We start from the raw sequence: 72089 nt of genomic DNA on the forward strand, positions 1-72089 counted from the left end.
GAACAGAGAGGAAAAGATTTAGTCAACTGCCAGCACTGCCCAGGCAAGGAAGCTTGTTCAGGACTTACAGTGTTCTTCCTGTCACCCCAATAAAATGTTGGCAGAAGCTCAGGGCTCACATTAAAAGTATAACAGAGCTCTTCCACCTCCAAAACAATTCTCCCATCTACAAACCGCATGGGCTAGCCAGCAGTGGTCACCAGACTGGGAATCCGTAGCTCCATTTTTCTGCTGGAAAGCGCTTTCCAGTACCTAAAGGGGGGCTACAGGAAAGATGGAGAGGGACTTTTTACAAGGGCGTGTAGTGACAGGACAAGGGGCAATGGATTAAACTGAAAGAGGGGAGATTTAGATTAGATAGAAAGAAAGAAATTTTTTCATTGAGGGTGATGAGGCACTGGCACAGGTTGCCCAGAGACAGTTGTGGCTGCCCCATCCCTGGAAGTGTTCAAGGCCAGGCTGGATGAGGCTTTTGGGCAACCTGGTGTAGTGGAGGGTGTCCCTGCCCATGGCAGGGGGGTTGGAACTAGATGATTTTTAAGGTCCCTTCCAACCTTAACCATTCTACGATTCTATGATTCTATGATTTTTTACTTTGTCTGATGCTGCACAAATCTCCACCACAGTGGAATGCACAGTGTCCAAGAGCTTATTTTAGACAAAGGTTTATGACTTCATTAACTTTGAATATACACACAGTTCTGCTTCCTTTAGGTTACTAAAGATTCAAGGACGAAACTGAAAGGGCAGGTAATTCCCGAGCCACAGAGCAAACAAAATCCATGTTTTCCCCCAGAATTGTGTAGATCTTATGCTGTCTCTCATGGACTGAGACTATAAGCCGTGTTTCTGTCAGCGAGAAATAATGACATAATTTTTCTTCTAGTCATGTATATATGTTTTTATAAACTTTTTATTAATTAAATATGTGTTCAAGGTGTTTGCCCTTCTGCCAATTGGCAAAAAAGTTTTAGGGAAATAAGACAAGCAAATACATGTAAACATTCAATTTTCTTAGAAAATAAGGCTGAAAATTGCCAGTTTGATCCCACATTCTGTATATAATCAATCATCACAATATTACTAATTTTTATTGTGTTCTTCGTACTTCCAAGACATTCTCACTCTCTCTCCCTTGTGTTGTACAACACCTACTTCTTTCTTAATCGAAACCTGTGAACTGGAAGTCTGCATATAGTTTCTGGTGGCAAGTTATCTGTAAGAAGGAAGCAATATATTTCATATATACCAAGGAAACTAATCATTAATATTTAGTCACTTTCCTTAGCAATCCACTCAAATAAAGCATGTATTGTAATTTAAAAGGAAATATATTTCAAAGGAGTTAATATACTGCTATGAAATCAATATATTGAGTAGTATATGCCTAATTCAGTGCCAGAGCGTTAATCCTTTGGGAATGGCACATTAGCAATCTTGTTTAGATTGAATAGTCTTTGCATCAACATTATTCATTCAAAGCATGTCACTCGCAATTCATGTCAGATATCTGATACCATCAATTAATGAGTTACCAACTTGCTTAAAACAGAAGAGCTGAGTATATCATAGATCATTTTCCATCTACTAAGGAAATGAAAATTATATGATAGTATGCTTGTCTCCTCTAATGATCTTTTGTCTAGTTTAAGCTTAACTGAATTCAACCAAATTTTGAGAATATAAAGATCTAGCAGAGTTCTGCATTCACTCTACTACAACTTATGAAGCAGACTGATCGAAGATCAAAATTTATTGCTGAAAAATTGGCAAATAGTGAGATATTTTCCAAAACAAGCCCTGACTCTCCAGCAAAACCGAATTACTGAGGACTTGGGTTACTGGTAGAAGGGTTGAGGAGAGGAAAAGGTGAAAGAGAAAGAGACCTTTCAACCTGGAAAGCATCTCTCCAAGATATACATTTATTGTCCAAAAGATTGAATAGCAGGCTGATCCTTGGCAGTGTCCTGACACTTTCATGCATCAGTGTTACGGAAGATTCAAGTTATGTTGCCTGTCACTATTCCTCAGTGTCTTTGATGCTGGCTTGCTTTAGAGTACAATAAAAAGTAGCAGACGGGACTCAAAGGCCTGTTGTCTGTATGAAGAATTGTTTTGAAGTGAGGCAGCACTAACAGATGCATGGCTTCATCCCCCTTTGAGCCAAGGGAAGCAGGAGTTCGGTTTTGAAAAGATATCAAGTGCTTGTTTCCTCCGCACAGCATGATAATTTCGTGTTCAGAGAGTAACCTGAATGGCGTTGTTTGGATGAGGTGAAGAGTGGTGCTATGTAATTGAGAGATGGTGGAATGAGTGCACACAGACCAGCGCAGATCAAACAGCATCACGCAGGTACCGGTGGTCATAAAAGGGCAGAAAGAGATCTGCAAACGATGATGGAAACAGAATTAGGATGAAGTGGCTAGTGCCATCTACAGTAGGTCTTACCTACATAGTAACACGTCCTAGGGAAGTATGACTTGATTATGTTTTACAATTGGGATCCAGTCTTTCATTTGCAGTGCTGGTTAGTTATGCCACGGTTGTACAGGAATTAGTACCACCTACCTATGAGGGAGCTTTACTGGTTTTACTTTACTGGTTGCACTGGGGCCATGCACTGCTTACGTGTCCGGTGCCTGTGGGATGCTGTCCCCATAACCTCCTGCAGATGTTTGTAGCTGTACTGGTTTTGGCTGGGATAGAGTTGATTATCTTCATAGGAGCTGGTACGGGGCTGTGGTTTGGGTTTGTGCTGGAACCAGTGTTGGTAACACAGGGATGTTTTAGTTACCACTGAGCAGTGCTCGTACAGAGTCAAGGGCTTTTCTGCTTCTCACCCCGTCCCACCAGCAAGGAGACTGGGGGTGCACAAGAAGTTGAGAGGGGACACAGCTGGGACAGCTGACCCCAACTGACCAGAGGGATATTCCACACCATATGACATTGTGCTCAGCATATAAAGCTGGGGGAAGAAGGAGGAAGGGCATTTGTCTTCCCAAGTAACAGTTACATGTGATGGAGATGGCTGAACCCCTGCCTGCCCATGGGAAGCAGTGAAGGAATTCCTTGTTTTGATTTGCTTGTGCACACAACTTTTGCTTTCCCTGTTAAACCGCCTTTATCTCAACCCACGAGTTTCCTCATTTTCACTCTCCCAATTCTCTCCTCCACCTCACCAGGGTAGTGTGAGCGAGCGGCCAGATGGGGCTTAGTTAAACCCCAACAGTGGCTTTTGTCGTTAGGGCTGTATTAGTGTTCCTCCACTGCCTGAGCTGATGACTACACAGAAGGAAAAGCGCATGACTGGAAAGGGAGGTTGCAAGAAAGATCAGGTCTGCATAGACAGAGCATAAGAATGAGACCAGAAAAGGCAGAAGAAAAACCCTTTGGACTTGCTAAAGCACAAGTGAAGGGGGAAAGATGTGCATGCAGTAACCAGTCTGCACCAACTCTGCCAGAACTCTGCAACTTCAAATCCCTTTCAGGATACGCTTTTTTAGGATCATTTGAAAATGTTTGATCCAGCAGAGTATTTTCTCACTGGAATATTGCTTCGTGCTATTCCATTGTCGTGGTTTTAATTCAACAGCAGACACTTAGAAACAGGATTTACTATCATGAGAAATGGTCTGGTATGGGTACCGCAAAAAGAGAATGGAAATGTAAATTAGCAGTTAAATTTTAGCTTCTCTAAAAAAATGTGTCCAAAATATTGGATTAAAACAATAGCTTAAAAACATCCTCAATATAAACCCTTGTAAATAGAAATCCTACAGAGGGCAGATTAGATTACGTTACTGGGTAAATTAACATGTGCAGAAACATATTTTAATCTACCCAATGTCCCAAAATGTTCAACTTTTATTGTAAATAAGCAAATTTAAATTTTGCTCCCCCCCAGTTACGCACTGGGCATAAACAAAAAATCTTCTGCACATTTTTGCAACTCAAGAGCTGATTTGATATTTGTGTTCTGATTAGAGAAATCCAAAGATCTTTATTATTCCTTCTCATCACTTACTTGTTTTCTGGCCGAAAGTAACATATTTGCTTGCTATCCAGGCTAGTTGAGCCAGTATATAGCCAGTAGTACTCTTGTGCTGGTCTATGTCAGTGTAAATTTACTACTGTCTAGAAGCAAGGAGGAGAGCTACAATTGCGAGATGTCTCTGACTTGTGCTAAATCCAGTCATGTAGATTAATTATTATGACTTGCTCCGGGATGTGTCTTAAACCTCACCCAAGTCCATTATCTTATAGTTGGAGATAAAAAGTTAGATTTAGAATCAAGGTCATAATTTCTTTTTTTTTTTTTTCTTTTTTTTCTCTCCAGTTTTTTTCACTAAAGCCAGCATGCCATATGTTGAATTTCATACCTATTGAGAATATTGGGGATAGAAAACCCTACACTGAGTAAATAGAGGAAATAAAATGGCTCCCATTACAGGTAATGGATGAACATTTATTTGAATTAAACATTCAAACGTGGCTAATTAACTCATTAACCTTTACATTAACAATTATATTCACACTGCGCACTACACTGCTGCTCTGCTGTGGTTCATGGGATTCTTAATTAAATCTAAGTCCAGTGGTCTTTCAAAGATTTCCCATTAATTCCACTGTTAGCATCCACAAAACTGGGGGAAAATATTCCTCAAGACTTTGTCTGCCCTTAATCTCGTGGTCGCAATCCCTGCAAGAGCAGTGGTTCGCTTTAGTCGTTCTGTTAGAACCACAGGATCCTGCGGTGTTTAATTAGAGAGTCTATTTAAAGAGTTTATGAAGCAAAAGGCAGAGGAAGAGTTCTGTGACAGTGATTAAGGTTTCCACTAGCTCAAGGTGCTTTCCTTTTCATAGACCAGTGTTCTCCTTTCCGTCTTTGAATGACTCTTCTGGGTCCTGTTCGGAGTTCTGCAGTGTTCAATCCCTATTAAAATTCCTGTCTTAACTCCCAACTTCTCTGGGTGTATGCGTCTGCTTTTCCTTTCTGAGTTAACTTCTAGATGAGGACCAGGATACTACTTCAATATTTGGAAATCTTGCATTGAACACCTCTTTTGGTGCAAAAAAAAAAAAAAAAAAGAAAAAAGCAGCTGCAATTGTTTGAGCTGCAAAACATCCAATGCTCTGTGTATTAAAATTGTGCAATGTTTTGACCTCGGGTGCCTATTAGTAAATTGTATCACTTCCCATAGCTGAACTAGTATATAACCAGGTAGCTCAACTGACCTAGTACCTAGTAACCAGGTAGCTCAACTGACCCAGGTAGCACTGATCAGGTTCTTCTGCGGGACATAACACCTAGCAAGGATCTGCAGCACATTAAAGCTCAAGGTTTTCCAGTGGAATGTGAGCCAGGTTTGTAATACCAACATAATAACACTGTTCCTCAGATGTGAACATTGTCAGCCAGAGCCTCTAAGAGACAAAACCTCTTAAATCATCTTTTCCTGGAATCATAAAAAAGGAAGAAAAAGTTAATTACTGAAGCTCAAGATGTATGATAGCTTTTTAAGTGTAACTATTCAATGACAGAAACAATTTAAGAAGCGATTGCAAAAATGATGACATTAGATTTATGTCTTCTCAGTTTTTGCTCTTTTTCTTCTGGCTTTCATCCAGTTAATCAGGTACAGTTTACTGCCAGACTATCAGTCTGTTCCATTAAAATAGCTTCTATGTCTCTGTTTATAATCCATTTTTTCTGTGCACAGGATGAACTATAACGTTTCAAGATGTGCTGTTTGTTGATCTGATTGAAAATATTGGACACGGCTTCATAAACATCACAAGCTTCCTATTTCTGAAATTTAATACTCCTCCCACTTCTAATAGTTATCCAGTGATGCTTATTCTACCAGTTTATGAAGCTTCACATTCATCTCTCAGTACATTGCCAACAGTTCTTGAATTTGGGAGTCAGGAGTATTGACACTTTTATCTTACTTTTCATCACTTCTAGATGGAAAAAAAAAAAAAAAGATATTTAGAGTTCTTTTAGGTTTTGATTCTAACCCAGAATTGCAAGTAGAGAGAACATAATTTGATGGTAGAGAAACTGGCAATAATACAGAAATAAAACAATGCACTAGACCGTTCATAGAAAAACATAGACATGGGCTCAATTTAATACTTCACAGAAAAAATGACAAGCCTCTTTAATGCTGTGTTCAGATGTTGGCTTGGAGCAGGCTCCAAAGGAAACAAAATATCCCCAGGAACACTACTGATTATTCAGAAATGTTAGGCGCCAGCCCGTGTTTCCTAGAACACAGCTGCTGATGTTCCCTTGACCTAGCTTGACTTACCCAAGCAGAGTTACAGTACAGAAATACTGAAAAAAACAAGAGTTTGTGTTGACAGGACAGTGTAAACCGGTGTTTCCAAAGGGAATTTCAGTGAAAAGACCTTTCTGATCTCCACCACAGTGGTCTGGCGTTGTCTGAATTTTGCATCAAGCTCCTCACGGGTAAATGAAATTTCACTTCTGTGCTTTTGTTGGCTCTTAGAGGCCCTTCACACCTTATTATTATCAAGCAGAGCATAGTGGAACGACACAGCACGGTTACAGCCTTGTTTTGCAAAGCTTCCGTAAGTGACCCACTCGTAGTTTTGTTAATCGACGTGTTCCCATGCTTACCTACCTCACCCTACAGACATTTATAGCCAAAAATTGGTGTCTGTACACTTGCTAAAGAGTTACTGAGTAGTACATCACAGCTCTCTGCAGACCAATGAACTAATGTCAAGTAGAAACATTCATGTTTATTCACACAGTATTGTCTCGTTCACTTTGTGGTGCATTGATGAATGCATATAGACCTGTACAGTTTTCTGTATGAGGATTTTATTTTTGTTTTCCAGAGGTTGGAGAAAAGTTGTCTGGCTTTTTTTTTTTAACTAAGGACCCTTTTATTTTTTTTTTCCACATCCTAGTTCCATTTTGTCACTGAACACAGAGACTGAAATGTTAATAAAGATGCAGTTTCATTTTAGGAGTGCAAGAAAGATTGACCTCTCTCTCTTGTAGAGACAAAGGACTTTAATCTACTTTCAAATTGCAGTAAACTAGTATCTAGAAACTATTACTTATTCCACCGGTCATGATGGAACTGACTTTGAGAGCCCACAGCAGGCTGACCCCACACTGATCATTATCCCAAAAGAGAAAGATGTAACCTTCCTGCACATGACCCCAAATCTCCTATCCTTCCTGAGGAAACATATCCTACCTTTCTGGGCTGAAATCTAATGACAAAAATTCAGCCCGAACTGCGAGACTATTATGGTATTTTGTCACCCCAATCTACTGTTTCAACATCACAAGAAGGTCAGAAAGTTAAGGAAACTATGAAGAATCTGGAAGGTTGCAGGAAAAAACTGCTGTGATTTATTTACGCAAAGATGGAATTCAAACCTTTATTTCATTTACCAACAGAAAAATATCTGTATATTTTAGGTACTATAATTTTCTTTTTATCTACTTAATATCTCTAAACACAGCTTAACTTTTCCTGCTGCTGTTATGATCTGAATCACAAATGCAAGAAGGAGAGGACGAACACCTCTGGTTTGTCTTCTAGGAAGAAGTTCAAGGTAGCAACAGCAACAGCTGCCAAATTCAGGGAGTTGTTCCCTCACCGCAGACAAGGACAGGCTTCTCGCTCCTGTCTTGGGAACTACCCTGGGCTCTGTTCCTGAGCAGTTTTATTACTTAAGAAATTATCTCCACTAACCACATCTGTTTCATGTTCAGATGACTTATTGCTGAACAAGTGAATGGAAATGTTTTGTCTAATCAGATTATTTTGGTTTTTAATTTGACAGAAGGGAAGAATTTTTTAAACAAACAAACAAACAAACAAACAACAAAACAACAACAACAACAAAATAAAAACCAAAAAAAAAAAACACGAAACACTGCCAAAAAAAACCAGGAAAGCCAGAGACACAGTTAGTGTGACAAATTGTTTCTTAATTCAAAGTCAGACTGGTTTTATATTTCAAACAAACAAATACAACATTTTGTTTTAGTTTTCATTGGGCTTTCTTTTTAATTACGAGTCACTGATCATTATACAAAGCAGAAAACAACAACGCTGTGCCTTGCCCTAATGAACCTCGAAAGCTCAGCATCATTAAAAATAACTTTTTGAGGGGAGGCGCAAGGACCTAAGAGTGAAAAGAAATGCAAATCTTCTGTCTGCATCATGTTATTTAGCAACTGGATATAAAAGAATCTTTTTGAGTCAGTTCTGTAAATCCTCTAGGTTTTTGCATCAGTTTGTTCAAGCACCATTAGCCAAATCCACAGAGACTTTGCAAGCAGGGTATGTACGATTTCATAGCTCCCAACTAGCCTCCCTGGTTTTTCCCATCACTTTTTTATACCTTTCCATGTCGGTGATTTTCCTCTTGAATCCTTGAATCCTTCCAGTACCTAAAGGGGGCCTACAGGAAAGCTGGAGAGGGACTTTTTACAAAAGCATGTAGTGACAGGACAAGGGGCAATGGATTTAAACTGAAAGAGGGCAGATTTAGATTGGAGATAAGGAAGAAATTTTTCACCGTAAGGATGGTGAGGCACTGGAACCGGTTGCCCAGAGAAGTTGCTGCCCCATCCCTGGAAGTGTTCAAGGCCAGGTTGGATGAGGCTTTGGGCAACCTGGTGTAGTGGAGGGTGTCCCTGTCCATGGCAGGGGGTTTGGAACTAGATGATCTTTGCGGTCCCTTCCAACCCAAACCAGTCTATGATTCTATGATTCTATAATACGCCCCATCTCAACAGTCCAGCCTGTCTCTGTGGTTTCACCTTTCTCGTTTTTCTACAGGCTTCTTTCAGAGCAGGATGATCCAAGGTTTTGCAGCTGTACCATGTCAGAGGCGAGACGTGGGGCCTTGGCAAACAGCGAGCTAAAACTGTTGTGGAGTTTTTAGATGGGGGGTTTCTGGGTTGTTTTATTGGGGTCTTGAGGTGTTAATAATAGAGATTTTTTTAAGTTTAGTTTAAGACTCCAGGATTACAGATAAGAAGGCTCATGTAATTTCTCTGGCTTTGCTCCCACGTTTTCCAAGGCAATTGTATTTCTTTCCTTATACTCTTGTCCACACCTTTTCCACTTCAAATCCTCTAGCAGATAACTTTCCTTCTTTCATTCCCACTTCTTATACACTAGAGAAAGTTTTCCTCCCGAGACTACACATAGAAAACTTCCTGACATTCAAACTGAAGTGGGCTGTAGGACCAAAAGAAAGGAAGAAAATAATCTCAAAACAAAAAAAAAGAAACCACGTGTTTTACAGTTAAATCTGAACTAAACCCATATTTAGAGAACATTTGTTGCCCTTTTGGAGATTGTTCCATACGGTTTCTCTGGCGGGACAGTATGTCAAAATTTCGGCCTCAGCTCCCCAGGTAGGTGCTGTTCTCCTCCCTTGTCTGCCTTCAGCCTCTGCCTTTCAATCAAGCTGCTGTCACCTCCTTCTCACTCTTCTCCCTTAGAGGAAAAACCACACAGCTGCACTCATTGAGGATATGAATTCTCTCAAGAAACAGTCGTTGAAGGCTTTCCAATTCTTTTCAAGATCTTAATGACTTGGGTAAACAGCTCAAGATCTGTTTTGCTTTTTCCTGTACTCCCTTCACGTCCTATTTTCAAATAGGCATCACTTAGTTTGAGGGCTTTCAGCTTCCTTGTTCTAACCTAATGGTTGTGCTTTCCAATGCCAAGGGATTAGCTGGAGGCACCAATCTGAATCTCACTTACTGTCTTAAAAAGGCAGGGTGCGATTTTTATAACTCCTCCTAGATAACTGTGATAGTTCGATGTGGGGGGGTGTTCTGGCGGCAGGGGAGGGGATTTGCTCCCTGTGCCACCAGATCTGAGTCCCATCCCCCCGGGGGTTGCGCCAAACCGGCGCCTCTGCGAACGGCCCCATTTAAGCTGGGACAAAGGGGCGGGAAAGGGGCTTTTGCCCAGGGGCGAGGAGAGGGGCGGGGGGCGCTGCCCTCGCTCCCGGCTCCCGGCCGGGCGGCCGCTCGGCCGGGCCGGCGCCACGTGCTCAAGATGGCGCCGGGGGAGCCGCGTGGGGGGGGCTCGGGAAGCGCCCCGCTCCCGGGGTGCCCGCCGGGCCGAGCTCCCCCGGAGAGGATTAAGATCAGAGAAAACCACAGCGACCAGGTCAGTCAGGGTGGAGCAGGAGGAGCGCTGGAGCTGAGGTTTCCCTCGCAATCGGTGTGAAGATGGCGGGGGGCCCCTGCAGCCGGGGTGTGCTCGGCGGGGCAGAGACCCACTCGCGGCCCGTGGAGAAACCCACGTCGGGGAAGAGATGCCCGAGCCCAGGAGAGGCCGTGGAGCAGGGGGTGCACGAGCAGGTACTGTTAATAATGGGCGGAGGGGATGCAGGCGGGGCCGGGGGCATCTGGGGTCCGTGGGACGGCCCGCGCCGACGCGAGGGGCAGCAGCTCCCTGAGGGGCCGAGACTGGTAAAGCCCGAACTGGTGCGATCCATGGGGAAGGATTTCAGTCCTGCGGGCAGGGCTTAGCTGGAAAAGTTTGGGATCTTTTCCTCGTGAGTAGGGGATCCCCCGAAGCAAGGGAAAAGGGTGTAAAGACTCCTCCTCCTTTAAGAAAGGAGCGGCAGGAACACATGGATAACTGACCTGCACCCCCATTCCTGTGCCCCTGCGCCGCCGGGGGGGAGGTAGAGCCAGGAGTAAAAGTGGGAAGGAGGCTGGAGAGGAGTCTGGGTCTCTGCTGCCTGGAGCAGGGCTAGGGGGTCTGGGCTCTGCCAGGGGCTGGTTGGTGGGTGCTCCCTTTCTCGGTTCTTGTCTCGACCCTCAGTCCAAAAACCATGACAATAACTCCTCCTAGACTGTATGTCTGCTTTATATCAGATATGATTTAATAGACTTTTTAAGCTAGCTTGTCATCTGACTTCCCTGAATACGAAAAGGATTGTATATACAAGCTACGCACCTTAGCAAACCTTTTCTTGTCCCAGAAACCTCTTATGCAAGCACCTGTTCAAGCATGCATGCTTTCTGGAAACCTTACAGCCACTTTACTTTGTACAGGTATCTTAAAGTTTGTTTGCTGTTTTCTGCTCTGCTTCTCACGAGGTTTGAGAATGGTGTATTACACAGGCACCCTGCAGTATGAGAGTTTCAGAAATATATTGGTCTGCTCCAGAATCCATCATTTATTAATCACTGCGCCTAGTGCTGTCCCTGCCATCTATCCTCAGCCACAGCCTGAGTCTCTTCAGAAGCAGGTTTTCCTTTTTTTTTTTTTTTTTTTATTTCGTATCCTACAGCAGGAATGAAGTCAATCGGCTTCAATCAATGCTGACACTGTGAAACACAAAAGCACTACATCAAAATAGGAAGATTTGAGGGCAAGGTTGCTTTATGAATACACGAATAATAAACTCCAGCTGTGTCCTGCCAGTGGCTACATCAGCTACACAATCTGTTTTATTGGTTTATTTGTTGGTTCAGGCCTTTTCTGTGTCTGCGCGTATCTGAATTCAGCCTTACATAGCTAAATCGAAGAGTTTGCCTATAGAAAGAGTTCTGTCTTTGAGATGGAAGATCCATAAACACAAATGAGTTTCTTTCAATAGCTAAGCAAGTAGGAAATATCTATTTCTTAGGAACAAACTTCACAAGCAAACCTCTACAAACCTCCTTTGGAGGAAAACAAAGGTTTTGCGAAAGATATAACGATCTACCGCTTCTGGACATAAACTGGTTTGGATATCCATCAGCTTCTTCCTTTTTAGCAGTTTCTCTAGAATATGGCTAAATAGTAGTTTGCAAACGGTGGCATATTGTGCACCAAAGTCTCAAGGGCTGTGATTTGCCTACACAGCTATATTCCTTTCCTAGGAAGATCTGTGTGCTGTTTTTTGTGTCCACAGTCTGAAAGGTGGATTAACGATTGCATGTGCAGTTCTCTGCTGACCCCTTGCCATGGTTTACCTGGTTGACAGCTAAACACCAGGAAGAGCTGCTCACTCACCCTCCCCTACCCCTGTTTTGAGGAATAGAATTGAAGGGCAAAATGGAAGGAGACTTGTGGGTTGAGAAAAGAGCAATTACTAATAGGAGCAATGTAAAATGAAAAGTAATAATGATATATTAATAATATATTAATATATATAAATGATAATATATACAAACAAGTGATGCACAGTGCAATTGCTCACCACCTGGTGAACAACACCAGTCCTGTCCTGCCAAGTGATCCCAAAAGAGATTAAGTCCCAACATTGCAATCCTGGATGAGCGAGAGGCCCCAAAGAGAGGGAGAGACAGCTAGAACTCCAGGGGACAGAAAGTTGGAAGAGCAAGAGAGCTTCCCAGTAAACCCTCATCTATACCAGGCATGATGTTGCATGATATGGAATACTCCATTGGCCAATTTGGCCCTCAATCCAAGTTAGGATTATTTCTGTTTCTCAAAGGTCCTATTTCTAGCTGTCCTTCTGTAGACCAGAGGTTTTTCCTGTGCTGGCAAATGTTGGATTAGCTGTCACAGACCTTGTCTATGATAACTCAGTACTCACTGGAAAAAAAACGAGATGAAAGAAGTAAAAATCACTCATTCACCTTTATTTCGGCCTATTAAAATTATTTCTCTATCAAGAGCAATTTTTGTACCTTGAAAGGTTACAGGACATAGAAAGATAATGATTACATTAAATTTCTTGCTACATGTGGATTTTCTGTAACATATTTAATCTTAGGGGATATTTTAAAGGTATTTCAGGGAAATACCTGATTGTGAAAGATTTCAAATCACATTGCGCAACTTAAACCTGATAAAATGTATCTCTAGTATGATTCCCAGTGCTTTCAAACTAACTTTTTGGAGAAGTTGATCATTTTGAGGATTTTTCTATCAATGAAGAGACAAGAACAATTGCATGGAGAACCCACATGTAAGGGAACACAAGGTATAGGTGTCTTACGACACTGTAAAAGTTGTGCTTTATGTATATGAATGAGCACTACATTTGCTTTTCCTTTGCTAAGTGATTTTTCTGGGATGCTTTCCAAAGCTAATACTTTTACTAACATACTTTTCACAAACAGGAGCTCATGAAAGTCAGCCACCAAAGGGAGCTGCTCCAGAGCAAGCTTGATCTGCAGTGGAGCAGCAGATCTTGGTGCACAGGGACTTTTGCTGAGGCAGGGAAGCTCCAGGGGAGCAGAGAGATCCCCCAGGAGCCATCAGCTCTCCCGGGAGATGCTGAAGAGCCCCAGGCATTGCCAGGGCAAAGGCGGCCACCCGCACGCCTACAAAGAACAGGCCAGGGAGAGCTGCCAACGGTGTGGTTGGCTCCTTTTCGTATGATAGAGGTTACTCATAGTCTAAAGTGGTTTAGATTAGATCTTAGTACAACTTTATAATTGTTCTTTTGGTAGTTAGGGTAATTAAAGTCTTGTTACTACTATTATATCTAAAAAAAAAAAGTAATTTATTTTTCTCCATTTGAGAAAGGTATTTGCTACACTCCCTAATAAGCCTAAATATATTTTAAAGAAAAGACCAAGAAACTTTATTGTTAGTGCTTTTGCATTACAAGTGTCATGTTTTCATGAATATTGACAAAGAAATTACTAAGCATATTCTTCAGTCATAGTTACTTACAAGCTCTGTGATATATGGGAGCTGTAGCTAATGGAATAAATTATAGAATCATAAATCACAGATGGTTTGGGTTGGAAGGACCTCAAAGATCATCTAGTTCCAACCCCTCTGCCATGGGCAGGGACACCTTCCACTACACCAGGTTGCGCAGAGCTTCATCCAACCTGGCCTTGAACACTTCCAGGGATGGGGCACTCACAACTTCTCTGGGCAACCTGTTCCAGTGCCTCACCACCCTCAGAGGGAAGAATTTCTTCCTTATATCTAACCTAAATCTCCCCTCTTTCAGTTTAAATCCATTGCCTCTTGTCCTGTCACTACACGCCCTTGTAAAAAGTCCCTCTCCAGCTTTCCTGTAGGCCCCTTTAAGCACTAGAAGGCTGCAATAAGATCACCCCAGAGCCTTCTGTTCTCCAGGCTGAAAATTAAAGCTGTTGAAAGTGAGGGAGCTTTAATTTCCATCCCATTTAATTTCCATCCCATGTCTGGCTGGAACTGGAGAGATGGAACTCTCTTACCACGTGTTTCAAAATGGAAGTTGTTTGACAGTTTGGTCAGTCTTGCTATTTCTGTGTAGCTGGAGATGCAGATTAACTGTCTGCGAGATTTCTGTTGTGATGATTTGTAAGTGCTGTTAAGTTTCAAAGCTTACAAATTTTTGAATATTTTAGACCAAATGTTGGCTGAGGATGTTCATGCATTTTACCACATTGTCTGTTATAAGCTACTAGAATCCCACACTTCAGTGTTTTCCAAATCTTGGGGTCAAGTGTCTAGGGATTTTGAATTTAAGCAACTTCCTTTATTCTGGGACCTTGATTTTTTCAGTATGACTGGAAGCTTCAAAATGATGCAGAGATTAGGACCCTTTCAAATAGCCCTTGCAACATCAAGTGTGTTATTAGATATGATTATCTTTCACATATTGATAGAAATGCAAAGGATCATTGACTTCTTAAGGACGTTCTTACTATTACTTTTACTATTATTACTGGAAACCTGCTTTTTAGTATTATATGTGACCTACTGCACGTGGAAAGCATTTGTCTGCCAACAGGTAAAATGGAGTGAAATACATTTTTTCCAGGCTCATTATGATTCTGGTGCAAGATACTACCTGTGCACCAAAAAAGAAAAAGTATGAGAAAAAAGAAAATTATTTTAACAAAATAGGCTTATAGAAAAGACATTTAAGTTATCATTTCATAGAGTCATAGAATGGTTTGGGTTGGAAGGGACCTCAAAGATCTTCTAGTTCCAACCCCCCTGCCATGGGCAGGGACACCCTCCACTACACCAGGTTGCCCAAAGCCTCATCCAACCTGGCCTTGAACACTTCCAGGGATGGGGCAGCCACAACTTCGCTGGACAACCTGTGCCAGTGCCTCACCACCCTCAGAGTGAAAAATTTCTTCTTAGATCCAATCTAAGTCTGCCCTCTTTCAGTTTAAAGCCATTGCCCCTTGTCCTGTCACTACACGCCCTTGTAAGAAATCTCTCTCCAGCTTTCTCATAGACCCTCTCTAAGTACTGGAAGGCTGCTGGAAGATCTCCCCGAGCCTTCTCTTCTCCAGGCTGAACAGCCCCGACTTCTCATCCTGTCTTTATAGCAGAGGTGTTCTAGTCTCAGATCATCTTTGTGGTCCTCTGGACTTGCTCCAGCAGCTCCATGTCCTTCTTGTGTTGGGGACTCCAGAGCTGAACGCAGTATTCCAGGTGGGTTCTCGTGAGAGCAGAATACCCTCCCTTGACCTGCTGCCCACGCTGCTTTGGATGCAGCCCAGGACACGGCTGACTTTCTGGGCTGCCAGTGCACATTGCCGGCTCATGGTGAGCTTCTCATTAGTGCTGATCTTGGAAGAAGATTTGTTCATGTGTTACCTAAAGGGGATGTATCTGAAGTCTGATTATGGCTCATTTTATTTCCCCTAGAAAGGATAAGCCAATATTATTTTGTTCTGCATTGTGAGGAACCTGGTGTATCACTTATGAGACATTGATGTATATTTATATATATAATTCTCAATTTCCTTGTAAGCAAGATTGATCTGGAAGTCAAGATATTTAGTCCTGCACTTGAGAATATACATCCATGGGATGGAAAACTAATAGGCAAGATGCTCAGTATAGCCACTCCAATTTGAAACTGGAGAACTCCTGTATTTACAGAAATACAAGCACTTCTTTTGCTTTGCTATTAGTCTGACTTTCCCTTTCAAACTGCTCAAGCATAAAAAGGACAGCTCGCCCCATTCAACTGGTTTTCCACCATGTTTACGTATTTTGATTTCATCAGCTTATTCTCTCTTTGTCCTTCTTATCCAAGTTAATGGATATCCTCTGGGAACCCTTCAGTGCATCTAAAGTAGATACTGAAATCACACAAGAGTCTGTGGGAGTCCAAACTTTCCAAATGCTGTGTGGCTACAAACTGCAGCTCAGGTGGACGCTGCTGATGAGCACTGACATTTTCCACAGAGAAAGAAATTTGAGTCCAAAGTTCCTCTGGAATTGGACTCACCCACTTTCTTTGTAATATAGATGAGTTGTCACCACAACTCCAAGTTAATCCTGTGACAACACTGTGAAATTGATATCTCCAGGTTTAGACATGGGTTTCCTCCAGCTGGTGATTTGAATTTGTAGTCCTCACCAGGGATTTAACTCTACCTGCAGTCAAACATAGCCTTGATGTGCAAAGACTGATGATACTCAGTGTACTTCATCCTTCTTCCTCAGGCCATTTGACACCTGGTGTAGCTTGATCTGACTGCACCACAGACAGGAGCCTTCTTCTTGAAGGCTTTGCATTAGTTGTTTGAGCAGATCCCCACACTTCTTTGTACAGCTTTGTCGTAAAGACAATCAGACACTGGAAGATGGGATATTCTTATACCTACCAGATCTATCACCACTTGTAAGGTGATTGCAATAGAAAGTAGAAAACTTGGCAGATGACCGCCTTCAGTTACGATGAAAATTATAATATTAGGCTTTGTCACTACTTCCTGGGATACCTTAGAGCTTAAATAACACACAAATGCAACTTGTCTTACAATGGTGGGAATGAATTGCTCTCATGCTCTGTTTTGCCTCAAATATCCACGTAATGATAACGGTGCAAATGTGGATAGATGAAATATCATATTTTTCTTTGAGAAAATACGTTGATTTTGTCATTTAAACTAAGCAATAGAGCTGGTTGAACATTTTTTTAATCCTTTAATCGTAATAAATACTGGTTAACATAAGTGTTTGACAAAAACTGTATTTCCTTTGGAAATATGCTTTTAAGATATTTTAGAGAGCTTTTCAGGAGGAAATGCCAAAAACTATGGGTTTCATACTGAATCTTTTTGTTCTATGCCTAATGAATAGTAACTTACACTTTTTACAGAGAAGTGAAGCGAGAGGGAGAAATACATCATCTTTGTGCCACATGTTTATACATTGCTTTGCTCGCACACTGGGAATTTTTTATTGCTACATCATCGTGCATTTATATGTTATAAAGGCAATTTACTCAGGGTCACTGGGAAACACGACCTCAGTCAGGAACAGGGCACAAACCAATTGTGGTGTTTCCCAGTTGAAACCGTAATTACTGACCATTTCATTCTTGCACATTATATTAGCTGTGAAATAGTCACTGTGATTAACAATAATGACAGATCTTTGCTATTCTGGCATGTGATAGAGTTTTTGTTATATCCATTAGAAATTATAAAAGAGATTGTGTGAAAAGGAAGAAAAAAATTAATAAGAGTTAAGGTTCATTGAAATGAATTCTTGATCAGTTTCCTCTCCATAAACTCTGTAAATAATTATCCACATGTGCCTATAAAACTCCATTTTATTACCAAAAAAAAAAAAAAAAAATAGAAAATACAGTCAGCTGGATGAGAATCTCCATTCATTCTGAATAATGAACTCCACAGTTTCAGAGTGCAGGAAACAGGTGAAAGCATCTCAGCAAGTTAAATCAGATATGAATTTACTGAGTAAATTTATGATATTGTATTCAGACATGACATTTATAAATGGGGTTATCCAAAGGTGCATAGATCTGGGACCTTGTGAAAATAAATAGCACGGAAATAGTTGGATTAAGCCTGATTTCTTTCCTTGAGATATCTAAGAACTAAATTTTCAGACTTGTGCAAAATTACGTCAGAAACTTTATCTTGCACATAGAGGTCTAGGAACAACTGAAAATGTATGCAGTAAGTTATATATGGAATGATTTCTGGGATCGTATGCTGAGAGGAATGACTTAATATTATAGTATCTGTAACTTCACCTGCGTTTTTTCTTTGCACAAACAATATCTTTTCAAATACAGGCTGCATGACAAGATTTATAAGTGGTAAGTCTTTTAGTGGGAGAAATACTGATATTTAATTAATTATAAACCAACATCTCTTTATTAAATCCAAGAATTACATTATTGGGGTTATGAAGTGTGCAGAGACTTCCTGGTTCCAATGTTCTGATTAGTAAGATTTCAGTCTGAATCTTGAATCGAGGACATGAGGTAAGAGTTGACATGCAGGAAAACGCTGGATTTGGGAACTTGACCAAAAGCCTAGGAACCCTTTATGTTGGGAAACCTTGATACACTGATCTAAACTGAATTTTTTTTGCTGACTTACTCACTGCCTATTGCTGTTGTTTGGTTTTGGGTTTTGTTGGTTTTTTTTAATGGGAAAAATAAATATGATTCTGAAGCAAACTCTCACAAAGTTTCAAAGCCTCAAGCCTAAAATACTTTCAGTTCATGTCTTGATTCATGATAACAGGTTTTCAAGCTTATTAGGGAATGGAAATTTGGATTTCTAATCAGTCATAGTGAATAGGCACTCCTCCAAACGCTCTAAAAGGACTTTTGGAAACTGAATGCTCTTTAAGAAGGTTGAAGGTAGAAGTTTCGAGAGCTTGACACACCAAACACACTTCTGCAGAGCATCTGGATGCCAGCGAATCTTACGATCTTCCAGTATAAGCAATAAAATTGTGAGCAATAATATTCCATAAAATATAATTGATTTTAAACAATAGTAGTTCTATAACAGTAGTGACAGTATTTTAAAGTTGCTACAGATACTCTTGTCTGCGGGCAGTGGAAAAGGCCTAATTAAAATGAACTGTAATGGTCTTCGACCAGCATGTGATTTGACACATTATAAATTCATTCCCGTATTAATTGAGAATACTTTTTTTTTTATTTTTGGTGGCCTCTAGATTAATAATAAGAAAGGGTGAAAAAAGACATGAAGGTAATTTATTTGCTCTTTCTGCAGTACTGACATTTTTCACCTTAATGAGCACTTAAAATGTAAATTATGGAGTCAGCTTAAAAAATAGAACAAAAGACACGTGTGAGACTTTTCTTATTTTTCACATCAAAATTAGTCGCAATTATGATAAAAAATTTTCATTGTTCCACACCACTTTGCCCCAAAGTACTGGCCATCATGAAATACCTTAAAACAGTGAGGGTTCTTGCTGATGTTTTCCTTGATTTAGACCTGAAAGTTATGAACAAGTTTTTTTTTTTTTACTTATGTGAAGACAGAAAACTGAATCGGGAATACTTTTTAAGTATTTCCTTCACAGTTTTGGATTTTGATTTTAGGTAGTGGTTGTTCTTTTTTTAAATATGAATTATTATTGAACCTATGTCTTTCATTGTCTACAATCTTGGAGACCGAACCTCAGGGAAGTTGTTTAACCTCTCTGCTCAACCTGCCTAACTCCTTTTATTGACATCTCGTGTATAATTACTTCACAGTTTGTAGAGTGCTTTGAGGTATTGAAGTGAAAGGTGCCTTAGGAATTAGGTGATTTTGATAGCTGCTATTATTGTACTTATTTCATAAGCTTCATAAAATAATTATTTTATAGCTTTAGTATTTTCCACCAATCTATAGTTTAGACCTCAGAGATCTATCCAGTGGCTTTTTCTCCTGACTGCTGAATGATGCTGTTCTACCACTTGGCTTATGAAGAGAAAATGATGCCATCAAAGAACTTACCTTAGAAAAAATACTTCCCAGCAGAAACACTTCAGTTATTCCTTGACATCCTGGACAGCTTCCTCTGAAGGAAGATGACCAAGATCTCTTAATATTACACGTTGTATATTCTTTTCCCAATAGTATGAAGGTTATTGGACGCCATTGTGTTTTGGAAGATGTGATTCTCTTGAAATTAATTGGAAACCTAGATAAAAAGTTTTACTAAGGTTACAAATGTGAAAAATATGAGTATCTGTGAAAGCCAATATATAAGAAAAAACAAGTAATTGAAAGATTGCCTAAAGAATTCAACTCCAGGAACTGGTTTGTTCTTTGTTCTCAGGATTTATATCCACTCGAGAAAGCACACAAAGTCTATGAATAATTATTAGGAGAAGAATTATTGTCAAGTAAAAAAAAATAAAAGAAATCTTTGTATTTCTTTGATAAACAATTTATTACTACTTTTACAAACTAATAGTATGAATGCACCACCAGAATTGTTGTCTTATTCCCATCTTCTAAATTAATTTCCTGGGAAATTTCATTTTATACCTAGAAATATGTAGCACTGAAAGTGTTATAAGGTTCAATAAGAGTGTTCTGGAGTATCTTGTAACACACTGAAAACTTTTCCAGAGTATTCCTTCTCAAGAATACACAGAATACTGAAGGGACTCGTAGAAAGGAAGCCTGATCTTGTGGTCAAAGCTAATCAAAGCTACTTTAGTATTCTGAGTCAATTTCTTAGTTTTTCTCAGAAATTTTGACAAATGGCACTTCTTCTCCATGTACTTTTGTTTCCTACCAGTGAAATCCATGCAATAAAATTTCCTTCCATCATTTTCCTTGTTTGTTTAGCTTGGAGGCAATGCATGTCTCTTATTATGTGGTTAAAAACCTAACTGATGCCCACCAGCAGCTAAAAATAAGTCAAATTGAAATAACAACAAGCATAACCACATTGATATGACTAATAAAATGGTTGCTGCAAGAAAACTGCACAATTTTCAAGCCAGTTAGATCACAGCGACGTTATTTTTTTTTCCACTTTTTCCATATTAGACATGAATCCACTTCATCTAATATGTCCCCTTCTTTAATGGCACAGTACTTCTAGGAGTAGTGCACTCTACCAAGAGCATAAACCACTGAATTTAAATGTAGCTAAAAAATGCACTTCTGAGTGTGTTGAAAGGTTTCTCAGTATTGCTCTGAGACTGTCACTTCCAAACTTCAGCTGGAGATACACTGGGCAAGTGGGAAACTGTTTCTCCTTCTAATCCGTGCCTTATAAACACAATGAAAGGGGGGGTAGCTGAAGACAACAATCAATATTCGTTGATGCAGGGAGTAAAAACCAGTGATTATAACAAAGATGAAAATTATTTTTTCTATAATTCTCAAAGTTATTTTCATTTCCAAATGTTTAAAGCTAACCCAAATTTTTTGTATAAATCTGCATATGTGTTTAATTGCTGTTTCATACTAAACACTTACTGAATATTTTCAATCAAAATTTCTTAATTTTTACAAACATTGTTTTGTTTCCTAGAAATAACTTATGGAGAAATTCTGTATTTGTGTGATTGTCTGGGAACTAGGGTAATGTTAACGTTTTTTTGTTTATCAAGACAGAGTTACATTTTTAGGCCTACTAAAAAATAATTACCATCCTTATCCTGCTCTCTCTCCTCACCCTCCCCTCTCAATCCTGCTTCAGTTTTAAGTGATTGGTCGGTTTTACATAAACTGCTGCTCAATGAATTAAAATCTAGATGAGAAATTCTGTAGAAAAATTTGGACCTTTCCTTATCAAGTGTCACTCCGCCTCTTTTGCGCCTTTGCTCTCTCATGCTGTAGTCATGGTTTTCTATTGATGACTTGATGTTTCATGCAGCCATTTTTAGGTGTAATTAATTGTTTTTTTTTGTTGAGTAATACCTAATCAGCACTTTCAGGGGCATCTGCAGCTCTGGGGTTAGCTAATTACCTATCACATTTTCGATGGTGTCTGTGTTGGGTCATGCACGTTATTCCTAGCTTATGCAAGCAAAGAACTGAAAGGAAAATCAATCGTGTTGTTTTCATAGCAGTTTTATTAAGTACACCCAAAACTATTTTTTTTTTCAGTTACTGGTTTAGAGCTCTATTGCAATTCTATTTTAAAAATTATGTATAGTTCCATATACATGAGTGCACATATGAACATATAACTGCACAAACACATGGACCTGCGGTCTTATGTATCCCGATGCCCTGGAGGCTGTTTTGAACTTTGCAAGGTGGCCATCACTAGAACATATTGAATTGCTATAGAAAAAGCATTTCCTTTCTTCAAAACCCAGGAATGCCTACAGCTAGTGTTTGTAGAAAGGAGAAAATGGATAGAAAAATCTCAGGACATGATCAATGTACTAATTTCTAGCATGAATGAACTCTCCAGAGTTCTTGAAATGGCTGCATATTTATCTTCTGACTAAATCACTATTTGTCCTACGGAAAACTATTGATAGTCTCAAGATTTTTTATAATATAATTGTATCGCTTTCAATTACTCTCCCTTCTGTTGATTTTATGCTGAAAACAGAATCTTTTTTTTTTTTCCCCCTTGACTTAGACTATGAAACTCCAGATTTTAAAAATTGTTTTGTGCAACTCCAAGAATGTTACAGGTTGGTTCAGGTATTTTTGTAATGCTTTGCCAAATACCTGTTGTTGAGACTTCCGTGTTAATGCACTTCATGCAACAACCTACCATTGTTTACACATCATTTTTCATTATCACTTTTGTGCCTCTATCCATTCTACTGCATTGATGAAACCTGGGAATTGAAACATGGTGTTTATTTGTGTGGGATATTGATATGTTTGGACAGTTAATTCATGGGTGGCTGACTTCACCGCTGCTGTTATTTGATCAGTACACAAGTGCTGATCAAATTTGTCTCACACTGTCTTCTCAGGTTGACTAGGAAGAAGTAACAAAACTTAAAAGTTTGATCTACTTTCTCTCAGAAGGCTCTAACTGCTAAACAGTCACACCTCTATGTTTCAAACGATCCTAAATCAAAATAAGCTCAAAATAATTTCAGAGTTTAAAATGAAAACAAATTTAAATGTTGATTGTAGGTTGTTCCTGACTTTCTCAATCTTCATACAAAAATATGTCTCATCTCAGGCTCTTAGTATTATGTGTACGTGGGGAATAGTTTGCATTCAAACTCGTCGTGTTTGTGGTCATATTGTGTCACCAACTAGGAAAGGCAACGTCTCTGGAAGTTAAGGACTGTCTGTGATTTCTCACTGTACAGGAAACTTCAATATGACACATACACAGTTTAGAGAGAAGAGAAGAGGAGTTTAATTTAGTTGGAAGGGACCTACAATGATCACCTAGCTCAATTGCCCTACCACTTCAGGGCTGACCAAAAATTAAAGCATGTTATTAAGGGCATTGTTCAAATGCCTCTTAAAAACTGACCAACCTGGGCTTGACCACCTCTCTAGGAAGCCACGCTCAAGTGTTTGACCGCCCTCTTGGTAAAGAAATGATTCTTAATGTCCAGCCTGAACCTGAATTGCCTCCAAAATTTCTAACAGGACAAGTTCAAAGAGGATCATTCAGAGCATCGTGTTTCTGAATTAACTGCATACCTAGAGAGGAACACCCAACAAAACCAAAATTGTCTGGAAATATTGTTGTCAAAAGTGTGCTGATTTTGGCTGGGGTAGCGTGAATTTTCTTCACAGTAGCTAGTATGGGGCCATGGTTTGGATTTATGCTGAAAACAGTCTTGATATCACAGGGATGTACAGTTCCTGCTGAGCAGTGCTTGCACAGAGCCAAGGCCTTTTCTGCTTCTCACCCTACCTACCAATAATTAGGCTGAGAATGCACAAGAAGCTGGGAGAGGACACAGCTGGGACAGCTGACCTCAACTGGCCAAAGGGGATATTCCATATCGTATGACGTCATGCTCATCATATAAAGCTGGGGGAAGAAGGAGGAAGGGAAGGATGTTGGGAGTGATGACATTTGTCTTCCCAAGTAACCATGACATGTGATGGAGCTCTGCTTTCCCTGGAGATGAACTGAACACCTGCCTGCTCATGGGAAAGAGTAGTGGAAAAGTGCTTTCCCTGTTAAACCGTATCTCAACCCACGAATTTTCTCATTTTTACTCTTACCATCTTTCCCCCATCCCACCAGGAGGGAGTGAGCGAGCGGGCCAGATGGGGCTTAGTTGCTGGCTGGGGTTAAACCATGACAAAGATCATTCCAGAAATTAAGGGATGACAAAACTGAGCCTGATTGTGGAGCCTGAGTTTTCACACTCTCTGCCTGGGTGCCAGGGAGCCTTACAGAGTGTTTTGACCTGCATCCGCACGTCTGCCCTCCCCACCTGAGTACCCTGTGCGAGGGATGATGTGAGAGGGCTGGTCCTGGGATGCTCAGCACCACTGAAATGCAGGGACTGTTTGTGAGTCTCACAGTGGTGCTGGAGATCTCTGGGGGACTTTAGGGTCGAAATCTGAGGCTTTTTTAGCAATAGCTGGGGAAAGTGAGTGAAAGCAAAACAAGACAATTTTGATCTTCTCAGGAGTAGTGATTGTAGCTCTCAAGACTAACAGTACAGACTAAGGCTGGGAACTGCCTTTCCCTATGGGAATCAGCCCCTGCAAGCCATCATTGGAAACAGGGCTGAGAAAACTCTTAAAGAAGCATGAAACTGGGCAAATCTACCATAGCAGGGACATACAGCTCGGGAGAGGCCAACCCTGCTGTGTGCAATACTGCCTTTGAATTCACACATCAACACCGAGCAATTGAATGACTTCTAACACCTGTGACCCGAATCACAAAATTCTCTTGAATCAGCGCCCTCGAATAAAGTTTCTGATATTTCTTTTACTTTTGTTACTGCTTGGTCACCTCCACGACATTCTTTATCCAAAGAGATGCTGCTTTGGCATTTCACTTTAGATTGCTTTTGCCCCTTGTCTCTATAGCTCTCACAGTCAACAAGATAGAATATAAATAGTGGTTATTTATTTGTGGGAGACATGCTAGTGCTACTGCTGGCTATATCTCTGCTGGCTACAATGTCACCAGCTGTGTCATTTCCAAATAACTATCACATATATACATATGCATATACACATAATATGGTATAATTAATTAGATTTGAATGGAATGTCAGAGTAGGTTTTCTCTTAGAAAGACTACATCAGAGCTTGATTATATATAAAGTTTTTAATATGTGTATAGATATAATTAATATTTATAAATATGTCTACATATAATGCAATATATAACGAATAAATTCCTGAATTAGGTAACCTATATCTACAGACATATTTTTTTTTCTTGTGTAAAGAACCTTAGTAGACTAATGGAACAAATCAGATGTCTTAAGTTAGGTAGCATGAAAGCCTATCAAAGGATGGTTCCTTCTTTGCTGCTCAACACCATTAAACAATGTTATATATTTCCTGTTATTTTTTGATGCAAATGACCAGTGTAGTTATAGAATCATAGAATGGTTAGGGTTGAAAGGGACCTTAAAGATCATCCATTTCCACCCCCCCTGCCATGGGCAGGGACACCCTCCACTACACCAGGTTGCCCAACCTCATCCAACCTGGCCTTGAACACTTCCAGGGATGGGACATCTACAACTTCTCTGGGCAACCTGTTCCAGTGCCTCACCACTCTCTGAGAGTGAAAAATTTCTTTCTTATATCTAACCTAAATCTCCCCTCTTCAGTTTAAAGCCATGCCCCTTGTCCTATCACTACACACCCTTGTAAAAAGCCCCCTCTCCAGCTTTCCTGTAGGCCCTCTTTAGGTACTGGAAAGCTGCTGTAAGATCACCCCGGAGCCTTCTCTTCTCCAGGCTGAACAGCCCAACTCTCTCAGCCTGTCTCATAGCAGAGGTGCTCCAAGCCTCTGATCATCTTCGTGGCCTCCTCTGGACTCGTTCCAGTAGCTCCATGTCCTTCTTGTGTTGGGGACTCCAGAGCTGAACACAGTATTCCAGGTGGGGAATAGTTGCCCTCGCATAGACATTTGTGACAGATGTTAAGGTTCATATGAATGAAGAATAAATGAGAGAGTCTGGGTGGGGAAGCACCAGAAAGAGCAGCCTAAAGAGATAGACATCAGATCTCAGGTTAAAACAAAGGACAGATCAGAGTCACCGTGAGGTCCTAAATCATACAAAAAGGCATATCCAAAAACCTACACATAGTTACTAGTCCAAGGAGAAGGCAAGAGGTGGGATGGTGTCTCTGTATTCATTCTCTGTGCCCCTGCGATTAACCCTGGCTAAACCACCCAGCCCCACACTGCTTTGGTGCTTGGAGGTGTTGCAGCATGAGACTCTTTTGGGGAGTGAGTGAAAGCAGTTCTGTTTTCAAATGAAAATGCCTTTCCTTGCTTGGTCTCCTGCTGAGCCTTGTGACCTGGCTCTTACAATGCTGCGACATTAATTGCTGTAAAGCGTAGTCTATAAAAAAAAAATCAGAAACATTGTTCTTGGCCTACCACACAATTATAACAGGATATTTTGATCGTTTAGTCCGTGCAATTTAAGTTTTCAAGCCTTTCAAGTTTGTGGGCAGTTATAGTTTCTCTGAAAATAAGGCTACAAATCCTTGTAGACACCAGAGAGTCATATTAAATCGGTATCATTTTCAAAGTCTGTTCTAGGTGAGAAATAAATTGAGTTCAAAACGTTTCCCTTGTCAGGACACTGCTTCAGAAATAACCTAATCTTGCCATCTCAGCTCTGTTCCAGCTTCTAAACTTGTTATAGCCATGGAGTTCACCTAGTTCTGTCATTAAATGTTGTCATTAGGCTGTGATAGATGAGGAAAGACTCTTCATAAGCCATTGCTCCTTTTTTTTTTGTTTGTTTATTTAAGCTCCATCCAGATCAAAATATTTCGCACTTCACCTCATTTCTCATTACACTGAAAGGTTTTTGTGTATAATTATTGACTGGTGAAGATAAGGGGGGTTATTTATTTATTTATTTATTTTTGTTCTGCGATTTGTTGCGCTGTTTATCTCTCAGTCAAATGAAACCAAGGCTAAAAATTTTGATGAGTTCTGCGTATATAATCTGTGGGGTTTGGTTCCTGATAAAGAAGGTTTCATTTATGTATTATTTAGCTAACATGCACTTCTCTGATTAAGCCAAAGTATCAAGACAAATAAATAGAAGCTTTAATCAAGGTTTTCTCAGAGATAATTAACTGAAGGGTTTATAAGATATGAGAAAAGGTTTGTTATTAGGAACGGAAGAGAAAACTCATATTTAGTTCAGCTCAGGATCATTCCACAATCACTGCCCCTTGAGGAAAAGTAATTAAGAACCTGTAGTTTTGCCATGGATGCCTTTTCTAATCGCCAGAATTAACCTTTATTTTCCACTTTTTAGCTAAAATTATAAATACTATTACCGTGGTATGCTTACTAAAACATTATTGTGCTGCATTTAACATTTTATGTAATATAATACAAAAAAGATTTTCATTAAGTGAAAATAGGAGTCACTATTTTGATAATACTTATTTTAACAACTTTACTTACTTTTAACCGTTTTCTTTAAACGGCAGAGACGAGTGGCAGTGCTCCTTAGCAATAAATTTATTTGTTCAGGGAACAATTCCTTTTCACAACATCTCCCCACCTAGGAAATTTATCCTCCAGGGGAGACAAGACCATATGTTTCATTAGGATTGCAATCCTTCTCCAGTCAGCCCTCATTCCTCCTAAGAAAAATACCAATGTTCCCTTTTACCAGGGATAAGCAGTTCACTTCTATAGCACTTACTTTTCCCTCCTTCATATGAGTTTTTAGTTTCAGGCTTTTCTTCAATCAATTGCAAATTTGGGGATTTTGAGGAGGGAGAGAGAGAACCTTTTTGAGTTTTTTTCTGGTTAGACTCGTGTCGATTGAAATGAAGAAATAGCAGCAGTGTTAAAACTAAAGAATGAAAAGAGAAAAGAATCGCATGTTGTGGACAAGGAAGAGTCCATGAAGTTAGTGCAAAATATGTGCAACGTTTAGCAAAATTTATGCAATTTTCTGGGCTACTAATAATGACCAATTCATAGCTCTGTCTTCCTTCCAATTCATAACTCTTCCTTGTTCTCTGAGTCACTCTTTCTTTTTAGGAGAATAAAAAAGTGTCCCCAAACGCTTATTAGAAATTATACGCAGCATGATGTGCTACCTACCATAACACATGTTCAAGAAGCTCCTGATCAACAAACGAAGTGTAATTACCTGAAAAGGACCAACTCATAGTAATTAAACCCACACATTTCCATAGCAAACATTATATTAAGAAATTACAAATGATCCGTGCATCAAGACATCCCGTTATTATAGATGTAATATAATGCAAAATGCTCGAGGAATCCATAAGTAGGAGAATAAGTGATTTTTGCTGTGATTACTCAGATTTTTTCCTCGTTAAAAGTTGTGCCCATACCAGTAATGCGCATTGTCTGTAACTGGTAGGACCTAACAGTGAGAGCCCTGCCTAGCTGAAATCCCTCTGATCATGTCAGCGTTTTGGGAAATTACATGAATGTTGATTGCTAACAGAATGGACAGACAGTTGTTGCTGGATTGGTTTGCTGGATCACACTTGTAGTTAGTTCATTCCTTGGATTCAAGACCTTTCTCCATACTGAGTGAGACTACATAAGGAGGACATGGAGCTGTTGGAGCAGGTCCAGAGGAGGCCACAAAGATGATCCGAGGGCTGGAGCACCTCTGCTATGGAGACAGGCTGAGAGAGTTGGGGCTTTTCAGCCTGGAGAAGAGAAGGCTCCGGGGTGATCTTATAGCAGCCTTCCAGTACCTAAAGGGGCCTACAAGAAAGCTGGAGAGGAGCTTTCTACAAGGGTGTGTAGTGATAGGACAAGGGGAAATGGCTTTAAACTAAAAGAGCTGAGATTTAGGTTGGATATAAGGAAGAAATTCTTCCCTCTGAGGGTGGTGAGGCACTGGCACAGGTTGCCCAGCGAAGTTGTGGCTGCCCCATCCCTGGAAATGTTCAAGGCCAGGCTGGATGAGGCCTTGAGCAACCTGGTGTAGGGGAAGGTGTCCCTGCCCATGGCAGGGGGGTTGGAACTAGATGATCTTTGAGGTTCCTTCCAACCCAAACCATTCTGTGATTCTATGACTCTGTGATAAGTCATGCCCTCCAGTCCTTTCACCGTATTTGTTGTCCTTTGGACACATTCTAATATCTAGTTTGCACAGCTGCCTCCCAGAAAGTCCAGTGACCGCCGTAGATCACTCAGAATGTTCGTGTAAAGTTGAGGTGGCTTCTCAAAAATCTTCAGACTAAGATATGAGGTTTACCTCCAAAACCTGGTTGTCAGGCACTCAGATTTCTGGTTCCAGGGTCACTGCCTTGCCACATGAGAAGCAATAGACTGATCCATACCTGCTGAATTGCTCACCCTAGAAATAGAAATTTAGCGTCACCATACAGTGGGTAAGGAACAAGCAGAGATTTCAAGGGAGATGTTGATGACTTTTCCTGTCCCACACTATGCAAAGAAGGTGCTGATAGTTCCAGCACCTCAAAGAGACATTCCTAAGCACAAAGCACAAGAAATTAAGCCTAGAGACCAAGGAGTTGGAGATAACTATGATAAGGATACTATCCAAAAGGAAGGGACCATAGCTGGAAAAAAAAAAAAAAAGTTATAGAAGAATTCCTTCTAATCTTTATAGAGCCTTTTTTTTTTTTTTTTTTTGCTACTGTTATAAACTTTCATCTGACTGGGGAGTTTTCAAAGTCTTTGGAGAGCACACCAAATAAATCTCTTTGAAATTTATGTATTTCTGAAATGTCTGCATATACCTACTATTTCCCACAAGTGATCCGTCAGTGTCTTAGCTGAGACTTCAATTAACAGAGCCTCAAATAAACTTTCTGTGTACTGAGAGTCTTTCAAGTTTCGGAGCTTAGAAAATCCTGTGATGCATCCCTCCTCATTAGTGCTGCTAGATTCTGAATTTCACAGTTCACATTCATTCCTTCCATAAAACTCTCCAACTGGGTCTGGAATTGCCTTCATCACCATATTTTTTGGGTAAGTGGACAAGTTCATTCTATTGATGAATTTATCCTCCAGGCAAATTTGATATAATTGCATTATTCGTTATATATAAGTGGAGAATGTTTCTATACCTGCTATCCAGAAGCTATCAGTTATTCCTTGGAGAAGCTTTAATATTCTGCCAAGTTGTATTCCAGTTTTTCAAGCATTCTCCTCACTTTCATTCTGACAAAAGTAACTCATACTCATAACGAAGAACAAATAACACATGCTGACACAAAAATAGCAAAACAATTTCTGCCTCTGGGTTTTCTAAATCTAAGCAAAAACTTTCTAACAATATCAAGAGTTTAGAAATTAAAAGGGGAAAGTGAGAGCCAGGTTTTCAGGAAAGTTCAGCTCTCATTTATGGCATTAGGATGCAATTAGTTCATTTCAAAAATATCTTTTACATATAATAAGATATTTTTGCTGTCATTGGGATGTGCATAGATTCTTCTAAAACTTTGACTTTACAGGTTCTCCATCTACTTTCTTGTCATTGGCGTTGGGGAGATTTCTTACTTGAATGCATGTTGAAATAAACCCAAAAGTGTACAAACTGAAAGGGTCTTAAAGAAGTTTATTTTCAGTGAAATTTGTTCTTCTAAGTTCGAAGAGCTCTCTATCAGAAATCTGTAGGTCTATGGAATGCAGTTGGTTTCGATAGACACTGCTCATTTCTAACATATTCCTGAAAAAAACCTCTTCATGTTACTGAATTTAATTTCAAGACATTCACATTCGACTTTTCCATGGTTTTCATATTGTTGGAATTTTTCATGTCACGGCATACTGTGCAACACTACAACCACCAGAGCACCTCAAGTTCTTCTTAATGATCTGAAAACTTCCATAGTATGGAATACATCTGGATGGACTTAAATGCTCAAGACCTAGATGTGGATAATAGAATTTCAAGTTGTGTCCTTCAGCAGGAAGATGGTTTGAGTTGTTTTCTATTAAAGAAGACAGAGGTAGATGAGTAGAGCAAAAGAAAATTTATTATAATTGCTGAAAAAAATTAAAGTGTTAGAACAAATGCTTTTACTGCCTCGAGAGTATAACAAGAAGTACCTGAATTTTCCAGTATCTTCTTATTAGGGTAGACTGGACATCGTCTTACATGAAAAGAAAGTCTTTCCAAATGATTAGTGTTACAAATGTGTTCTCCTTCAAAGCTGAGCACTATACAAGAGAATTTATTTCAGCACTATTACTTCTAAATGGAGGGTTTTGACATACATAAAAGCATGTCTTTAAAAATAGCTTTAGAAATCAAATTATTTTTTTCTTAATAACTATTCAAACACAATCATTTGTCAAGGTTTATCAGTATGTATCAGTTCATGTCAACTTTAATGGAGGACAAGATGACAGGAACTTAATGTTTCGATACAAAATAATATCATGTTAATTTCTATTTTCATTTGATGGAATTTCCAGGTAAACACTTTCTTATTTGAATAATTCTTCTCTCTTCCTTTTGATTTTATTCTGTACAAATAAGGGTGGGGGTTTTTGCTGTGTTTTGTTTCGTTGGGGTTTTTTAGGTTGGAAATACAGTACAGCTTTTAGGCACTTTTGAAGCAGTGATAATTTCCTGAGATTTGAGAAATACTCAAGTTATCTTTTCCAACTTTCTACACGTAATAAGAAGCAATCACACATCGAAAACTACCTCTTATTTTCTACAGCACAAGTTGTTAGAGATATTTCAGCATTACTGTCTTAATCAGGAAGATTCAATTTTCCCTATAATGGAACTGCTGAAATTTGAGTCTCAAATTTCCAGCTTCATTCAGATTTATTATTGTTTTACTGAAACAGGAGAAAACTCATCTTTCAGTTTGTCTTTCCACTGACAAGATTTTTGGAGGTAAAAGGAGAGAGGGCAGTTGAGGGTAACCCAAAAATTCGTCATTGATAAACATCAGCTCCATGATGTTAGATACTTAACAACCAATTTAGGGTAAAAATGTGAAGAACTAACAGTTTTGTGCAGTGATAAGTAGTGGTAATGACACAAAAAGAGTGTTGTTAATGAATGAGTTTAATATAGTTTTATATTCCATATATTTCTGTGTAAATTTTCTTTTTTTTTCTTATTTTTCTCTCTTTCTTATTACAAAACCCATAATCACTAAACCAAATTAAATGTGCACTAAAGCTCTTTTCTACCACTCTGAGAGAACTTTTCTGTGTCTGTACCCCTTGCCCAGGGGGCATGAAAAAAAGAATTTAAACGAAAAATATGAAATGTATTGCAGTCTTGTCACATTTTTTTTTTTCAATGTGACTTGAGATTGAGGAAGAAACTCGTACTCTTCAATGATTTTTTGTCCTTTTTTAAACTGTCTTTTAAAGCCTTAAACATTACATTCTCTTAAATACACTAAGTCAATTAACAGACTTTAATAATTCAGTCAGGTGACATATTAAGCGTCGTATTTTATTTCATAGCTTTGCCAGATAGTATTACAAAAAAGTACGCAAAACTGGCTACTATTACACCTGCTGATTTTCCACACTTGTCAAAAGGATAAATTGATTTTTTGTTCAGACAGGATATCAGAAGATCTGACATTAACTGTTTTAATGCAGAGCTAAAATAACTTTGGTCAACATTTAATCTGGTTTAGTTGACCTCCCTTGAGCAGATGTACTAGGGTCCCTGGCTGATATCTGCACTGTCATAACTCTTCCAAAGCTATCCATGCATTTTAAGATTATTGAAACTGGATATCCATATTTTTATCTGTCGATCAATAAATATATACGTACATAAGTAGATGCCTGTTAAGGAATTAGAGGTTGCTGCAATGGGAGTGTAGCAGGCTGAGAAATCCAGCCAGTTTTAAACTTCAAAACAAAATTTCACTCATTATTACTGCTGTCATCATCATCATCATCATCATCATCATCATCATTCCTTGTTATCTTTTGTATCGTTGTTATCATCATTGCCATCCATTCACTCATTTACAGCACAGTCTACCTTAACAGTTCCATCTCACACGTCGTTTTCACCATCACTATATACACAAAGTTACTTTTAATACTCGTGTACTAAATTAGCTCTGAGTACGCAATAACATGGAGCTGATGCCATGCAGTTAGCACTGGTGGCTACCATCCTTGTTGGCTTTTAGTACCAATGGCCAAGGTGCTCAGGCTGGTGACTGCCTTTGTGAGAGAGGTTGAAATCAAAATGGGGCTTCTTCCTTCTCCATTTTACATCTCCAGATGTAAAACTCTGCAGTTTTATGTTTTTATGTCGCTTGCCCACCTCCCAAAAGGCGGAGTCACTTCTGCTTCCGATGTTACTTGTCTTGGTTTTGTCTTGCTTGTCATCTCTCTTGTGTATTCCTGAGGATGCCCTACCTATTTGCAGTCCCTGTGTCTAAATAATGTGACGATTTTTTGTCACTCTTACATGCAACTGCACACGTTTGATCGCCCCTTTGCTGTTTGCATTGCTTGCCTGTGTATGCAAAATACTTACATATTGTGCCTGGCTGTGTTATTACAGTGCTACAAATTGGGTTGAAGTAAAGTTAACGTTAATTATATCTTCATCAGTGCTCTTTTTAGTGAGAGTTGAGTATGTTAAACAAAAACAGCAACAGCAAAAAACCTTTAAAAGGAAAGATGAATTCCAACTTCTAAAAAATTGATGTGTACCCAGTATGCAGTAACTTATACAAACACATTGAGTTTTACTATCAAAAGCACACAGTTGGGCCTGAGCTTTAATGTCACGATTTATATATCATATCTTTGTTGGGGCTCCTGTTCACCTAAGAGTCTTGGTTAATGTAGGCCTTATTGGCAGGGAACATGCCACACGTGTGTCATGTTTCATGTAACGTGAAAGTGGCGTGGTCTAGTAACGTGTCTCAGCATGTCATAGAATCATAGAATCATAGAATGGTTAGGGCTGGAAGGGACCTTCAAAGGTCGTCTAGTCCAACCCCCCTGCAAGGAACAGGGATATTTCCAACTAGATCAGGTTGTTCCGGGCCTCGTCCAACCTGGCCTTGAACGTCTCCAGGGATGGAGCATCCACCACCTCTCTGGGCAACTGTTCCAGTGTTCTACAATTCTTATGGTAAAAAATTTTTTCCTAATATCCAATCTGAATCTACCTCCCTCTATTTTAAAGCCATTACCCCTTGTCCTATCACAACTGGCCCTCCTGAACAGCCTCTCCCCATCTTTCTTGTAGGCCCCCTTGAGGTACTGGAAGACCGCTATAAGGTCACCCCGGAGCCTCCTCTTCTCCAGGCTGAACAGCCCCAACTCTTTCAGCCTGTCCTCATAGGAAAGGTGCTCCAGCCCTCTTATCATCTTCGTGGCCCTCCTCTGGACCCTCTCCAACTGGTCCATGTCTAGGAACTTCTCTGCCTGCTTGTTAATTACTACTGTTCTGCACAGACATTGCATCTACTAGGAGCAGCTTGTAGCATGGCAAAACACATATAGATGAGTTAAGGCATAAGCAATTTCTGAAGTAAGTGTGCTAGATTTCATGTTGGTTAGCATCTACATAAAAGTAGGTATTTTTTTGCTTGTATCGTGAAGATTGTAAAGTGAAAGTACTAAATATTGAGCCAGAGATTAGAGTAGTAGCTAATAACCATCACAGCGTCGAAATGGTTTTTAAAAAGGAGAAATATCTTAACATTAGTGTGGCACATAGCTTCTACTTGTTTCCTTGAAAATTTTTCTAAAGAGTTGCTTTTTCCTTAGGAGCTGACATGAGATCAGCAAACTGTATATGCTGGAGAAATTGATACAGGACCAACTCTTCTCTCTCTCTCTCTCATTATACTAGAGTCAATAGCAGGAGTAAAACTTGAGCACCTGTGGAGACATTATCTGGTAACCTGTGAACTTTTGGACCTCAAAAATTTCAGAGGGAGACAAGTCCTGAAACACAGCACTGAATTTTATTCCAGTTTAAGGCTGATTCACACTACCTAGCTCTTCTGTTTCAGTGCTTTCTGTCAGCAGAGGTCAGTCTCTCTACCCTCGTTTTGCTGATGAAAAATAATGAGGCACAGAGAGATAGAAGTGACTTGTCTAAACCCACCCAGCAGGTGCAGGTGGGTTTGGAGCCTGAGTTCAGAAGGTCCATCGCTGCCAATTTGTTGCAGCCAAGTTACAGAACAGGCTGCTTGAATTCCCACAAGTTTTATTATACTTATAATCTTTCTAATGACAAAAGAAGCACACCTTGAATACAAAGCCCAGGATTTATTGCTAATCTGAAGTGTTAAAAGTCTGATCAGAGCATTACCATTAGTACGGTTACAATGATGCTAAAACTACTAGTTCAAATTTTATGCATTTAAAATTATATGTGCATATACAGATGACTTCACCTTCTTCTGATGTTGTACTCGTTCTTCCACTGCTCATCTGGGTCATGCTCTCAATGACTTCAGACTGGGGCTGGGCTGGAAGGCATTACATTCAGTTGTTATCACCCTGAGTCCATTGCCAGGAGATGTCTGTTGTTGACAGCTTCTTACTCTTTGCTCTAGTATTCTTTGGAGTAATTTTTGTGTTTTTCCTAATGTGCTTTTATACACTCTAACGTGTTTTTGTACTTTTGTTAACCTTGTTCATTTTTTTTGCTGATGTGTAAATCCATATTCTATTTTAATTTGACATACAGAGTGCGTGTTACTGAACTTCTAAGGCTGAACTCCTTTGGTGACCAGTAATTGACTGCTGGTGAATTGTTGCTATCTTGGTGCTCTCAACTACCGTCCTTTGTCTGCGTTTTCAAGACCTTTGCTGTCATCTCATACATGTCATCCTCCATGCTAGTTTCTGTAAATAAACTAACAACAAAAGGAAAGCTAAGGAGAATCTCCATCCTTTATCAAATGCGAGGGGAAACGTAGTGACAAGGATAAGGAGAAGGCTAGGGTGCTTGCACCTTTTTTGCCTCAGTTTTTAGTAGTAAGACCAATTGTTCTTGGGGTACCCAGACCCCTGAGTTGGAAGACAGGGATGGGGAGCAGAATGAAGCCCCCCTAATCCAAAGGGAAACGGTTAGCAATCTATTACACCACTTAGACATGCACAAGTCTATGAGGTATTATCGAGGGTACTGAGGGAGCTGGCAGAAGTGGTCATCGAGCTACTTTCAATCATTTATCAGTAGTCCTGGCTAACTGGCAAGGTCTCAGTTGACTGGAGGTTAGCAAATGTGATGCCCATCTACAAGGAAGACCAGAAGGAGGATCCGGAGAGCTACAGGCCTGTCAGTCTGACCTCAGTGCTGGACAAAGTCATGGAGCAGATCATCTTGAGTGCCATGAGACAGCACGTACAGGACAACCAGGTTATGAGGCCCAGTCAGCACAGGTTTATGAAAGGCAGGTCTTGCTTGACTAACCTGATCTTCTTCTATGACAAGGTGACCAGCTCAGTGGATGAGGGAAAGGGAGTGGATGTTGTTTACCTGGACTTTAGTAAAGTCTTTGATGCTGATTCCCACAGCATTCTCCTAGAGAAACTGGCTGCTCATGGCTTGGATGCGCACAGTCTTCACTGGATAAAAAACTGGCTGGATGACCAGGCCCAAAGAGTTGTGATCAACAGAGCTAAATCCAGTTTAAGATGAAGATGAGACTTTGCTTAACAACCTAGGGCAAAATCAAATGTAGGCTTTCTAACACAGACTCTTATTTTCGACAACAAATTCACAAATGACAAGGTTACAATTCCAAGAGGTTACCAGCATGGTCCTAGGTTAGCGTGGTGCATCCTGTGGCATCTACGTTCAGAGAACTCCCATCATTTTACTCATCCTTTGGCTAAGAATGTTGTTTCTCACCCAGGTCATTTTTAAAATCCTACTTCCATGATATTTACTTCATACTTTATACCTGACTGTGAGTTTATCTAATCTCAGTGCAATCGTTTTCTATTTTTGTTTCTTTGTTACCAATGCATGATGATGCCATTTGCAGAATTCATAAATATAAGGTCTCTGATTAGATATTTGCTTGAATAATTCATAGTCAAACAAAACACTTTTCTGATATTTTAGACCACTATATTATTCATTTTGGAAAAAAAAATTGTCTCAAGATCATTCTGAAAAGACTTTGAATTTCATTTGAGTAAAATATATAGAGACTCAAAGACAGTTCATATTTTAAATGATGTGTAATATCCTGTTAAATGAATTAACAGCAAGTACAAATGTGTAAGGCATATCTCAGAGATGTTCATCCGGCTTCCAAAAGAAAAAAGGTTGTCTAAGCAGGATCCTTCAGAGGTGTTAGATCTAAGTGCTCACAGAAGTAAGGACAGCTTCTCTGAGATATATGTCACAGTGCCCTTGGCTGTTCCACTCCAATGCTCTTTTCTTCCACTTTTCTCAAGTTATGCTGTCTCACCACGTCTTCAACCGAGGCATTCACTTGTTTTATTTGTCTTTAGAAAACCAACTGTTCCCGTGGCCTGTGAGGTATTTAATCTTGCCATGTACAACTATGATCTGGACAGTGGTGTCTCTTTTCCCAGCTCTAAACAACGTACCACCCTGCCACCTTGGATTGGAGAGCTCCTCTTACCCCTACCAGTTTCAGTAACATCTAACTCAACCCATGACAGAGTATTATGCTCACTATGGCTCATTACTTTGAAAGCCTCAAAGCTGTTGCCTTCACTTCACCTAATTAACCTACTCTTCATCGTCAGTGGGAGTCTTCTAAGGTAATTTTGAATCAGCAATTAATTATTAAAATGGAGATTTTGGATGAAAATGTAGCACTGTAGCTGAAACTTCAGCCAGAAAGGGTATCCTCAAGGCCAGAACGAGATTTCTGGAGAGGGAGATGATGTAATACCTGACAGGCATGTCATGCTTCCCCATGCCACTCTATGCTATGCCATGCCAGAGAGTAGTGGTCCAGGACCTTATGCTTTAATTCTTTTTTTTTTTTTCTATATTTTTTCTCTGGACAAGAGTTACTACCTCCTTACTGCTCATTGGACTATCAACATTTTGGGGTATGGGGAAAAGAGTATGTTGAAAGAGTATTTTCTGAAAGGTATTCAGGTCCAGGATGAGAAGTATCTTCAAATATCTAACTGTTGCTGAGGAGAAGAAAATGTTTTCTTTCCCAGTTCTCTCTCCTTTTTCATCTTGCTTTTTAAACCTACCCATGAGTTTTATTTGCCTTCCATTCAATTTTCTCTAAGCCTTACTCCTCGTTTGGTATCCTAAATACAAATTCCGCAATATCCTGAATGTGAATAGGAATAAAATGGTATAAAATATACATCTTCAGAACTGTCACTTCTCTGACAGACTCTACCTTTCCTTCCCCAGTGATAGAAAGGACCCTTTCAAATTTATTTTCCCAGTTGTGAAAGCTATTGTATATCAGGCACACTAAACTGCTTACTACTCAGATTTCTTTAATAGAAAAGGAAACTTTAAAAGAGACCCAGTCATCCGCAGATGGCTGGTAAAGACAGGAGAGGTTAGAAAAGAATCAAAAGCAGTTATAACAGAATAAATCTAAAATAATGAAACATGTAGAATAAGATAATAGTAAGGGAAGTGAACAGAGCAATTGAAGAATTACTCCATCTCTTCTCCCAGAAGAAAACTGAGAGTAGAAGAGAAGTAATCTTCTATAATGAAAAGGTGTGTTCACATTTTTAATGAAATATATATATATATAAAAGTAATAAAAATAATTAGACATCTAGAAAACACAAACTGCAAGGAAAGATTGAAAAAGCTGGGATAGCTTAGTCAAGGGAAGACTAAATGGAGAAGTGGGAATAGCGATCAAAGATGTAATAGTCTGCAAAAAGCAGGAAAAAAAAGTCTGTTCTTAGGTGAATAAGACAAGAGTAATGGGCTTAATCTGCAGCCAGGGATAACTAAGTTAGGAAAAGGACAATGAAACATCGGTGGAGACAGTTTGAAGACAACATCCTTGGTAGTATTTACCTCCCTCAAAGTGCTGAATCTCAGCCTATATAACCTCTTGAAAGGTCTTTGCTGGCCTTATTTTCTGTGATTCTGTCAACAAGGGCAGTAAAGAGGAGGTTTCTAATGCAAAGTGACCATTTGGATGTTAGCCTGTTTCACCGGAATCACATCTGAAGAATCGTCTTTTCTCAGAGAAATTCTGCTTTTCCAGCCCATTTCACCAAAGGCTACATTTTTGTTTCTAAAACTCTTGAAACCAGTATCTAGTTTTGTGGATGTTGTTGTGAAGTAAACGTGGATGATGCACAGCTGGCTGCCAAAGCTAAAAGGTTTAAATAGCTGGAGTAGGACACTTGATACCCTTTCAGTGGCTGTTGAGTTTCTCTTTTTGCATATTTATGCATTTGAGAATAATCAGTACTACTGGGGTAGTGTTAAAACAGGAAACAGAAGGAAAACTTCCTGACTTCAGATTTTAGCAAAAGGCTCATTCTATTTCAAACAGTCTGGTGGGCAGGTTAATAGCTGCTCAAGAAATGTAAAATGTGGTCTTATTCAACATGTAGTGAAAGAAAACAATCTCAACACTCCTACCTATGGCAAGGATGAGATATGATAATATTGTTATGTGTGAACAGTATTAGTACTGTGATATTTCTCTAGTATAGATTTAACTTTTATTTTTGTATAATATTATTATGTTTACCATAAATGAAACTAGTTGCCCAAACGCATAGTATTGTGGCTACTTCAGAATAAGCAGAATTTTTAAATCACTGTGCAATAACCCATCTAGTCTTTGACAGGATATACTGACAGCTTGCACATGAAAATATGGGACCATATTTGAAGATACTAGTTTTTAAATACTTGTTAATTCTGAAAATCATATTGGGCTCGACTGAGGAATTGAAAATAAGGAACAAATGCTTTCTGTGAACAAGTATCAGGAAAATCTATAAGGGCTCTTACTAATTTATAAATTTTCTGTTGGTTATTTTACTCTTCTTATCACCAGTATCACAGCAGGAACTGCATTAACAGTAAATACCAAAGAATTTTTTTCCCCCACAAATCAATATTCATAATGTCTTTCTCTTGTATATAATTCTCAATCTTAATTAAAACAGAACAAAGAAGAAAACTTTATAGTTTATGAAAGTGTCTGAGAGATCTATTGGGATTATACTCATTGTACCTTCACCTCCAAAGTTTATTGGTTGAGCCCTGGAGGCCACCTCTAAAACAACAGCAACTTCACGAAAATTTGTTCACCTCCAGCTTGGAGCTAATGACTGTTGGTTCAGTAAACTTTCTTGCAGCAGTTTGATCCACTTGGGGAGGACTGTCCTTGCTCTTTGTATGGATGTGATTTCGTGGTGTTTGTGTATCCCTATCAAATTGACATTATAGGGAATATTTGGCTAGTGCCATAAAAGGCTGCCTGATGTTTGCAGCTCAACTGTAACTGCATTTCCTGGGGTTTTATTTGGGTTTATTTTACATTTATCTTATATTTGACTTGCCGTAAGTAAAGCCTCTCCCAGAGGTATACTGAAGCATCAGCAATATTTTGCTGCCTAATACTTAAATTGCCATTTGTTCTAGAGCTGAAGCTTATAGTGAACTGTAGCTTTATAGAGGTCTGGGATCCATGTTATCAATACTCCATTTTCACACCCAGAAGGGAGTTACTTCACTTTATTATTCATTTAATATTTAGCCAGATGATCCTTTCCTCATATTTAAAAAGGAACCTTTCCCCTGATACCAAAGTTCATTCATGTTGTTAAACCAGACTTAGTGTGTTTTACCCAGAGCTGTACTGAAACACTTCGGCTAAATTTGGACTTGTAAATTAAATATGTTCATGGATGTTCTTTTGGATTAGAGCCTACCACCACAGAATTATTTGTGTCCATGCTAAATCTGTGCCTGACTCTCCAAAACAGCATGGCCATAGCTAAACAGCCAGTGTAAACACTGGTCCCAGTGCTGCTTGCTCCAAGCCTGGCAATGGTTGGGAAAAGTCCTCAGAGACTTCAGCCAGATCTGTTCCAGGGGCTGCTCTGATAATGGAACACTACAGACAATCACGTTCAGTGCTGATCAGCATTTTTTAGCTCCTTTTTGTGGATTAAATAGTAATGAATACCATTTAATGCATTTATTAATGTTCTAAATTTTCCTTTAAAATTCTGTCCTTTATCCCCATTGCTAAACTCATTTATTCTTGACCCTCCTTCACGGGTAACACGATCAGCAGCGACAGGAGCAAGATTTTTTCTCTCCAATAGTATTCACTCTCAAGAAAGTGCTGGAGGTGACAGAAATTTTGGACCAAAACTGATTATACCTGAACAAATCCTAGAAATATAACAGGGGAAGGTACATGGCACTATCACAGCTTCATCTCTACCCGTCCTATCCTTAAAAAAAAAAAAAAAGAAAAAAAATCAATAACCTTCTCAAACTTTTTGTTTTTTTAAATAGTATTTTTTGCTTCAGATAATGGCTTCTTTTTTGAGACACATTATGTGTGGCTACAATTCTTCACAGAAACAGAGTGGTTCGAATAAACCCCTTCTTTTCATTTATTACGTTCATTGCAAAGCCAGACTTCTGTGATGTTAATTAGTATTTACACCAATGGAAAATCAAATTGGATTCTAAGTTCATATCAGTCATTGAAGATTTACTTAACTTGAAAAGTTCTCGTTTGCTATCAGAATGCATTAATCATTTATTACTCCTTATCAGTTGAAACATATACCTTCATATCTGCTGCACTACAGTGTGCACAGTCACAACTAGATCATGTTCAGAATAAATACATACAGTTAGCTTTGAGAAGCTGGAAGACTTTATTTAGCAAATTTGTTCTGATTTCTGACCCTTTTTTACAACAGATCAGCAAAGTTTTCTCTGCTAAATGGAGAGCTAAGCCATACCCTCAAGTGTTACAGAGCAACACTGAGTGTATGTCATATCTTTCTGTGTCATTTCAGAATATTTCCAGATGCTTCAAATACATTATTTGATGGAATTTGTTACCAGTCAGAATGTTCTTTTCCTCTTCCCCTCTATGTTTTTTTTTGACAATTATTTGATGTCAAGTAATCCTCACCAAGTGGAGTCATCCAACAACTGCACCAAGGCAGGACAAGAAATTGTACTGATGTCTCCACCATTCTTAGCAGCTGAGTAAATGAAAAGTCATTTCATGCTGAACATTCAGAGCAGGGGAAAATGATCCAGAGAGAAGACATGAAGGAAGTGAAGGAAAAGCAACAACTGAGCAATAGCTCCTCTGTGTATTTGTCCATTTTACATTCATATGAAAGTTGTAGATTTTTTTCTTTCTCTCTTGCTGCCTTTTAACAGCTTTCTGATGCTAATTCTAAAAACTTTCTCATCTTTTATTGATCATCTGACAGCCATAGCTTTGCTCATTAGTCTTCCAAAGTCATACTATAAACCCAGCGCATTCCAGTAAAAATGCACATATATTTCATAGCTGTCACCAGCGCACAGTCATCTGACTCATTACTGCACTGTGTGAAAGGGTCTTTCTTTCAGATCTGCCCTCTTGACCCCTTAAAAGGCTGCAATAACATCAGTAATTTCAAAATTTAACAAGATTTCTCTTTCCTTACTGATCCTTGTATTGAATATTGGTGTATTATAGAATCATAGATTGGTTTGGGTTGGAAGGGACCTCAAAGATCATCTAGTTCCAACCCCCCTGCCATAGGCAGGGACACCTTCCTACACCAGGTTGCTCAAAGCCCCATCCAACCTGGCCTTGAACACTTCCAGGGATGGGGCAGCCACAACTTCTCTGGGCAACCTGTTCCAGTGCCTCACCACCCTCAGAGGGAAAAATTTCTTCCTTAGATCTAATCTAAATCTCCCCTCTTTCAGTTTAAAGCCATTGCCCCTTGTCCTATCACTACACACCCTTGTAGAAAGCCCCTCTCCAGCTTTCCTGTAGGCCCCCTTTAAGTACTGGCAGGCTGCAATAAGATCACCCCGGAGCCTTCTCTTCTCCAGGCTGAACAGCCCCAACTCTCTCAGCCTGTCTCCATAGCAGAGGTGCTCCAGCCTTCGGATCATCTTTGTGGCCTCCTCTGGCCCCGCTCCAGCAGCTCCATGTCCTTCTTGTGCTTTGGACTCCAGAGCTGAACGCAGTATTCCAGGTGGGGTCTCACGAGAGCAGAGCAGAGGGGCACAACCCCTTCGCTTGACCTGCTGGCCACACTGTCCCACCCAATATTCTTATTTGCACATCTTCCAAATATCAGCATGAGCCCTAAACCAAAGGTCTGTGCTCGGATCCATATTCCCTTTCCCAGTTACCAGGGAAATGATCAAGCCACAGCATAGTCACTTACTCACATACCTTAATGCTTAACACAACATTTTATCTGATGACAAAACTGACATTACATACACCCTTCACTAACGTAACAAAGGGCAGCAAATAACAAAGGGAACTCTTTTTGTCCCACATCTGTTGCAGAGAGCGTGGAACTGATGAACCCGAAATCACAAAGAAAAAGATGCTACAAGCTGGAAAGCAGAAAAACTCTTCTCGAAGCAAAGATAACATTCTCAAAATGGAATTTTTATAGCATTGTCTTAAATCAATTAGGACCAAAATCTGCCTGTAATTGCACAGACACAGAGAAACCTTCCTCTGATCATGAGGGTGAATTCTGTCAACACCTATGATTTCGATACCTCCCTACCATTCCGTATCAAATCCTTCCTTCTCTAACTGACAGCTTGGATGACATTGAAGTTGCTGTGGCAAACTGAAAGAATGGAAATGATCTCCTTTTATGCACCAAACTCAGAATTACCTTTCCTTTCTAACTCAGTTTTGGAATGACTGCAGTAAATACAGACTCACTAGTTAGAAGAGGTTGCTTGACCTACAGCTCTAAATAATGCATAGATTGGCACTGACTGAACCGCAGACCTTGGATGGCACGGCACACAGTCCTGTTGGGAGGTCTTATTTTAACTGGCAAGAGCTCATCTTGTGTCTAGTGCAGTTAGTTCTCATCACAGAATTCTACTTTTTATAAAAATTTTCCCTGCAACTCTGTGTTTCAAATCATATAACTTCAAAGCACTCATTTGTGCCATCCACAGCTCTTTACTCCTTCCCCCACTTTTTCACGATCTCTTTGGAATTTTAATAGGAAGCTCCATCAGAAAAATCTTAGTTTAATGAACCTGGAGGTCAAACAATATTAGTCTGTTGCCTTAAAAGCAGTATTTTAATAAAATTATGCTGCACCACTGGGATTGGCATTCCTTCCAGACCTGCTATTTAAATTAGCATGTTTTTTGAGGATACAGTGAAAAGGTTTTATTCACTGGGCCTATCAATTTACCATTTTTCAAAGGCTAAAAATTCCTTCATTTATGTTTGTCAAGGCTTTAGATTAAGAAAGGTGGGCAATTATATTTGCTGAAGTTGTAGTTAATGCTTTCACCTTAAGTAACTGGAGTAAAGTAAATGTCATATGGATGAAATCCAGTTTCTACTTATTATTAGAGTCCCTGGCTGGTTATTATGTAAACAACTTATAAATACAGATAGTATCAATCACCCTGGTTTAGTTATTTGGGCAGACAGTAGAAGAACTGTAGTAGTTTATGTGGTTTGTTGAGAAGCAAACTGGTGAAATCATTATGTTCAACGTCCAGCATCCTGTCACACAAAATTGCAGCAGCATACTTTAACCTGGTGCATGAAAAAAAACCATACAGTAGCCTCAAATATCTGCTGGCTAGATTTCCTGAGGGGCTGCCAGGGTGCAAGGAGGGAAGCTAGAGCCGTGAGATGATTATCTATGTCTGACACCGAGTTTTGTAGCCCTCAGCCTCTCCAAGGCTCACCTCACAAAGAGCTAATTGTCCCTGCCCTCAATCAGTCAGCTATCACAGGAGCCAGTTATACCAAACAGGGAGGTTTTTTCACCCAGACACCACATCAGAGCTTTTGCGAAGGCCGGTAGGAGTAATAATTTTAAGAATTCAGTGGGCTTCAAATAGGTCTTTTGTCAACAGTTTAATTAAGCCTATATATTCAATATCATGGAGAAAAGCCTCTATTCTTAATAACATGTTATAATTGGGGTAGTTGAGCTTTTTAATTTATTCTTTTGGCTATTAGCTGGAAGCCAGGATGAAATGTAGGAGTAGCAGATACAGGTGGGATGTAGGTTTTGTGTCTGAAAAAGGCTTTAAGATTTTAAAATACTACTTTGGACTAGTATCTGGCTAAATTTTTTTGCTTCTACACAATACCACCCCCATCCCTGCCAAAGGTAAAGAAAATGTATAAAATAACATCTTTCTGATGAAACATCAGCATCAGATACACCGTAGCTCAACAAATCCTTCAATCCTTCTTTTAACTCCTGCCTCTCCCGAGAACTGCTTTGATAAGCCATTTGCCAGAAAATGCTGATTCATTCAGAAATTTGCTGTCATGTTATAGCAGCTAATGAGTCCTCTTCAGACCACTCTGTATCACAGCATAAGAATTTCTGTTTTAAAAACAGCGTCTAGCTGAACAAGAGAAGGGACCATTGAGGCAAGGAAAGGCTTTACATCTATCTGGACAGGTACAGCAGACGTGTGAATTCCCTGTTTGGAGAAGCATCACGTATCCGAGATTGCACTTGAGGATTTCTTTCTTACATAGATTATTTCCAGCATGATGCTGTTCCTACTAGTGCAGAAATAAATCTCCCTTCCTTTTCTTCCCCAGATAGCCTCTCTTCAGCAATATATTCTTTACTCTTGTAGAGAATATAAGGGATTTACCTGAATGTTTCAGTCTTTTTACTTTAGGATACGGAGACTACTCGGAAAATTGAAGGGAGCAATCCTTGGCTTTCTTTAGTATATTAAGCCCCTTGATCTGTCTCCAAGATGGCTTGAATCTGTACAAAACCATGAGCTGAAATAGAGGCAACTTTGAAGGACATTTTCCCTGCACAAAAATATTTGCTGTATGGATTGTTTGTGGTCCTACAACCCCCACAACCAGCTGAGTCCCCACTCCTAAGCTGTAAGCGAGGACTGAGCCAAGGCAAAAGTTGGTTAAAAGAACAGTGAAGAAATATTATAACCCATATATTGGCAGCTGCAGAGATTAACAAATGGCAGCCCAGGGCACAATAATGCTTGGACACACTGCCTTTAAACAGAAAGAATATTGAGTGTCTAAGTGAACTAAATGGCTTTGGAAGAAGAGTTGTTATTATTATTAACAAATTTAAGAAAAACAAACCCGGTTTTTAAACTGATGCACAGAATGGTATCAGGTTGCCTCTGTAATAATGCAGTATTTTATCGAAGAAATCTTGTAATCTGTTTAAAATTCGTATCGTGTTGGTTGACAAAGTGTTGAGCTGGAAAATCTATAACTGTCCAGCTCAGCCATGCATTTTCAATGTATGTGTAAGGTCTATTGATATTATCTCAAATCTTCACCCTTTTTAAAATGGTTTGTTTTGCTTTTCTTCTGACAAATATAAAATATTTGGCTTTGAATATTGTGTGGGTTTTGGTATATACAGACCTTTTTGTCTCACGAACTGCATTAAAATTGGTCCTTGGTTCATGTATTTAATATTTTCCTGCCTAGCAAATGAACTCTTTGCCTGGATTTATCATACAGGGGTAATGAACTATGTAAGCTTTTGTTGTAGTGTCAAGGAATGTAAGCTCCAAAATAAGCCTTGGAAACAACTGAACTTCCAGATGCAGTTGTGGAACAAAATACTTATGAGGAGGTAGCAGAAAGTTTGTACACCAGCTTCTGACACAACATGTTCTAGGATACAAGTAGTTTATTATTAAACAGCATGGGCAGGGGCTTCTGCCTCTTGCTTGTTTTGCAGATGCCTGAGAAAAAGCACATGAATAAAATAGGAAGCCAACCAATCAAGACTTCCTTGTCTTATGGAAAACATGCATGCCTTCTGGCCCTTAAAAGCAGACCATGGATAAAGTATGCCAGGAGTTTCATGGGACAAATGGACCCTTCACAACCTGTCATAAATTAGGCCAGATCTTGAATGCAAGTAGTTCATCATGGGCAAAAGTAGTCTTCATCAAGCACAGCCTCTGGAACTAATGAATTCACTAATTTAAAATAAAACTTTAATGTCAATCTTCTGTATTTAGAAAAAATACTTGTAATGAAAATATTAACTTCAAATATATAGTGTAAAATTCGTTCTAATTTGGGACTAAACCAAAGTCACAATCTCACCAACATGGGAGAGTCTCCATGTACAACCTAGCAATGAAAATGGACCACAGAAAATGGGCAAATGTACAGATAGTTAATTCTCATATTAGCACAAAAGTTGACAATGAATCCTCTGGGCAAATTTTGAATACTCTCCTCTGAGGCTCCCCTCTGAAAATCATTCTTTCTGTGCCCATGACTAACTGCTGTTTATTCCTTGTAGTCCAGATTTCACCTCTCCTGAGAGTAAGAAATCAGCTGTAATGATTTGGGCTTTCTGTTGCTTCAGTGTACTCTGAAACCTCTCTTCAAGGCCACAGTTTAAACCCCTGCTCAGTCCTGTTGGCTCCTCCACACTGCTTCTACAACCAAAATTCCTGCCCATTTCTTGTCTGTTTTGTCTTTGCTACAATAGCTTTTTCCTCTCCTGTGCACTCAAACCAAAGTGCCTCATGAGTCCCAGAAGCTGATCCTTCAGGTATCTTGTAGGATTTAATTAATTTGTTCAATGTACAATGCTTTCAGATCGTCTTATCTAAGAATGTGACTGTATTCTTCCATGGGACCGTTAACCACTAGACAGACAACACGATGAGTCCGTAATTCCCTCTTACCCGGCTATAAATGGAAAGAGGAAGAAAAGGGAGAATTAATATGCATCTTCTCTACTTAGGTCTTCATCATTCTCTCTTGTCTCCTAGGAAGGGCAATTTTCTAATCGGTTCTCTACAGCTGCACTGACATTTTATTTTTTATATTTAGAAATAAAAGGTCAAAACCTCCAACGACTAGTTGGTTTAACAAAGTTGAGGGCAAGGTGAATACCTTCCTAAATTAGCTCAGCACAAAGGAAGCTGCTGTTCAGCAGTTATTTCCCACTGGCAGATATTAGTATTCCTGAGGGAAATATGTACAGCGTGCAGAAGGAGTATGGATGAAAAGCATTTAACTAGCCAAATACAAAACCAGGACTCAAACTATGGAAAAGGCATCTTGGAAAAAAAAAAAAAAAAAATCAAATAAATGAACAAACAAAACCCGGTGTAAATTAAGAGCTCGAAAATTTCTTTTTGTTTGGGAAGAAAGCAAGCTTAATCACACAATGCTTATTATTCTCCTTGTCGGATACATTACAGCATGCTTCATAAGAATTAAAATTCAAGTTTTCATCAACAGAACAACACTGAATATGACACTTCTCAAAGGAGTTACAGTGACTCTAAAAAAAGGTAAAAAAAAATATGTGGTGGAATGGAGAAATGGGTATAAAAACAAGAGACTCTTCCAAGATTTTAAAACCGAGAAATATATGGAAAATGACAATGATTTCCTTTGGGGGCTGCAGAAAGCACAACGCTGCATCCATGCTGCTTAGAAGATATTAGAGTAAATATAGTACATCTGCTGTACAACATCAAGATAATAAATCACAGTGTGAAGTTCCATGATGATTATGTGTATTCAGCTCTTCTTTTGTATATTCCAATTCCTCCTCTTCATTATCTTGCACGCCAGACAAACTACCATTAAGAAACAAGTAAAATAAACACTTTACTCAAGCAATCAATCCTGGTGCTACAATAAAGAAACTGGAAGAATTCCCGTTTGATTGTTTCCCATGTCCTGTTGCACGATGACTAAATGGGGGTTGTAAACTCTCCGAGGCTGTGTTTGTTCCCAAATAACTCACCTACAACTGAGCTCTTCCAAGTGGGAATGATTCTACCCAGTCTGAGGGGGAAAATACTTGCTCACCTCTTCCAGTAGAAGAGTCATTTGCTGACAGTGCACCGGTGGGGAAAAGGGTTATAACAGGCATGTATACATGAAGATAAAATAAAAAGCAAGGGATTAAAAGGTTTTCTGGAAATATGCTGTAGTTTTGTGCTGTCATACTGTTTATGATGCTGTCATCTGACACAGATCCAGATTTCCCATATGGGAATCATATTGAAAAGAATTGCTGCTTCTCTCTCTATTTGATTCAATGAAGTTGTGTATTGCCGGGTGCAACATAAGGGATCAGCTCAGTTAGATGGGGGAAAGGTGGGGGGGAAAGGAGGAGAGGAAAAGAGAAACATTTCCTGATGGGTGAGCTCATATCTTGCTTGTTGCTAGCTGTCTACTAAGTGAAATAAAACCACAACATGGTCATCAATTGTATAGAGAACGGGATGTTGCTTTGCATTAAAAAGAAAAAAAAGAAAAAGGAGAAAAAAAAAAACCATAAAGATTTTCCTCACTTACATGACACACTAAAATCAAGAATTTCAAAACTCCTATTATCACAGGCAGAAGCTTATTATTAATGTGTTTTTCTTTTTCGGAGCCTCTTCGCTGAAATAGAATTCAAAACCCATGCTGCGACTCTGCAATATCGTTCACTGCAAGAAACTATTTTGTTCTGCCTCAAAGGCAATACATTTTTATGTTTAATTTTGCCCTGGGTATATACAACACTTGTTTATGTCCTTAAAATGTCTTTTAAAGAGATTGATTTCAATGCATCTCTAGTAAACCCAGCTACGAAGATTTAATTCTCTCCCTCATGCAGCAAGACAGCATTTACATTTTATTTTGGTAACTCATATGTCTACTAGGTAGCGATGGACAGAGTATCTAATCACATGCATATATTTGTTTCATGTTCTCAGTGCAGCTTTAATTATATAATTTTACTTAAAGTTTTATTACTAGCTTCAGATCACTCTTTAGCCTCAAGTGCTGTTACCAAATTTACATCTACAGTAAATTAGGTTCATGTAAATAGATCCTTTTTCTCCAAGAAAAATACCAGTAAATGGCATATGAACATTTCAGAAAGATTTTTGTTTGACCTGGTGCTGCTTCTTTGGAAATGAGCATAACCTGAGGTTTAATCATGTGTAGCCATGATTGCATGGCTGTGCTTCTCCGTTTTCATTTAATATGGATGTGAGGAAAGCAGGAGCTGGGTTTGATTCCAGTGTCCACCATGAATAACAGGGACCCTGAAGGCAAGCCTGCAGGAGTTTATCAGCCCAGAGTATCTTGCTCAACATGAATGCTGTTTATTACAACATTTTTTTTTTTTTTTTTTGTAAAAAAAGATTCAAGGGAAAATAATGCCATTCGCATTTGAGTCTTACTCGCAGTTATTCTGCTTGTTTTCCAGTCCTTAAAACATTAATGCATCAAGTTAATATCTTGTTACGCTAAGTATACTCGTAACAAGAGACATTTTCCCCCTCACTTTATCAGGAAATCATTATCCTTTACAAAATCTAACTCAGGCTTTATTCCAAACACACTGACTGTGACCAAGTCACCCATCGACTTCAAGCAGTAAGTTGTATATTCGTGGTCCTATGTATTTAAGCGTATGAAATATTGGCTTAAATCAGCAGTCTATTTAAACTTGTTTTTTTGTTATTTATGTGTAATCTCTTTAGCTAATTCACCAGACAAAGAGGGTGAAAAAATTTGTATAAAATGTTGTCAGCCATAAATGAGAATGTCTGCTGTGCATTACTCAGCTTTTATGGTAAATGAATAGGAAAGCGCACCTCCAGAAATTTAATGAGCGTAGAAGTGGGACATAAATAGAATAATTTTAGAAACATTATCGGCAAAGAACATTCTTGCTTCAGTAGACTTTCACTCTGGACAGAGACCATCTGCTAGTGAAACTCTCAATAAAGGAAAGTTTTGCTTGGATAGCTCCACTATTGAAGATAAGACCCTGTAGCTGAAACTGCATATTTTAATTTTCCATTACTAGATTGCATCTCCAGATATTGTCAGATGCAAGGGATTACCATCTAATAAAAATAAATAAGTGGGTTTTTTTCAGTGAAAATCGATAAAATATTCATGGCAGTTTTAAACCCAAAGTTAAGCTAATATGCTCATGCATTGTTTTCTTTGTCTTTTTCTACCCAAGCACATTTATCTAATTCTCTATATATTGTGGCTTACAAACTGGAATTATTTCGCTATCAAAACTGTTACCCATCAGTGGATAAAATACATTTCTCTGAAAGAAGTGCAACTTTGAGTATACGCCGTAACTAGAGGTGAATTGTGCCATTACAAACTGATTTGAAATGGTTCTCCATGAGTAAGTGTTATTTTAGGACTTGTCAATATAATTTCTTATCAGATTCCATTTTATGCACTCTCCTATATGCTCATTAGCTCACAGAACTGTTGTGAAGGATTATTGTTCTTCTTATGGAAGGAATCTTGTGGTTATCTAATATAATTACATTCGTTATGTCCAAACTTTAAACAGAATTTCTATTCTCTTGGAAAAAAATAGGTAAGCAAGGAACATTCTGTATCTATACAGAATTACTTCTTACTCTCTCCAAAGCATGAGTCCAACTTACCCCTTCACATTTTGCCAGTTAAATTTTCTGATACCTTTTTATGCAATTGTGGTATTTGGCAACTTAAGCAAAAATACTGAAATTTATTTTCAGTACAACAAAATTTACAGATTGCATTAAGGTGCTGTGAGTAGTAAAAATTGGGGCCAAGGATTGCAGAAGAAATTGCTGAGAGTGAATGACAAGATAATTGAGCTGCAGGTGAAATTCAATGTGAGTAAAAGGGAAGTAAAGCACATGGAGAGAAACGATTTAACTTGACTGGTATAATGAAGGGCTGAAAGCTTATTGCTAGTACTCTGGAATGAGATCTTGGGTTATATTAGACAATTCCATGAAAAATATCATTCTGTGCTCAATCGTCATCAGGAAAGTAGTTGAAATGTTCAGAACAATTAGTAGAGAAGTAAGGATCACAACATTGTCAGGCTACTGAACGAATCCAAGTCGGACCCAACACCTTATGAATACTGTGCCTGGATTTCTGATCTCTCCTCCAGAAAGACATATCTGGGAGCCATTCAGATGAAAGAACAAGAATGAATAAAAGTCTGTGCAAGCAACTGCTGAATTGACTCTACAGCCTGCAGAACAGATTATTCAAATATAGTAGTATTACAGAGCTCTATAGGAATATGAGCAGCTCAGAAAAGGTGTAGAATCCTAGAATCATAGAATGATTTGGGTTATAAGGGGCCTTCAAAGGTCATCTAGTCTAGCTGCTCTGCCATTGACAGGGATATCTTTCAGGTTGCTCAAAGGCCCATCCAACCTGACCTTGAACGCTTCTGATGATGGAGCTTTCACAACTTCTCTGGAAAACCTGTTCCAGTGTCTCACTACCCTCATTACAAAAAAATAATATGTCCAATCTAAACCTACCTTCTTTTCAGTTTAAAACTGTTGCCTCTTGTCCTGTCACTACAGGCCCTGATCATTTTTTGTGGCCCTGCTCTGGAACCGCTCCAACAAGTCCATGTCTTTCTTGTCCTGGGGACTCCAGAACTGGATGCAGTACTCCAGGTGGCAGCCTCACAAGAGCAGAGGTAAATAAAGAATGATTAGTCATTGTAGTTTCGAACACCCAAACTAGGGGACACGAAATAAAACTAGAAAATGGTAGCTTTGAAATACAGAAAATTAGGTGGCTCTTCATACAGTACGTAGTTAAGTTGCAGAACTTCTTGAAACAGGGAAAAATGACAGAACAAAAAAATGGAGGAAAAACAGGACTTCTGGTGTAGGAAGTCCTCAGCCTACACATGAATGAAACCTTTTGTGTGGAGTAATGAAAGTATCATAGGGAAGTGTCACTATCCACTTACCTTGTTCTCATATTCACACGTAGCTAGCTACTACTGGTTGTTGTCAGAGTAAGCTACATCCATCTCTGGTTTCAGTCCAGTTGCTTTTCCACTGGGCAGAGTCTTGTGAATACAATATGAGAGTGTGTGATGGATTATTGGACAGCATCTGAATCTGCTGTATGGTTTTGTTACACTTTTCTCAGTCACTGTATCAGCAGGCATCTCTTCAACTTCCTTTCACATCAATTGAAGTCTTACTTCACACACTTTCAAGCAACTTTCTTTGAATTCATGCTTTCTGGAGTGAGCTTAGTACAAAGGGGTTTCAATGGTAACACATTTAGATTATCAGTTTTTGCAGCTGACTTGGCTTATTTGTTTTATCTTCTGATATCCTTGGATATTTTGATGCAAATCATGCATAGAATTGCTGAAGAAGAAAGAAAAAAATAAGGCAGAAAATGTCAATGTCCCACTTTCTGTTCATTACCCTGCTGAAAACTGGTGGAATTGCTTCTCCGTCAATGAATTTACAGTGGTGTAAATTGGTAATAATAGACCCTGACATGTAGGTTTTAATAATTTCTGATAAACATGAAAGAGTAAGTAGTTAATGCCTTTCTCCCACATGAAGTATTCCTTTACATTCGCTGACTTTCTATGGTAACAAGGTTGATATATCAGAAAAAATGCCTTTGGGACTAAAGAACTCTGTAAGTTTTCCCATGCTTAGGAGTTCTACTAACTTTGAGAAGGCTATCTTTACCTGTTAAAATATTAATTCTCAAATATTGTAAAGTTTACAAGTGCTCTAGGTTTAAAATCATTTGGTGAAAACACATCTGTCGAATGATTGTTGTCAGTATAAGGATTTCTTCAAAGAGAAAAAAACAAGTATTCCTGCCAATTCACTAAATCCTCCTGATGTTATAAAAGTAATTGTGGATGATAAACATGCTTTGAAGTACTATTTGCAGGCTATAAATCACTGATAAAATGTCTGTTAGTGTGATATGATACACAAACACACTACAGTTTGAAGTTCACTTATGAATTCAGCTATGGATAAGAGGTTCCACCATTTCTTCTGTCAAAAACACTAGTTGCTTTGTTCAGCCTTGTATGTTTCTTTTTAGAACTTTAGATCACATTCCCATAGATAAATGAAAATGAGAGGCAAGAAATGTTTTCAACTCAAATGATGTAAATTGTTCATTCTTGCAAAATAAGGGGAAGATTTTCAGGGAAGTCCCCTTCAGGGACAAGGGGTAATGGTTTTAAAATTGAGGGAGGTAGATTCAGATTGGATATTAGGAAAAAATTTTTTACCATGAGAGTTGTAGAACACTGGAACAGGTTGCCCAGAGAGGTGGTGGATGCTCCATCCCTGGAGACGTTCAAGGCCAGGTTGGACGAGGCCCTGAGCAACCTGATCTAGTTGGAGATGTCCCTGTTCCTTGCAGGGGGGTTGGACTAGATGACCTTTGAAGGTCCCTTCCAGCCCTAACCATTCTGTGATTCTATGATTCTATGAAGTCATTGGAAAACAAATATTTTGGGCTGGCTCTTAGAGCTGTGTGGATCAGCACAACCCAGAGAAATGAATGTTCTGGCTGGGAAATAATCTGTTATGTTTTATACATGCTGTTAAATGTAGAGGGTAAGGTAATTGAATAAAATAGCATCTTACTCTCCCACAAGCTCAAAGCTCACTGAAGTCCAGTGGAAAACACTTCAGTCTCTCCCTTCATCTCTTTCTGGATTACTCTAGACTTGAACTTAGGCTTTGACATTAAAAAAAAAATACGACAACGTGCGCCAAACCACATAATACTGGCTCAGAAAGAGCTAAGTAGGGGATTTGTCCTTTCAGGGTTTTGATCCATGTAATCCCTCCACACAGGCCAAATCCCAAAGTCCTTAATTATCTCAGCTCCACTGTTAGCCTGGCAAAACTCCCGCTGACTTCAAGTAAGATCTGAATTAATACTTCAAATTTGGATCGGAATGAATGAAACTGAGAAGCTGTCCGAATATCATAAATTCAGCATAGAACATGTACATCAGTTGTTTGGAGTCTTTTCTTCTGTGATCTGATTTTTTAATGGCACCAAGCCCATGCAGCAGCTGAGGAACACATTCCTAAAATATTTCTGTTGATAGATAAAATCAGATTCTAACCTATTCAACTGCTTAAACAGTGCTTTTGCCAAGGAGTTTGCAGTAGGTCATATTTTTGTCAATCTTTTGCCTAATAATAGACTTCATAAACAAAACAGCATGCCAAAAATCTCTGGATTATACCAATTAACAGCAAAAGTGCACATTACACTTTAGGTTCACAAGGTTATTTTTATGTCTCACTCCAAAGAAATGAGACATTTTCCCCCCAGAAAAGGATATTAGTGGAGTAACAAAAACTATTTCGTTTAAAACTTCCGTAACAATACTTATTTCCTTCCCAATTTAGTCGACTCTGAGTGCATCAGACTTAATTTATGATACATAATTGGAGCTGGTGGCTTGGAAATAAAAATATGTATTTTTTACTTTTTAATTCCAGATTGCATTCAGACTCACAGCGAAAGGTTTGAAATGAAAAGACTTTCAAAATATGTTTGAGATTTTTAATGCCTTTCAGACAGTTTTCAAGACACTGCCTACCTTGGGAAGGTCAGGTCTTGCTGCATGTTGGGCAACATCGTCTTATAAACAGTATAATGACCTGTTGTAAGCTATAGTAGATATACCTTTTGGTGGAGAGAAAGAGGATATACTCTTTTTATATCTTCCTGTAGATGAGATGTACATGTCATGCATGAAATACACACTTAGGGAGGACTTAATAGTTAAACAGTACTCTTGTAAATAAGCTAATAATATTACTTCATAATTAAGAGACATTAAAAGTTACTAAGAGATCACTTTTTACCTCTCCTCTCCACTAAATAAGCAAGTAGCATTTAATACTGTAGTTGTCCTTGAAAAGAAGTGTCCTGATCTAGGACATTAAAAAATCTGGAAGCACTGGCATTAAATTTAACAGTGATACGTAGTTGATCCATCATGTTTTTTTCTGAAAGGGAATGATAGATCTGTTGGGGATCCAAAGATGGTAATTTTATTATGAATTAAGGCTTTATTCTTAAAAAAGCATAATCTTCCTGAAATTTGAGCTTAATATTTGCCAAAGCAATTTTAGCATAAGGCTTGAGAGAGGAAATCTTGAAAGTGCCCGTTTGGGCACAAATAGTACCAGAATAGAACCTTTGCGTGGGTAATGTTTTTTCATAACTGAAACAAAACATAACCACGGGAACAACTGATTTTGTTCTTTTCAAGAGTCTCCCTTTTTGTAAGTTAGGAGACTATATTTACTTTTTTTTTTTAAAAAAAAAAAAGCTTTTTTTGGCTTTTGGTAGAGAGTCTGGGAGAAGCCAAGGCCAGATGAAAAATGGGGAGAACATTTGCAAACAATTCACATCACCGGGTTCTGTGGGCATAAAAAACATATCTATCAGTCTGGCAATTCATTCCTTCCTAAGGCTATTAATGACTGGAGCTAACGAGAGACGTAAAGTACTATTTATAGTAGTGATGTGCCTTCAGTTCTTCCTTTACAGCACTAATGAGGCATTTCTTAGCTGCTGAAGGGAAGAGGTTTTAATTCTTCACTCAAAAATCATGGCTGGGCTCCGTAGCTGCAGATCCCAGGCATCTGGTAGATCATTTGCTAGCTTTCAGCAGCAGAGACTATCTATTTTCTGGATCAAACCACCAGAATATCACAGCCCTTTAATTGGGGCTCTGAAAAAATAAAACTTGGAGGGTCATAAACTTTTATTCAGTTAGACTACAAAACAGGCTAAATGATACGCACATCGGCACAAAATCAGGACAGTCTCTAATTCTCTCCTTCACTGATTAATAGGCTAATTTTCTGTTACACATTTAAGGCATCAGAGTAGGCAACTCCTGGAGCTATTGTGTGGCTTAAAAGACATCAGTTTTTTCACATTGCTTTTTCAGCTGTAAAAGTACTGGTTGGGAACAGTCCATCTGATCATTGTCTGAAGACATCGCAAAAATATTTGAGTGCTCTCTATTCTAAACCCATTCTGATGGAGAACTACAGGAAATTAATTCTGTTCTCAACTATTTCAGTGTTGAGTTTGCTCCCCCTCCTTCTTCTATCTACCAGAGATCCAACTGGAATGCATCAGCATGAAAAGTGTGGGAAGGAAATAAGAGCTTGAGTAGAGTAGACTCACAGAAAACTGAATAGCTGGAAATTTCATTTTGGAAAGTCTCATTTTGGTCTTGTCAAGACTGAAACAAGATTTTTTTTCAGATTCTGCAGAAGCTTTCAGTGTTTGCTGGAACAGATCCTTTGGCAGCTGTGGTAGCAAACTACATGCAGCAACGGTGATGGTTTTCCACCTTTCCCTTGCAGTTTCTTCAGATCTGATGCACCTTCTGATACAGTTGGAGGCCTGTATCCAGTGGAGTCCCTCAAGGGTCGGTACTGGGACCTGTATTGTTCGACATATTCATTGATGATTTGGATGAGGGAATAGAGTGCACGGTCAACAAGTTTGCTGATGACACTAAACTGGGAGGAGTGGCTGACACACCTGAAGGCTGTGCTGCCATTCAGAGAGACCTGGGCAGGCTGGAGAGTTGGGTGGGGAGAAATTTAATGAAATACAACAAGGGCAAGTGTAGAGTCTTGCATCTGGGTAAGAACAACCCCATGTACCAGTACGAGTTGGGGACTGAACTGTTGGGGAGCAGCACAGGGGAAAGGGACCTGGGGGTCCTGGTGGACAGCAGGATGGCCATGAGCCAGCAATGTGCCCTTGTGGCCAAGAAGGCCAATGGCATCCTGGGGTGTATTAGAAGGGGTGTGGTTAGCAGGTCGAGAGAGGTTCTCCTCCCCCTCTACTCTGCCCTGGTGAGGCCGCATCTGGAATATTGTGTCCAGTTCTGGGCCCCTCAGTTCAAGAAGGACAAGGAGCTGCTGGAGAGAGTCCAGTGCAGAGCCACAAAGATGATTAAGGGAGTGGAGCATCTCCCTTGCGAGGAAAGGCTGAGGGAGCTGGGTCTCTTTAGCTTGGAGAAGAGGAGACTGAAGGGGAACCTCATTTATGTTTATAAATATGGAAAGGGTGACTGGCATGAGGATGGAGCCAGGCTCTTCTCAGTGGCATCCAATGGTAGGACAAGGGGAAATGGATATAAGCTGGAACATAGGAGGTTCCGCTTAAACATGAGGAAGAACTTCTTCCCAGTAGGGGGAACAGAGCACTGGAACAGGCTGCCCAGAGAGGTTGTGGAGGCTCCTTCTCTGGAGATGTTCCAAACCCGCCTGGACGCGTTCTTGTGTGATCTGATCTAGGTGGTCCTGCTCCGGCAGGGGGATGGGACTAGGTGATCTTTTGAGGTCCCTTCCAATCTCTGACAGTCTGTGATTCTGTGATTCCAAAGGGCTCTGCCCTCAAGCTGAGTTCTAGGGCAGAAACCAGCCTCCTCTCTGACCTGGGGAAAGCCCCTTCTGAAATCCAACAAATTCTGCTTCAGAATTCAAATGCAATATTTGGCATTGATTTTTTTTTTCTTTAGAAAAAAACTACTTGTCGCCCTGTCCTTGGATTGCAGCCTGAGAATGAAAGTATGTGGATTTTGAATGACTCTCTTCCTAAAACATTCCCAAGAGCAGATTCTTTCTCTACACATACCTGCACTTGCAATGTAAATCTTAACGTAAGATTTGCTCATGGATGAGGTTGTAATACACTGTAACTCAGTAGCTTAATATTTCACAAGGCATAAAACAGCACAGACTTGGTCAAATGCATCTCTGATACCACACAAATTTGACCTCAGGGAAGTTTAGTCTGGATGAACATAATGCATTACTCTGTGTGCAAAAATACCTTCATTATTTAGTTAATGATGGGTTATGCTGTTGTTTACCAATAATTCAGCTTTTGTTTGGCACAATGCCATTGACAAATACTCTATGACTTAGTTACATCACATCATAGTATCAACCAACCTGATCTTTCCACACAAGCATTTAACACAACTTTTTAAGCTTTTCCCCACTTCAGAGTCTTCTGTTGCATTAACCTACTGCCAGACACTGCTGATCACTGCAGCAGCTGCCACTACCAAGTGCATCAAAAGACTCAATGACAGAAGAGGGAAGAGCAGATCACACTCATAGACTCTGCAGTCTGCAGCAGGCAAAACTGCTTAGAGTGATGTCATATTTCCATGGTTAGCCACTCTGCCAGGAAGGATGCTGCTTCGATTGCAAGCTGGCAGCTGGTGCTTGCTTTGCTATGTAGAAAAGTTCTGGAACTGGACTAACCTGCTCTATAACAGAGATAACTCTGTGTCTATGTATGTGTGTGCATCCAGAAAGGGCACGGTTCTGAATTTTGAAAAAAAAATCTAGTTATTTTTTAACGTAGCTCTCTCAGTGCTAGCTACTCTTATTTGTAGCAGAAAAACTCCTCAATAACTCGTAAACCTATCTTATCTTCTCATTCATACCTGGCTTGGCCTGCTTTTAACTTTTAACCGTTCATTATCCTGAAGGTGAAGGAATGGTCTCTCACTTAAAAACAGCAGGACACTTTGTTTGGGGGAGTAAACTGTTTTATGCAAAGACGTTCTAGTTTCTATCAGATTAAATTCTGCTTTGATTGCTTTATTTACATTACAAGTATTTTAGAACAGTTACTATGACATATCATTATTATCCTTATATGTTTGACAGGAAAGGTAGGAAAGTAGGTAGGAACAGGTTGCCCAGAGAGGTGGTGGATGCTCCATCCCTGGAGACGTTCAAGGCCAGGTTGGACGAGGCCCTGAGCAACCTGATCTAGTTGGAGATGTCCCTGTTCCTTGCAGGGGGGTTGGACTAGATGACCTTTGAAGGTCCCTTCCAGCCCTAACCATTCTATGATTCTATGATTCTAAGTGTTATAAATTCACAAGTATTTCCTTCTAAATTTTTAGACTGAAGAGTTACTTTATCATTAAACCCAAAAGAATGCAGTGCACAAGAGAAACTCATGTTTCTTTATGAACAATGAGCAGACACACTTCTTAAAAGCTTGTTACTATTTGACCAATATTTTTACTTTATAAACTATGTTTTACTAATGACAGGAGACATGAGACCATAATTTCTATCAGAAACATCCTGTGTTCAATCATTACCCCAAAAAGCTTCAGATACTCTTTTATTTAATCATCATTTTTTCAGGTATGTATTAGGTAAATTTTCACCACAGCCAGAGAAAGAGATATTTCACACTTCTCAAAGTAGTTATCAAATATCCACTTGCCAAGTTAACTATAAATCTAGTCATTGCCAGTTGTCACAAGATTTGAATAAATGAGAGTTTTCAATAAACTTAAGGCAACTGGGAATTCATTGCTAATTTTGCATTCATGCCCCTTTGAAAATAACAGTCCAAACACTCAGGTAATGAAACCAGCAAAACAACAAAATATGTGAATCAGTTATTCTCTTTTATGAAAGACACTATTAATATTATTTATCTCTCTTTTAGGTTTATGTTAATACTTTATATACAACCTCACACTCTATAAAGATGGCAAAAACATATTTAATTTTATTTGCCTGTCCAGGTATACTTTCTGACAATTGAGAAGTAATTATACAAATAGACAGAAGTTAAGTAATTAAAAACTAGGCATATCATTTGAAATGCCAGAATTGAAAAATATTAATTTTGGTTTCTTGTTAAATAATGGGCAGTTTTGCCTGGCTGTTCTCCTCCTTTAATTTACCTTGCAAAATGTAGTACCTTGTATCCGTCCCATCAGGGTGCTCTTACGGTTTCACATTTCATACAGGAAAGATATTTCTCATCATCTGTTCTGTTGTCTCATTCCAATTTTGTGCCACAACTGGTTTTTCATCAAAATCACTCCCGTAATTTTTTGGCTTTGAACCAATTCCGTTCACCTTGTACTCCTGAAGCAGCCCAGGTGTGATAATCTTTTTGAATTTCTGTCTCATTATCATCAGCCCACGTTATTTTTTTCAGCGTGGTTGTATTCACATGACAGATGACCATGGCAGTTCGATCTAAACCTTCTCGTGTGGAAACTGGTGTGGCAAAGACAGATGACTCCACCATTTCCACTTTCTATTGGGCAGTGATTGTGTTCACTTCTATATGGCCCTAGGCAAAATAAGGACCTCTGTCATGTTCACGGGGCCTGGAGTTTATCTCTGATGTAAGCAATAAAACGTGGGAAATACGAATAACACAATGTGCTAATTGTGAGTGCCTCAGCAAACAGAAATTAAAGAAAAGTCAGCATTTAGTTCTTAGGTGGAGAGGATACTGCCATAAAGACAGATCGTTCCATTTATGTCGAGTAACAGTGATGAAGAATTGCAGCCAATCCAGGGGAACTTATTCCCAAGAAGCACGTCGCTGCGAATATGCACTCTGTAAAACGTGCTGGAAAGAGGAACTAATTAGCAAATAAGTTGCTTCCACCTAGTTGAACGGGCATCAATCACCTTCTGCAACTGGGACAGATCAATGCCGCGCGGCCCCACTCCAGTCCTGTTGTTGGGTGAACGTGCTCCCGAGGTGCCCGGTGAGCTGGAAGTGGCAGCACCATGTACAGGTAGCGTGCTGTTTGTCCTGCAGGACACGGGCTTATTTTATTTAGTCCCTTTGTGTTTTGGTGTTTGTTTTTTATTTTTAATGCAGGAAGACAAGCTGCAGTTCTGTGATTAATACTGAATCTGATGCACTTCCAAATCACCCAGCCGTACAAACATGATTCGGATCAAAGTGCCTTTCTGTTAAATGAGCCACATCACTCAACACAGGCTTTGTTTTGAGTTTATTCTCTTATGATGACTTTGTGCCAGCTGCTGCAGGACTGGTGATACCTGAACAGTCAGAGAATCTGTTGGCAAAAAGTTAATCCATCAAAATTTTTGAACAAATTTGAACCAGTAGCATGAATTTAGAGCATACCAATGTCCTGCATCGTGCAGTCATGAACTTTTTGATCTGCTAGCAAGGGCTTTGAGATGCACTTATACTGTTTTTTCAAACAGCAAACTCAATACTGCTCACCCTTTCACTGCAGCGGCGAGAAGTTGTGATCGAGGAGCTGAATGAAAATGTACAAATCAACATGCCCAAAATGAATCCGACATATGTCCACATCTACCTCAGTCACCATCAAACAGTAATCTACATTTGTAATTGATTCACAGAATCACAGAATGTTAGGGATTGGAAGGGTTCAAGGCCAGGTTGGATGAGGCTTTGGGCAACCTGGTGTAGTGGAGGGTGTCCGTGCTCATGGCAGGGGGGTTGGAACTAGATGATCTTTAAGGTCCCTTCCAACCCTAACGATTCTATGATTCTATGATTCTATGACCTCAAAAGATCATCTAATCCAATCCCCCAATTCAGCAGCTGAAGAGTGGTTCAATCCTCTACAGGTATTTCCCTGTGCAAATTAATATACTTTTCCAAAACTTGCTTCCACTCCTACTAAAAACTCGATGGCTTCAACAAGAGCAGAAGCTGGTCCTGCATATTAAAGATGCCCTGCTTTGTTTTCCAGTCTGAAAAGGGTATGTAAGAAAGGGTTATAAGGAGCCATAATGAGCCATAAAGTGGGATTAGAATAGCGAAGCGTATCTCATGAAATACAGCAAAGTCTGTATGTGGGCACGTGGGTGTTTTTGAGGGGGCACCTTCTTCTCTGCTTCTGAATGGTTTCTTGCTCCACATTGTCATGCAAATCTGAGCTTGAGGTGGTGAAATGTCTAAATTGGCAGTAGAATATTTTTTGTGCACAGTCTCTGCTTTATTTCCACGAACAGTCAGTGCCTGCTCACTCCATCACTGCTTTGTACTCACAAAAGAATGAAATCCTGGCGGTGTCTCCTCCAAATAGGGTGCCAGCTTTTGCAACTGAATAAAACATCTGCATTCTCTTCCCATTAGTCATTTTGAGATTGCATTTCCTAGAGCCCTACTCATATAGGACTTAAAGGCAAACCTCCTTTTTTTTCCAACTCCTAATGAACCTCTCATCTAAAGTAAAAATCTCTGATGTGGGATCCACACCGATGCTTGCATGGAATTCCTGGTTTTAGGTGAAGTATCAACCATGGCCAGCTTCTGGGCAGCTTGGTCACAATGTGAGCCTAATTCTGAACAGGCAGCTCTTTTTGTTGCTCATTGTAGTGGATCCGTGGGTTTCAGGCTGGTTTATTTTGTTTTAAGTTTTTAAATAAATGGTTTATCCGCAACTGACACAAAACTGCTTTCCTCTTTACAGTGATATCACTGTTAAAAACATTCAGCGGCTTTGTTTCATTCCACTTAGGCAAAAACATAAAGCTTTAAAGGCATTTTTAAACAGTTACATTAGAAATGTTTTCCTTTGTACCAAAAGAAAAAAAAAAATGAAAACATAGGGATTTCAAAAGATTTATAGGGTCTTTTGTTTTTTGTGGGTTTTTTTTTTTTTTGTTTTTCCTCATTCTTTTGACTTGCTAAACAGACATCAAAGCATTAAATGGAGAGGCAACATAAAAGTGCATTTTTCTGATACTGAGCATAATGCAATATGAAAGTTATCAGACTCATAGCCTGGAAAAATGACTTTCTACCGATTCAACAGAAAAGGTACGGATTCATTGGTGATATGGAGAACACCTGCCTGCAGACCCCGTGAGTTCCTGTCTGGACCTGGAGAAATGCCTTCTGCATAATCTCTTTGTCTCTTCAGCCATTCTGCTGAGACCGTTGATGCAAACGCCTGGGCAGCGAGCAGTGATGTGCTCATGTAGGTGTGTAAATCATCTCAGTTCAGTCTGGTCAGGAAATGCCACTCAGATAATACAATTTCTGTTGTTATGCAGCCAGGAAGCTTTGGATTAGTAGCATACCAATGGAAAAATGTTGGAGTCAATGGACACAAAAGGTGTGGGACACAAAAGCACATGTGAGCTTCAAACTTTTGAGGCTGTGGAAGACACAGTAACTGAAATGACTGAAAGTCTGGGTGAAATTCAATGTGCTTAATTTTGGCCTACTGGAGTCTACTGGAACATTTTAGGGAGACACATGATGGAAAAGGTTGAAAAACTGCTGCCCAGTCTCCACGAAAGATAATTGTCTGCACTTTAGGTGACTCATATCTCCTTTTTTCCTTCCTAAAATAAGAAACCTTTCATAAAATATAAGCAATTCACTTTTTCACCTGTCTTGCACACTTGATGGACAAATTGCTGTAAAAATTCTTTAAAAGAAGCATCGGGTCAAGTTTGCCCCTCCATCTTCCATTAGCAAAATTGCCACGTGTGTAAAAATTCCCAGAAAAGGAAACAAACAAAAAAATCCAAGATTGACTCTGAAGTAAAAAAATCAATGTAAGAACAACCCCAACATCTGTATTGTCTCTCACGGAAAGATACAGACCTTTGGGTGGGATAATTTTCAAAGTCAGCAAAGTAACATTTGCCTGGCCTTTTATAGATCATTGACCACTCGAACTGCAAGCAAATAAAAGAAGATGCTCCTCTACATTTTAATACTGTGCCTCAAAAGTTACTTTAGAAATACCTTTGTGCAGTCAGCCAGAACGGAATGAGGCCACCACGGTTTCTGCTGTACAACACTGAAAGGGGAAGGGTGTTAAACTTCTGCCAGAAGTCAAATGAAATTAGAATATTATCTGAAACCCTGACTGTAAAATATTGAACTGCAGTGGGTAGAGTGGAGTGATAGAGAAGAAGCTGCTCTACCAGGTTTTTATTAGGAGCATGGAAAGTCAGGGGAGAAAAAGTCAGATCTGCAACTGGGAGAATGTATTAGAGAGAAATTGAAGCCAGTGGGATTTGATACACAGGTCTGCAAAATCTAAGTGGAAAAGGGCAACAGGAAAAATGAATCCGACATTTCTGTATTTTAGCACAACAGTCTATGTTGTTGCACAACTCTTCACAGGTCAGTTTTCCAGAGAATATGATTGGCATTTTAATTAGGAGTCTCTTACTAAAATACTGAAGCACTTCATATCTTACTGAGCATTTCATCTCGTGGACTGCTTGCAGATGATCTTCTCCCCTCCAACCCTATCCACAATTTGCCTGTGATTTTGAAATTTTAATTGCTTACAGTAATATAAGGAAGGTATATCTTTGACACCAGAGCACGCAATATTGATGTAAAATATCAGAAGGAGGTCAGAAAAATAAATACATTTTGTAAGGAAAGTTTTAGGCATAGAAACTGTCTGCAGACACACAAAAAGAATGTAAGATTAAATCTATATTATTTGAATCCTGCAGTGTTAATGGAGAAACTGAGTACAAGGGGCATTTCCAAGTTTGCATAATGTGTTACTCAGTTTGGGTATCATGTTGAAAGTAACAGGTAGAACAATGAGAAAAATTTCAAAGTTGAGTTTGACAGAGAGGACCCGGTTTTCCAAGGGTAGAAGGCTTTGGAAAATCCACAAAGAGGTACAGGCAGGAGGAGTTCTCAAAGGCATGTGAAAGGAGAGCGTCTGCTCCTTCAGGACCATCTAACCAAGGGCCTTTTTTCAGTGCAGCAGGGGAACACAAGAAAAGGAGGAAACCATGAACAGGAACATGCAGGGTCACAAACCTGACCAACGAATGACAAGGGGGATGGTGATGAGAGCCAAACCTGGTCAGTCGCACTCATTGGTGAGGGCATGAGTGTCTATTCCAGCGAGGTTATGTGGTTGAGGACCTTGTACATTGAGAAATTAAGTGGAAAAAAGGGGAAACGAGAAAGAAAACATGCAGGGACGCAGACCTGATAAAACAAGCATGGAGAGAACAAAGAGGAACCTCTCCACTCACACTGACTGGTGGGCTATGGAGGAAATACAGGCTTCACTTCCAGGAAGATCAGCCCGGGCTTTGCCACCGACACGACTGTGAACAAGGGGGACCTGGTCATGGGCTGGGAGGGGTGCAGGAAGGGACAGACCCGTACGAACCCATGGGGGCTGCGCAGGGGAAGGGGAGCTGGGAGGAGCAGGAAGGGGAGGCAGAAGGGGGTATAATAGGGGTTGGTTGGGCATGAAACGGGGCTGGTCAGTGCTCTTGATCACCACAGCCTGTCCCATCATCCTAGATCTTCTTATGAAATCCTTCCTTAACTACCTCTCTGTGTAATCTCTCTACCTGTGTGTGTGTGTCTGTGCTGCAGGGCCCCAGTGCTAGGTGCTGGGGGGACTGGTGTGAGCGGACTGGGTACCAGCTACTGGATTCAGACCCAGGGTGTGGGTGCCCCTGGCCTCTGCTGTCAGCTACTGCAGCCAGTGGGGTCCCAGTGCAGCTACTGGAGCCACTGGGGGTCTTTAACCTCCAGACATGGGGGCAGAAGGGTGTGTGTCCTCAAAACCAGCTGCTGGTGGGACTGGTGTGAGTGAGGGGAGCAAGGGGCTCAGTGCTGGTGACCAGAGCAGGACCATGGGCCACAGCCCGTGTACGTAGTGCCAGCTGCTGGGGACAGGGGCTGTACCTCCCCCCGAGCCAGGTGTGCGTGTGAATTCACCAGCAAACTTCAAGCTGGAACTGCTGGCAAGTGGGGGGATCCTTGGGCATCAGGTGGGTGTGGGGTCTGTGCTGATGGACTGTGTGTGTCTCTGGGACACGTGCTCAACTTCGCTGCTGCTTGAACCTGCAGGTGGGAAGGCAGCAGCCACATCCCTCAGCTTGGGCAAGAGACCCCAGGACACCACCATACTGGGTGGTACTGGGCTCCAGTGGTCGAGCAGGAGGCAGTCCTGGGACCAAGTGACTGGAGGAGACAGCTACATCTTAACATCCCTTAACATTTGGAACAGGCAAAAGCTGTTGGATCTTGAGTTAGATTTCTAAGCAGTGTAATGAGTATCTGAATAATTATCTTTATGGTCATGTTTAGCAGTTTCACAGAAGAAACTATAAGCAAGAAGGGGATGCATCTGATATTTAAAATATTTAAGACTATAGAAAAGATGCGAAAAGTGTAATCAAACCAGTAAGCAGGATTTTGGTGAAAAAAAATCACTTTCAACTGAGCAATGCTGATGTTCATTGCAGAGGGCAGCTCCTCTGCTCTGCCTTCACATTATTCGGGAGTGCTATTGTTTTAGTGAAGCACAACCCTAATTGATTTGATTTTCTGCTAAAGAAGAAAATACAGAACATATGATAGACCACCGTAGGCAGAGGAAAATATTAAGGATGGACAAACAGATCACAACGAAAATTACGTGAACTGAAACTGCCAAAGTTACCCACCAGATTTATTAATCTGATGCATATTAAAGATGAGTGAGAAAGGAATATTCCAGTTCCTTAAGAAGTTTGGAAAATCCAAACTACGCAATGATTGTCCAGAATTCAGAAGTTGATACCATAATACCCCTTCACCGTGCTTACTTGGATATGGAATTCCTCTGGACAGATGAAAGACAGAAGTAACACCTCTCTGTAGGTGATCTTTTCACTTAGGAAAATACTTACACCTTATCTTTACAACAGGTTTCCTCCATGCATTATTGAAAACCTTAAAATGCATAGAGATAATTTTAGACAACACCTAAAAAAAATCACCCAACCATCTCTGAATGAGTTGTGCAGGAGAGCATTGGAGTGGATACTTGTGCACTCATTGCATGTGTCATTCTGTGGACAACTCAACTGTCTTCAGTTTTGTACAATTCAGCTGAGAAGCACAGCAACATTATTTCCTCAGTGTTATCTTTAATTATCCATTTTAGCAAAACTTGTTTCTCCTTATTCAAGCAGTCTTTAAATTCTTGTTGACTTGAACCAACTGATGCGTTAGAGATGCAAAATCAGAGTTATCGGGCTCCATTCTCAAACATCTGCCACCATACAGAAATTAAGGTGAAGAAGTGGATGAAAGAAATATCAGATGAAACTTGGAAAACATGGTTCCTTTCACGGTGTTTACAGAGATTAGTATTATCAGCATCCTGTAAAAGCAAAGGGAAGAAAAATGACATTGCCAGACAAGAATATGATGTGCATATGTATATACAGGTGTGTATATATATATACATATAGATATATGAATGTGTATATATATATATAAAATATTTCTTTAAGAATTCAATGAATTTCAGTGCATACTCTCAGCGAGATTAGTGAAAAGCCATCGTTTAAAAATTAACGCCTGAAAAATCCATTTGCACTTCATGCACAAACTAATCAGTCTTCCTGCCCTCTGACAGGTTGAGCAAAATTTGGAGATCGCTTGGCAGAAGACAAAATGTTCAGGATTTCTGAAGTATGGAAGACTTTTCGATTTCCTATAAGGTACTACATAGTAAAAAAATTCCCTTCATTATAGAATCATAGAATCATAGAATGGTTAGGGCTGGAAGGGACCTTCAAAGGTCATCTAGTCCAACCCCCCTGCAAGGAACAGGGATATCTCCAACTAGATCAGGTTGCTCAGGGCCTCGTCCAACCTGGCCTTGAACGTCTCCAGGGATGGAGCATCCACCACCTCTCTGGGCAACCTGTTCCAGTGTTCTACAACTCTCATGGTAAAAAATTTTTTCCTAATATCCAATCTGAATCTACCTCCCTCTATTTTAAAACCATTACCCCTTGTCCTATCACAACAGGCCCTCCTGAACAGCCTCTCCCCATCTTTCTTGTAGGCCCCCTTGAGGTACTGGAAGATTTCCTGTAGGCCCCCTTGAGGTACTGGAAGATTTCCTGTAGGCCCCCTTGAGGTACTGGAAGATCTAGCCCAGCTCTTTAGCAGAATAGCAAACATGGCCTGATTTCCCTGTCTCCTTGTCTAAAAATTACATCCCCCCAGAAGTTGGTAAGCTGCCCCCAACTATGCTGCATGATTGCAGGAGTCATCAATATCTACGACAAGAGTTCATAAACAGTGGGATTATGACAGCCATAAGGAACGGTGTCACTGCATGTACAGGTGCTTTCATCTAATTTATAATATGAATGTTTCAAATTCATGAAGATTTATATATTTTATATTGAGAATTCTGTATTAACTTTTAGCAACGCTTTTCATACCTTGGAAGTTTTAAATGTTTGTATTGATTTGGGTCAAAAGGACAGTGTTGAAGTACTAAAGTCTCTACAGACAAAAATTCTGGATTTGATATCACCTGGTACTTTAGGAAATACTTTAAAATTTCCAATATGATCTCATTTACAGGGATGCCATTGAGGAAGGGCTTAGGAAAAGGGGAGGATGTTTCTTTTGTGTTCTTTTTTGGAGACTTTCAGCCTACACTGCTGAGATAGGATTTATTTTGCACTTTTCATCTTAAAAACATAAATTGGAGAAATTTTCCCATTGTGGATCCTATCTGAAAGAGTTGTCTTCTAAACATTGAAATAATTGGAAATGTTTTATGTTTAGTGCTCTCCAATGCCTTGTGTTTTGCTGACATAGGGAAGTCTCTCTTGCTCCCGGAGCAAATCAGAACAGTGCCACAATTCAGGGGTTGCCTTTACCTGATCTTAAAAGCTCTGGAGATATGGACACCACTAATGACATATGCTTTGTCAGCAAACTGGGGTGCCTGCACTGTTTAACAATAACTCATCATTCCCTTTTGACACTGAACCTACTGAAGGAACTGAAAATTCAGCGCTTGCAAACAAAGGTTTGATGCATATGTTTCTGATTGCTTATGTGTTTGCTATAGTTTTAGCTAGACATTTTAAATAGAATGTTACAATGTGATTTTTATTCATTTATTATTCCTTAATTGCTTAGTTAATCTATTATAAACTAAATATGCATTCTGTGGCCTCATATGAAAAGAGATTGAAAAACAAACATAGAAGCTTGTTAGTGTATGCATTAATTTAGAAGTCAGATAATCAATAGCGGGGAAAACTAAATTAAGCACAATTTAAAATACTTGTGACAAAGATATTGAATCAAAGAAGTTGCGGGATTTCTCCGGCAGAAATTAGGGAATGTTGTCTGCTGGCTCATAAAAACACATAGGACAAGCTTTGGGTGCAGACACTGGTGCAAAACGTAATTTGCAAAAGTAGCAGCACATAAAATAACATGCCACTGTGCGTGCAACAGCAGAACCTCCATGGTCTTTGTTGCAAGCAGTGTGCACGTGTAGAGGGAGGTGATCCTCTCACCCTGTCCCCTCCCATCCCTGGAGGTGACTGGTCTGGTGTCCAGCCCTGTAGTGCCTAGGGATGCACACAGCCTCGTTTGCAAATCTGGGAATGGATGACTTACCTCCCTGGGAGTCAGGGAGAGCATAATGGGCTACATTTTCTTGAAGCACAGTCCTAATCCAGGGTCACCAAGAAGCTGTTCTTGATGGCTGTCATGGCTTTTACAAGGTGGCCCGTCACAGCTATATTTTAGCGTAAAAACTGCAGTCTTGACTCTCTAACACAGGACTGACAACCTGAAGCAGAGCTTATTATCTGTTCTGCCTTGTTAGCACAGCAGCAGAGATCAAAGCACACAAGTTTTGCCCAACCAAGAAATGGAGGGATAGAAAGGTCCAAATAGATGTCTGGTACCTCATAAACTCAAATAGTCGCCCACTTCGTTCTCGTAGGTAGGGCCTGTGCAGTCAGAACGTGAAAGATTTAGTGGAGTCTGTCAGAAATAACTTTCATAGGGTGAAATAACTAGTCACAGGGTGAAACAACTAGTCACAGGGTGACTAGCAGTATCACTGGGATGAAAACCAGACCTATATTTGGGAAAAGGCGTTAAAAGCAGCACTGCATATTCTGAAGATGAGGGAGAAGTCCAAACCATAAAATATATTATATATATTTACAAGTTACTTAAAAGTTACTCAAATTACTGGCAATCTGCAACAACATGCCACAGATAAACACAACCAAGAAAATGATAATAAAAATTATTCCTTGGGAATGGGATGCTCAGTTGGGGAGGACAATTCAGTAAAGAACAGTTGCATGGAAGGCTGAAGAGATGGTTCACAGGTAGATTAAAGATCTCAGCAGATGGACAGAGAAAAAGCAGAGTTAATATTGTTTCTCTTCCTTCCGTAATGCCTCTGAGAAACAGAGGTTTACAGTTCTATAAACAAGATTTTGTATCCCAGAACTTAAGATGACAGTGTCAGAAGCATAAGTACATTGTTCTGTAGGTGTAAAATCTGCAACTGTTTTCATATGGTGCAGCTTCTGAAAGGAATGATGTTCTGTTCAGATTTCTTTTTTTTGGTCAAAAGAAAAATACACTTTCTCAAGAAAGAGAAGCGGAACCGTAGAAGGTAATAAAATGACAAAATGATTGTGCACACTGTATTCTCTTCTCCCTTCCTACTTTAATGAGGATATTAAGTGAAAATACCTGAGTTTAGGGAGGATTATGGTGATTTGTATTTTCTAAGGTTTTTTTACCCTGTGGATTTGAATCTATATGGGAACTGTAATTATTGCTTTCTATTTTTTATGTGGGTTTATTCTGTAGGTAACATTCAACTGCATTTCTTTAACATTTGCAGCTGCCCTTTAACTGCCCCTTTTAGTGTTAGTTTTGTACTGTAGCCTTCAGAAGGGAAATAGCACGGTCTTTTTCTAGCTTTGGATGTGTGCTGCTCACAGTGCTGTTGCCAAATTCAGAGACTAACATTTCCAATGCTGTAACCTTTATAACTATATGCAACATTATCCGAAGTTGCAAGTTAATTTCTTATCATCATGTGGAAGTGTTCTTGAATATTCCACTTTGAGCAACTTTCTTGAATTTTGATGTGAACCTTACTCTGTTCTATCAGGACTGCAACAAGTACTGTACACACATATTCTCCGATTTGCTCTACAGTAGCAAATTCTTTTCTTCCTCCCAGGCCATTTATTTCTGATGCTAATTTTATGTGGACTCAGCATCTTTAGTTCTCCTGCACCGTAGTGGCCACAGAGTTAGCACAGAAAAAATGCAAAAGTAGCCTCCTTGACTGTTCACCTGTAATTTTTACCATGGAGAAAAGAGGAAGAGATGGTTTCCCACTCTGTCAAGGTAGAAACTTCTCTGCTCGTAAACAGCAGGTGCTTTCATTAACTGTCACATTTCTAGGACTATTCCTGCAATTTATGCATTAGGAATATAGTGTCCAGGCTTCTTTTCCCCCCACTCTTTGGTGGCAGATGGTATTGCTAGGTCTGTCCATCACATGCATTGGGTGCCCAAGAAAGACTCTTACTTCCTTCCACGAGCTTGCATTCAAGACATATGTCTCACCCCTGTGATGTTT

The sequence above is a fragment of the Tauraco erythrolophus genome, chromosome 10 (genome assembly GCF_009769465.1).
Source record: "Tauraco erythrolophus isolate bTauEry1 chromosome 10, bTauEry1.pri, whole genome shotgun sequence".
NCBI lineage: Eukaryota > Metazoa > Chordata > Aves > Musophagiformes > Musophagidae > Tauraco > Tauraco erythrolophus.